Source organism: Cupressus sempervirens, chromosome 3 (genome assembly GCF_028749045.1).
Source record: "Cupressus sempervirens isolate cs-2001-9-10 chromosome 3, ASM2874904v1, whole genome shotgun sequence".
NCBI lineage: Eukaryota > Viridiplantae > Streptophyta > Pinopsida > Cupressales > Cupressaceae > Cupressus > Cupressus sempervirens.
The window spans coordinates 944,597,775-944,669,863 of NC_143120.1; the positions used below are offsets into that span (position 1 = coordinate 944,597,775).

The following is a 72,089-nucleotide window of genomic DNA, read 5'->3' on the forward strand; positions in this document are numbered from 1 at the left end:
TCATTGTCTCTTATTATCTTGCCTATATAAGTAGATACATCTACATTGCAAATCATTCTAGTTGAATGGATGAAGCCATCAATTATATTGGTATCATAATCTAGTTGGCTTATTATTGTATTATTGATGAGAGTACAATTTTTCTTGTCTATATCATCTTTCTCGTCTTTGTGCTATCCATTGGCCTCTAGAACTTTAGATCATTACTATATGAAAATGTTGTGATGTGAACCCTAACTAGACTCAAAGGTTGATTTTTCCCCACTTTATTCGGCACATTTTCCCCCCAGACTTTACTATGGGAGTTTGGGGGCAGCACCCCTTGCGGGGTCTTGGAGTAGAGGACCGTGCAAGAAGCATGAGTTTGCATGTTGGGCTGCCCTTAAACATGTGGGCAAAGGATGTCAATAGTATGATATATTTGGTCACTAAAGGTCCCTCTACTCCTTTGGGTTGTGGTATTCCAGAGGAAGCATGGACTAGTAAGAAGGTGAGTTATTCTTTTCTCAAAACCTTCCATTGTGAAGTATTTGCAAATATAGATTCTGAAAATAGAACCAAGCTCGAAGCTAAATCAAAGAAATGTGTATTTCTTAGATATGGCATCGATGAATTTAGTTATAGGCCTTGAGATTTTGAAAATCATAAAATTGTAAGAAGCAGGGATTTCATATTCAATGAGAAAGTGTTGTACAAAGATTAGATGTAGTAGCATGATAAGAAATAAATTTATTATGTCATGTTGGATGATACCCAAAATGTTGATGTTCCAACAATCCCTTATGCTTCGCAACAACTGCAACAACAAATACCAAACACCCCATTGAAACAAGACTAAGTAGACCTCCATAAAGATTTTTTCCCTCTTTATATTCTATTTTATTAACAAATGTTGGTGAACCTAAATGTTATGATGAAGTTGTGTAGGTGGATACAAAGATTCAATGGGAGTCTACAATGACAGAAGAAATGGGCTCCTTCCTGAAAAATCAGACTTGGGATTCATGTAAGTTGCTTGCAGGTGAAAGGGCTTTATATAATAAATGAATTTATAGGTTGAAAGAAGAGGATGGAGGTGAGAAAAAAATTAAAACTAGGTTAGTTGTGAGAGGATTTGCACAGAAAAAAGGGCATTGATTTTGATGACATATTTTCTCCTATTGTTAAAATGACTTCTATTTCCATTGTTTTAAGTATTGTGGCTACTGAAGATTTGCATTTGAAGCAACTTGATGTTAAAACAACTTTTCTTAATGATGATTTGGATGAAGAAATATATATGATGCAACCATAGGGATTTGAGGTCAAAGGTAAGGAGAATTTAGTGTGCATATTGAAGAAAATTTTATATGGCTTGAAGCAAGAACCTCGACAAGGTATCCAAGGTATCTTAAATTTGGCAGTTTATAGTTTTATGAATGAGCATGGATACACTAGGTGTCATTCCTATCATTTTGTTTATTTTAAGAGGTTGGAAAATAACAACTACATTATTTTATGTTTATATGTTGATGATATGCTTGTAGCTGGGTCTAACATGGATCACATTAAGGAGTTAAAACAACAATTAGCACATTCATTTTCTATGAAGGATTTGGGGGCAGAAAAACAAATCCTTGGTATGAAAATTTGCAGAGATAGGAAGAACAGAAAATTGACATTATCTCAAGTTGATTATATTGAGAAGGTGTTGTAATGTTTCTCTACAAAGAATGCCAAAGTTGTTAGTACACCTTTGCCTAGTTATTTGAAATTGACTAGGATATGTGTCTAAAGACACAAGAAGAGGAGGCTAAAATGTCCAAGGTACCTTATGCTTCAACTTTAGGAAGTTTAGTTTATGCTATGGTATGCACTAGGCCAGATATTGCATATGTAGGGGGAGTTAGTCAATATATAAGTCATCCTAGGATTGAGCATTGGAATATAGTCATTTATAAATTCTCATTTATTTGAGAGGAACATCCACAAAATGTTTACATTCTAGGGGCTCTACTATTGATTTACAAGGCTTTGTTGACTTGAATTTGGTAGGGGATCTTGATATTAGGTGGAGTACTACAAGATATGTTTTTACAGTTGGTGGGATAATAGTGGGTTAGATTTCTCGATTGTGAAAGGTAAATACATTATAAACTATAGAGGCAAAGTATGTTGCTGCAACAAAGATAGCCAAGGAGATGATATGGCTTCAATTCTTCATGGAAGAGTTGGGGCCCCCTTGGACAATTATTTTTTTACAAATAGTTATGAGTGTCATTCATCTTGCGAAGAATTTTGTTCTACATTCAAAGACAAATCGCATACAGTTGTGGTAACATTTCATTGAGTCAATTGGGTTGGGGATATGGATGGTGCAACGTATTTGTCATAGCTTCCTACTCCCTCCATGCAGCGTTCGCCACGAACCTGCTATGACCTTCCACTCTCATGGCCGGCCGCCAATAGAGTTGATTCGTGACCTACTATGGGTCTTCTGATTCGTGGCAGACTAGCATTTGGTATGTGCATCGACCGACTGCCTTATTCTGCATATTTGTATGGCTTTTGATTGCTTCCTACCACATTATGCATTTGATGATTTCTCGGTAACAAGGTATTTTGTGCTCATTTTTATTTTGCATTCTTTCTTGTTTGTCAATTCGCTTTTGTTGTATATGCTTCTGAACAAGATTTTTTCTAGGTTGGCCCATTCTGAGTAGGAAAATATTGTTCTTGTTTATTTTTGTTCGCTTGATATGCATTGAGGGTTTTTTGATTACTCACCATTTAGGTTGGGATGTTGTAGTCTATTTGAAATGAGAAGGACCAATAAATCTAAAATTAGTTTGACCAGATACAACCTTGCTTCTAGCTAGAACAAATCGAGGTGTCTATTTACCTTCAGGCCTTCCTTGTATTCGAAATATGAGAGTTTGGTTAGGGAGAGAGCATAACACACATTTAAATTTCTGCTAGGTGTTCTTCTATCTTTAAAGATGTTTTGTTTTGTTAAATATTTCCACTACTAAAAGAAAAACTTTTCTCAAATTTTATTTCCAAAATAAGACATGAGCTAGTTATGAGTTATATATTCCCAAAGGAGCAGAGTAAAATGACTTTAGAACATTACAGGTAAGTTAGAAAAGCTTTACTCCAATCAGGTCTCAACTCATAAGCTATCAGTTCCCATCAACTAAATTAAAGGTGCCAGAAAAATACAAATTCTTTCTAAATTTCAAGCCTAATATGTATTTGCAACCATGTCTAGTGAGCTAGTTGGATTAGCTAGTCGTATATCCTCTTTGCTACCTTGTAGCCTACGTAGTTTTATTGCAATCATGAGATCAGATGTGATATCCTCTTCGCTATCTTGTAGCCTTTAACTGTATTGCAATCATGGGATTAGATGTGATAGAGAATACAAAATATTTGTAAATTTCAAGCTTATCTGTATTTGCTATTATGTCTGGTGGGCTGGTTGGATCAGCTACTAGTTAATTTTATGATTTAACTTTGTTGTACTTTTTTTATTCTTTTCCTTTTGGTATAGTCCTATCTAGGATTGCTTCTTACATTGTAATCATTTAGCTTTGTTCAATATAAAAAATAAATAAATGTTAAACTAAAGGCGATTTATGGAAACTACTAAACTAATTTTCCATGATGTTGAATAACTACTCAACTTTTACCTTAATGTATATTTTAAAGTAAATTGGAGTCTGTGAAGGCTTGTTTGAAATAGATCAGATAATGGTCGAATTGTTTTCCTTGGAATGGGACTGGAGCAAAAGATTCAAAACTTAGTAAAATTTTGTATTACTAGTATTCCTAAAATTTTGTATTGCTGGTATGCCTTGGGGTCCTCTATTTGTCTATCTTTTGCACTTGGAATGTGTGGAAGAAGACATTCTTAGGGGCACTGCATGAGCGGAAAGCTTTATGTTGAAATGCCACTTGGATAAGAACAACGAACATCTCTTTGAAGATTGAGGCCTATATTAACATGCTACACATTCACACTAAGACGAATTTGTTTGACTTAGAATGCAGATTAACAAAAGCTTGACGATGGTTCCATTTTACTACACAAGGAGGCAACATATTTAGAGAAATTTCAACAACAAAGGAACTGGTGAAAAGGTGATGGTAGAACAATAACGTGGTGAATTGGCATTAGACATTAAAGAATTGAGAAGCTCTAAGAATCTTGGTATACAACATATGTAATAATCAACAAGGTACTTTCCATTTGATTATATCAGATATCTTATTTGTATTCAGGATAACATTGTAAATGCACTGAGAGAAGGGTTGTTGAGACATTAGGTTTTAAGAGCATCTGATCTTCCAAGGACTAATACTAAAATATTATTAATACTAATAGTAAGTTGCAAACCTTTTAGATGAAATTAAGGACTTTATTACCCTGGACTTCCTTCATAGGAGTTAATTGCATCCTTTTCATTGAGTAACCAACTTATTTTACTGAACGATGGCTTGCTATTAAAGTAACGAGATGAAAATGTATTGCACAAAGAGCCAGTACTAATATTTTGTGGAGATGTGAAAAATATTATTGATGAAATAAATGGATATATCTGGAGCTCACTAAAGTGTGCTTTTGAGGGGCAAGTTGGGGGCTCCCGCTGGTTGTTCAACCAAATGTGAAAGCTTGTCTTTTTATGTCATGAAGGGACAATGCAATAAACTGGGCATAAGATGTCAAGTTGATGAAGTCTACAACATCATTCTCATGAGATGAGTAGTTGACCTCTATAATGGTCTTATGATTGAATCATAAGCTACCTTTAAAATCTTCAGCATTAGTTTTGTAATGGCTGACTAGTTTGGGATGCGAAAGCAATAGTTGTAATGACTTTTCTATCAATGAGGGTGCTTTTTGAGGTTCATATGGCCTTTTGTCTCTGTGTAGAAAATATTTATTATTTGAGTTTTTTAATAATTAAATGGTCATAAATTAAGGGAGGATTGTGTGTCACTGTGTAGTAACTTAGTTTTGAAAGATCCCCCGTTTTTGAATTGTTCTCTCTTCATTTCATATTTTTTTCTCTTCTGACTAGATTAACAATGTGGATTCTACAAACTAGTTAAGAGGCTTCTTCAGTCCATATAGCATTGCTTTTCTATTGTCAAGCTGTTATTCTTACACTCCATATAACATTTGTGTCTTTATCCTCCTACAATTAGAATCAAACCATCCTTGGTCAACTTTTAAAATGCTTATGGACCACTAGCTTAAGATGAAGACAAATTCTTTTAAATATTGAAATTTGCCTCTTCAAGCAAAAAGTTCTAGTCTTTATGATATATAAGAAATATTGTGTTGTAACAGTTAGCTTTAAAGTTTAATGAAAATTGTCACTTTCACCAACCAGGCATTGGATCATCAGATTAGACAAATTTTGATTGATTGGCTTTGCTTGGTGATTTTCCATATTTATTACAAGGATAGAAAATCATCTTGTCTTTTTATGTCATGAAGGGACAATGCAATAAATTGGGCATAAGATGTCAAGTTGATGAGGTCTACAACATCATCCTCACGAGATGAGTAGTTGACCTCTATAATGGTCTTATGATTAAATCATAAGCTACCTTTAAAATCTTCAGCATCAATTTTGTAATGGTTGATTAGTTTAGGATGCCAAAGCAATAGTTGCAATGACTTTTCTGTCAGTGAGGGTGCTTTTTGAGGTTCATATGGCCTTTTTTCTCTATGTAGAAAATATTTATCATTTGAGTTTTTTAATAATTAAATGGTTAGAAATTAAGGGAGGATTGTATGTCACTGTGTAGTAACTTATTTTTTGAAAGATCCCCCTTTTTGAATTGTTCTCTCTTCATTTCATATTTTTTCTCTTCTGACTAGATTAACTACGTGGATTCTACAAACCAATTAAGAGGCTTCTTTAATCCATATAGCATAGCAACAAAACACACTAACAATTGGATATGTTTTTTGTTAGATGAACAACCATTCTCCGTGTTTGAAAGAGGTGGCTCCATTGTGTAATAAAACTCAGAATGTACATGGATATGCTATTGACTCGAATGAAGAAATTATAATTTTAAAAAATAAATGTGACTAGGGCGAGCGTAGAATATCATACTAATTACTTATTGTAGATAAGTTCATAGTAAGTGATTGCTCTGTCCCTTTGACTAATACTATGCATTTATGTTTTGTAGGTTCCCAGAAGATACAAATACAATATAGGGACATATCTTCACAAGGAAGATCCAAATACAACTCAACCAATTATTCCTCTAGGCAATGATGACTCCTTGCTCTTTCCTTGTATTCTAAGTTCTTTCATCTCTATCGTTGCATTGATGACCATTACAAGATCTGTCTCTACCTCCAAATAAGGAAATTTAAAATGGGATTATTTTTTATAGCTCTAGCAATGTAAAAGATTTTAAATTTATTGTTGCTTCCTTCTTGATTATTTTTTAGATGTGTAAATTACTCTCAATTTGGTGACTACCGATAAGATAAATAGAATGTTCTAGATAGTGATAGAAAATCCTAGAGAGCTAGAGGTACTTCTCGGTTTGACTTTGCCAGGCAGCACTACCCATGTCTTCATGTTGTTTCACCTTAATGCAGGGCAAAATTTTAGTATATCTTGGGATCGAGAATCTCAATGTGGAAGGTGGATTCTACCCTCTCCATGAGATTAAATATTTTTACATTTCCAAGTCTCCATTGTTCTTATTTGGTTTGGATCTAATCCCTTGTGAATGAAGTACCATTTCTTTCAACTTGAAATTCTCCCCTTACCTCATGCTTTGAATTCATTATTTGGTTGTTTTTAAAAAGGGGAGGGGGAATATGGCCTTGGTTAGGATTAGGAATCCCAAGAGACACTTCCAACATTGTCTATTTGGGTCAAACTTATCATCTCATCCTTTATTCATCCACCCTTTTCTTGAATTCATACCATGCTTATGGATTTTGATTCCTACATAAAATTCTACCTTGAATTGTTCTTGTCTTAGGGGGTGGGAATCCTGTGTTTGTTTGGATTGAAAATCCCAAGTAGGGAGCGGATTCCACCCCTACCTTAGGACTTTTCCCTTTTCCCCTAGCTTCTTTTCAAACCATTTTACACCCTCTCAATCGCCACTAACACTTCAATCAAGTTTAAAGGTGGGTTTCATGCTCATTTCAATATGAATTGTGCATTTTGAATTCTAATTTCTCATGCCTTTGTTGCACTTTATCAATTTGATTTTTTAGTTTTCTCCCAAGGGTTTGGTTGTTATGCATTATGTAGAGCTAAAATGTTGAATTGACAAGTCTCTATCTTGGGCAGAGATTATGTAATGCCCCGTCAAGGGATCCAAAGAATTAACCTAGTATTTCACTAAGTTTGGTAGCATTTTTTTTTTTTTAAAAGTAACTACCACATGTAACTTATGCACAATAACGGAAGCAATAGCAATGCCATCTAAAGAGTAAACTTAACATATACAATAGATTACATTCTTTAAGATCCCCTTAACGTGAATTACTTACATGAATCCATCTAGTACAACATCCACATGAAATAATATGATAAGTCCAATGTTCAATTATTACATATCCAACTGCTCATTCATCCACTATACATGTCACAGGGTATGAAGGCTTAAAAGAATATACACATGTAGAATAAGGTACATCATCCTATTTCAATCCATGATACATCAAAGTAAAGATAATCACATGATACTCATGATACATCATCATAAAAGCCATTTACATCTATCAGAAAGATCAAATAAATAAACTAAGTGCACGGTTCCTCCCAACCGTTAATAGCATCATTAGACCATCGTGGATCCTAGCCATCCCTCCGTGCGTAACATTCCAAGCACCGAAGAGATCATCGGTATTATCATAGTAGGAATGTCACTCCTAAACATCCTACTAACATAAAAAGTAAAGCATAAGATATCATCATCTAACATATGCTAATCATCAATGAAAGGATACATATCCACCATCACGAAGGATGCATTAGCCACAAAGTCTCAATGAATCTCAAATGATAAGAGTGGAAAATACACTACCACCCGACCACGTGGTACCTAAGTGGTCCACTCCCACCGTGTTGAGGAGATAATCTCAAGTCCCAAACAAGTTATCAAAACCACATAGTCACACGACTCTAAAGTCCAGGAATCCTAAAAGTATACTAACTCAAAGGTTCCAATCACAAAATAGACATCTACTTCCCAGAGGCACACAATGACATGTAGGAACCTACTCTGCAAGCGGGAAAGTGTCATCGCATTTATCTCGTACAAGTTACCCTGGCAGTTAGCTAAACTCCACGGGTCCATACAGATCTCATGCGGCCACTAGTATCCTTTCATACTAACAAGGCATACTATGGAATGCAAGGTCGCAACCATGCGTTCTCTCTACTCCCATCCTAGCCTATACAAGCACTCAAGACATGGGCGAGAACCAAAACTCTTATCTTTTTAGGTTCATTCAGTTAGTATTAAGTGTGTGAATGTTATCACTTATTAACCAACTTACAATGAGTTAACCTGGCAGCCTCTTAGGGCCCCGGCCCCCATTGCAAGCCACTTCCCGACACTACATGCAGATATCCTATCCTAATGCTCATGGTATCATAAACATAAAGAAAGTCCACAAAATCACCATAATAAGGATCAACAAATATCCATGATTAAAAATCATTAAATATGCATAAAAGCATCAAATCACCATGAGCAACATCCATAGAAAATCATGAACACAACAGCTCTCTATTGGCAACTGAAGTATCACTGATAATCAAAATATCCATTGGTTCTCAATAACCAAAATATATCTCAAAATCATACTGATCGAAGACTCCAAAATGGTTGAGTCAAAACATGTCACATCATGACATCATCAATAATAAATCCACATATTAGTCCCATCATGGCAACTAGAATATATCCAAGGACAACTGATCGATGACCAAAATAATGGTTAAGTCAAGGGTTCCAGACATAAGAAATCTCAACTATAACAATCAGTATTCATAACCAATTCATAGAGCATTCCATCACATAATCATGGTTGGGTTTATAAAGATCGAATTAAAACATCATCAAGACATCACATTCACATAACCCCCAAGCCTCTGGTAGACATCCTATACCGGTCAACACTAGTCAACCCAAAATCCAAAACATTAGCATAATGAATACACAAAGTAAACACATGTTCTGGTTTTGCTAGTTTTCAAATTTGAATTCATATGCAAAATCTCAGTTTTTTTTTGTATCCCAAGTTTAGAGAAAGAACATTTTCCTACGTTTTTCCATGTATTAATTTCTGGATGGATTAAAAATTCCCTCTAAACCTCAGTTTCCAATCATAACATTTAAAAGACGTTTCCACTAACTTAACTTTCATATGCTTCATATATCTTATAATCTTAAACTATTAATTCATAATAGTTAAAACTATAAAATTACAAAACTATTCATCATTAAAAAGAGATGGACTTATAAATCTTTTATTAACAACTTTAAATCTTTATATATATATATATATATATTACATATATACATATATATATATATATTACATATATACATATATATATATATATATATATTTATATTTATATTTAAACATATACATACGTACATATATAATATAATTTTTTTAAATTTTTTTTTGCATTTTATAAAAAATGGAACCGAATTTTATTAATTTCGATTCATAAAGGAAATCGATTAACAAAGTTTCCATAGGACAAAGCCGAATCGATTATGCCGTCGGCTGTCACTGTGGTGACTATTGCTGCGGGTACCCTGCGACCATTGCATTCGTGAGTACACTGCGCAGCAGGTACCGCGTGCCCCTTAAATACACGGGTACGGGGTGCAAATTCCGCCCCCACCCAACATGCATTAGTTTTTATTAAATCAAACAATCGCAGCGCGATTTAATAAGTTGTGATTTCGCCATAATAAGGGTGCAATTATATAAATACATATTATATATTTATATATATAACAAGGTTTATGTATATATATATGTATATATATATAATATACAGAATCTCAGATTGTTTATAAAATTACAAGCTTTCATTTTCAGAACCTCTCTATGAACTTGTTCTTTTAAGAATTTCTCTGATGACTAATTCTAATGGGTTTGTCCATGAAATTGCAACCCTAGTCCATATTATCTTCAGATCTAAACATATAGAATCCTTAAATAAAACTTAATTGCCCCAAATTGAAAATGCACAATGAAGACATATGGAAAATACGAAGAAGACAGGGGAAAGCAAGATGCAGAAGTATCATAATGAAATCACAAGGATCTACCTGGATTCTGATGCTAATCTCGCTTATCCTCAGACAACCCGCAGAGCAAGCTTCCCTTCTTCAGAATTTTCCCGAATCCTCCAATGCCTCAACTATTCTCCACGCTAACCATACTATCCACGCTATGTCCCCGCTATCCCCAAGCTATTAAGGAATGCCCGAATATAAAGAGCTTTCGGATAACCCTAGAATGCTTCTAGAATCAGCTGGAAGACATCGCCAACTAAGCATGGACTTATTTCCAGCCTTTTAGATAAGCCCTAAGGTTGTAGACACCATGTGCTTAATTGATGCACTAACCCCCGTGTTGTTGACACATGAAAAATAGGGAACTGCATTATTTTCCATGCAAACTTATAACTCCAATAATTTTTAAATTAATTTCCATTTAAATATTTATAACTCCCACTTTAATCTTCATAACTTTTATTTTAATTTTTTTATAACTTTTATTATTAATATTTGTTTATTAATTAATTAATATTTTATAATTTATAATTTATTTTAATTTCTAATTTTCTTTTAATTTAATTCTTTTCTCTCAATTAATTCTCCTTTAATTAATAATCAAAATATCAAAATCATGATATTTAATCTCTCAAATAATTAATTTGTTAATTAAATCTATTTATTAAAACTTAGTTAATAGAAAATTCACCATGGACCTTCATGAAAAAATATGAAAACCCATCATAGAACAATTCATACCAAATCAGTCTAAAAGATTAAAAATTACAAAATATGTCATCTGACACATTCAGTGGGTACTCAACTCAGATACTTGTCCTAACTCACTAGGACAAATGGTTTTAGGGTTTGGGATTTGGACTTGAGAATTTATCTGCCCTCTCTTATCATTGAGATAGTATAATAGGGTACGCTCATCCTGGCAATTTAGGGAAGTCGATACCCGGTACCTACAACCTGCAGAAAAGCCATGCATGTACATACAAAATATATAGTGCTAAGCTAAACAGGCAATGGCAGGAAGTGGTGCATCGTGTAGATCCCGACTAAGCAGGTAACTACGACTCCCTTCCTTAACCACATCAGAAACGCCATACAATAAGAAAACACGCACACCATACACATGCAAGTATGGGGTAAGTATCCATAATAAAGCACATAAGATAATCAACCATCTAACTAATCATCAGCAGTAACTGAAAACAATATAGTGATCATCATACATACATGAAATGTGAAGTCTAAATGATCTCATCACATGATAACTGAATCCATAATATAATGTCTGATAGTGTCAAAACAATACCACTAATCCATCTACATAAACTAGTCCATCAAAGTCTGATAACAATAGCAATAATATGTCCAGAGAAGATGTGAACGAGGGTAGGCACTACAGATTAAAGGTGTTTGTCCCAAACTTTGTCATTTTATGCCCTTTCCATGCCCTCTCCATGGTTGGTGATCCATAATTGAAATTGAGTTGTGAAAGGCTATTGTTTTGTCTCCAACTTTACCTTGCCTAATCCCTAATCTGAATGTTGGTACTACACACTTGTACATCATTTTCCATTCTCATGCCTTATACTTACTCCTTTGTGGAAGATTTCACACAATCTCTCTCTCTCTCTCTCTCTCTCTCTCTCTCTCTCTCTCTCTCTCTCTCTCTCTCTCTCAGTTGAACATGTACAACTAAAACAATCTAAGACCACTAACCTACTGCTAAAGAAAAATGCAAGTCCCCATTTGCAATGGGATGATGGTGTGAAAACCTCACAATAGTTTCCAACTCCTAATATTATTAGGCTGTCCAAATTTGACTTACTAGTTAATATCCCTATTACACGGTCACCATATAATTATCATTGCCATATGTTTTGTCATTTTTTAAGATGGAGATGGTCATTTTCTTTGTTATCTTTACACTAATGGCCATCAACTCCTTGTTATTATTTAGTAAACAAATCGCTAATGTGCACACACTACTACGTTAGATAGCCTCAACTATACTTAAAATTAATGCATCACTTTATCGGTGCTTATAGCTGTTTGTATACAAATCATTGTCATCATTTCTTTAATAAAATGACTGTTTGAATAAATTAATAGTTTGTTCACATTGTTGTTTCTCTCAGTTGGTTCTGATGGCATACAAAAGTTTGACCTCCATTTTAATCCCTTGCTATAATATGGACTCGTACTTGCAGTTCTAAACAAAGAATATGATGAGAAATTTGCTTGTTTAGGTGATGTGGCAAATTCTTGACATGGCTTAGATAAGATCAAATAGTCTTTGTCTAACTAAACATTTATTTTAATTGTTGCATTGTTGTTTATAAACTTGATGCAACTGGCCTTCATTGATCCCACTACTTTCATTTGCTTTAGAGGTATTATAACTTACAAGCATTTTTCCACGAGTCAACAATATGTGCCATAAAGAGAAGAAAACGTCCTCAATCTCCTTTCTGGGTCGGATCTAACTAAAATGGTCATTTAACACCCTTGAAAGTGCTCCAAAAAGTGTCATAAGTGCCTCAGACTACCCTTTGACTATACTATTACCCTTGATATTTTTTAGAGAGTCCCTATATGCTTGGCTATGTTGTGAACTTAACAAAATTCTCTCTATCTGCTGTCCCTCTCAACAATTTGCTCCTAGATGTTTTGGCAGTTGCTCAATCTAGCCTATATCTCTTCTCCAACTTGCCAACTAACCACCCAACTGTCCCAATTAATAGGACATGTGACTCTTCCTTTCTTTGAAGTTGAAAAAAATAACTTTGTGGTCAAATAAAGGAGAAATAGGACATTTAAGACCTCTATTAATTGTTTCAAAAATATCTCTTTATAGCTTAAAACTATTATCCACATGCATTTACCTTTGAGATATCATTATGCATGAAAAATATATATTTTATGAGCCCCATCAGTCCTCTTTTTGCAGTACTTATTATACCTAGGCATTCTTTTTAAAATGTTTAAAATATTTTTATGAGTTTTCCATTAGAGATCTTCCTTGAACACGCCTTAAGAATAATTTTCTATCTCTATTACTGGCATCTTAATCTTCACAATATTGTTTTTCTGAGATTTATATGATTTTGACCTCATGAATATCACCAAGCTTTATTCTATCTATATGAAATCTCAAGTGGGTATCTTCTATTTCATATTATAGCTCTTGATAATACACTGCCTTGCCACATTGTCATTCATGCATTCTCTTTGTCTCCTTTGGATAATCAACACATCATTACAGATGACTATCACCTCATGAATGTGACCAAATTTTATTCTCTCTGTATCAAATCCCAAGTCAGTCCTATAGCTCTTTACTATACACTGTCTTGCCACATTGTAATTCATGCATTATTTCATTTGAGATTTAGATAAGAGACTAATTTCACCTTTGCAATTAGAGATACTGATAAACTATGTAACTATATAAATACCTTTAGATAACTAATCACACAAATTAATAGAGCTATCAGAGCAATCAAACAACACATCTAGAGAATTCATAAGAAAATTGAGCAACAAAATAGAAAACCTCTAAACGGGTATATAAAGTCTCGTAGGTTCTAACATAAATTACTTTGATAAATTCATATATTCTTCTAGCTTTTTATGATCAATGAAAACACACAAAAAAAGACTGGTGAGTAGCCTACGGCTGCTATGGCAAGATAGAGAACTTAAAACAAGGCCTGTTAGAGTATGAGGGTCATAGAAACATAAGATCGTAATAATTACAGTTACAAGGGCTTTTAGAGCATGAGCAATTTTGTACCCATTCAAAAAAACAATGTATATAGTATATAACAATGGTTGGAAAATACATCAGCCAACTCCGTTGATGCATCCAAACTTCCATCTTCCCATCTTTTAGAACAAAATAGAGCCACAACTACCTAGAAGATCATCTGCCTGTACTCTCCCAGACTAATATTGTTGCAGATTTTGCTTGCCATGTGTTGTGGTTTGTAGAGAAGAATATCAAGATTTCTGGTGGAGTTCACTCCATAAAGTTAACATTTGAGAAGAGAAATAGTAGTATCTTTCTTTCTACCATCACCACTTGTTATTTTTTTGTGAAAATTGCTAAATTGAAATAATTTCTCTCATAGAGGGCTCTGTAGGCCAAGGATGGCCTGAATAGACATCTATAAAAGAGTAAGATGGGGGCAAAGATTCACACATATGATCATCACTTCCAAGTGGACTATTCAAAAATACTATTAGTTACAAGGTACTAATATATGCAAACATGATTCTAGATATATATAGTGTAGGCTCGATATGTGATTCACATGATGATGCAACTACAACTTTTAATGTTAAGGTTGTATAGTGAGACCTTTAGTTCTTGAACCAGGATGTTCATCCTTCTAATGTAGGGTTTGTCGAGTAAGGCCTTTTATCACTAATTGAAGCTATTCATGCCTTAAAACCCCATTTGGAAAATGGTTGTGCAAGAATTGTCACATTTTTGGGTGCATGGATTCATTACTAACAAAGGATACGATCACACTTATTCATAATGGAGAAGTGCCCCTGAACCCAGACGTGTAGGTGGTTGCAATCTTTGATTTTAGGCTTGGCCAATAAGAGAAAAAGCAATTCCAATTGGATATATCAGATGCCAACAAAGTACAATGAGTATGTCTTAGAGCATAAGATGTCAGTTGGGACAATACTATGCCTGAAGAGGTACAACAGCTCGCGCACAACTAGGACAAAGTAAGTGTAAATGAACCTACTCATAAAAATGTTGTGCTCTATACACTTTGTAGTATGACACCCTATAATATAGATATTTTGATATGTGCTGACTATATAGGTGGGTGGTGATAGGGGACATTGAGATTCTAGAAACAAATCATGAACTCATTGGCCATCTGAGGTCTCTAATAGAGGATGCAAAAGGCCTAATGGTCAGAACAACAATTCTGCCCACAAGGTCTCAAAGGGTACGTTTTGGTATACCACCTCCGGCAGTAGTAGCTCAAAGTAGAAATATACCTACACCCATAAGGATCTTAAATCCATACCAGACCAGGTGGATGGTAAAATGTCATGTCACAAGTAAAGGGGAGAAGAGGCAATACACAAACTAGAGAGGCCCTAGACAAGTGTTTAGCTTTGATATAATAGACAGTGAGGGATCAAAAACCTATGTCACAAGCTTCAATGAGGTTGTTGACCTATACTTCTCAAATATAGAAAAGGGTAAAATGTATACAATCTCAGGTGGAGATGTGGAGACAACCAATAAAATGTATAACAAGTTGAACAGTGGACTTGAGATCATCTTATCAAAGGACTCAAAGGTATGCCTTTGTCAGGATGACCAGACAATCCCAACTCACTAGTTTCATTTTACTCCTATCACTCACATTGCATATATGAGTGATAATGGAAATGTTGACATAATTGGAGTTGATATGTTTATGGGTTCATCATCAACATTAAGAAGAAGAGACAACACAGAGGTGCAACATTGTGCTATACGACTCCTAGATAAGTTTGGTACCACTATAGATCTCACTTTCTAGGGGCAACCAACAGGCAAAGAGGGTAATCAAATCTATCGACAATATGAGCAACATCAAGAAACTATGATTGCACTGAAGAATGGATGTGTTGGTCAGTATGATGGGAAGATTATGTCAACATCAGCTACTAGAAATTTAATGATAGACCCAGACATTGAAGAGGCTTAAGAGATCCGAAGTTGGTACAATGAAATTGGAGTGGGTTTGAAAGCAACAAGTGCAACTTTGGGGATGTGCATAGCAAGGATGTCAATCTTGGAGATTCGAGAAAAGATAGAAAACATCATTGAACCTCTTCATTGCACCGTAAAGGCTACTATACTAACTATCAAGCAAGATGACCTATATTATCTAGCTTGCCCAATTGAAACTAGGGAACGTCTATGTAACAAGAAGCTTATTGAAGAGGAAGATGGTAGGTGGCTATGTTCAAAGTGCAATGTGAGTCACTCTGACTACAACTATAGATATCTACTGCAGATGAATGTACAAGACCATATTGATGCACTATGGGCCATTGCATTTGATGAGGTTTCCACTCAATTGCTTGGCATCCCAGTGAAGGAACTATGCTCTATTGAGTCTTTGCAAGAGGATGAATACTTCTCTCAACACATCATAAGGCAAGCCTTGAACAAAGACTATCTGTTCAATCTAATTTGCAAGAAGGAAACTTATAATAACATAGACCAAATTAAAGTAATAGCTAATCATATTGAACTTGTAGATTTTGTGGCTGAGAGCAACACACTTCTGAAATCTATTACAAACATGTGTACAAATATCCATAGCGAGGTGTGAGCTATCCAACAACATATATCGCCAACTATATGGAACTCAAGATGCTACTTCACATCTTGTATATCCATGACTGTACATTAGTGAAATGTAGGCTATTCCATCTTATATGTCCACCATTGTACAGTATAGAAATACAGGCTATTCCATGTTTGATGTCTGTGATTATACATAATAAATGATGTCTTGTTAACATGTTCAATTTGCTTCAAAGCTTTACAAAATCATACCTTACGAACTACAATTATAAATTGAATTCTTGTTTCTATGTTTTGTTTTATATGGCTACAATATTGCTATGATGAAAAAACACTAAAGGATAATCTTTCGAGGTTATTATATCTCAATGCTTAAAACAAAGTCTTAGTTAAAGATTATACTCATAAGTTCAATTCCTCCTTAGTCATCATGGTTTGTTAGTTGTAATTGTGCTACCATGCTTTATTATATGTCATTGTGATTTCACTGATGGATTTAGTCTAAATGGTAGTCTTTGGAGATTACTATATGTTGTTGCCTTTCTGAAATTAAAAAAAATAGTAGAACAAGTATTTTGTATTGTGGTGCTTGGAGAAAGACATGGGACATAAAATATAAACGATATGTACAACCTTTTAGATACATAGTACTTGTAATTTCCTACCAAGCCTATATAAATGATTGACCATGGAAACTATCTTACACTTTAGTACTCAATGAAACTAATGGTAAACGTAACATATTTTCTATGTACGAAGTCTCACAGAGTATTAAACTTCTAATCTATTGCCCAGATATGCTGAGGTGCAGGAGAATTGTGATAGATGACTTCTTCAAGCATGTGGATCTGTACAGAATTCACAATGAAGAAATATGTGCACACATGACCACATAATGCCTACTGACTCAAATAGGTTTAATCACATACTAATTACCATCACAATGGAATCTTGACCATATGTTTATGGATTCCAAAATATTAGAGATGATTAGGTGCAATACCTGTGATCTAATGAGCACAAATTGTGCTCTGAGTGAGATATGGTTCCAACCAACATCCATAACATCTGAACTAAAAAAATGCCTCTTTGCTAGCTGGGAATGGATTAATGTGGTTGGAACAAATGTTGTGACTATCCAACCTATGTGGTACCGGTGTACAATGCTTACACTACCATGGTAAAATATTTAGATTATAGTTTTTGGTTAGTTCAGACATGATATGGAACCAACAGATCATACAGAGATGGGGCCCCTAGGGTGTCTATCTATCCCTACCAGTTGATAAGTGAATCAAAATAATTGCTATAGAGAAAATACCAATATGGACACAAACTGATCGTACATATTATCCAATAGTCGATCCTACAAGCAACTCTAGCCTGTAGCGACACATATTTGAGCATCTTTATTGGTTTGATGTTCTATACCCAAAGTCAGAAGAATTTATACAATAATTGGATTCATAATATTGTTATTCCCATGACAATATGTGTCTGTAATTATTTTGTTTCCTCCTTGTAATTTGGTGAGCAAACATTATAGGAATTAGAGACTATAATTGCAAACATAGGTAAAAGTTGTCGGTTACTATCGATTTTGATGTCTTCTGTTGTCTTTCTATGTCTTATGTACTAAATGCAATATAAGTCTTTGCTTCCTTTTCATTTTAGTGTATAATTTCTATTCCAATGTTCACTATTTTTTTTAACGGTTATAGTTTACCTTTCAAGTTGATATGGACAACTTATAAGATATTAGTGTTGTGCTCTTTGAAAAGTTGTAGTTTACCTTTCAATTTCATATGCCCCATCTGTTTCCTCAATCCACATTAATAAAAATCTCTTTATCTCTTCTTTCGATGTTGACTTGGTATCAGTTTCTATCTGATTCATAAATCATATTCATGTTGACAGTGTGTCCCACATAAGACACAAGTCTGCATATGGGTAGAAAAAAGATACTTTACTTATGTTTTTTTATTTTTGATCATTTTATGTTCATCACATTCATTACCAGATTAAATTATATCAAACATATTGGGTTTATCAGACTGTAGTATAGTTCAGGTACCTACACTTTGTAAATAATCCATGCGCTCAGGTATAATATAGGAAATTATTTATTTATTATTCTTAAATACTTGAATTAACCTACAATTCTAGTTTGGTCAAGCCCTAATCTTTGGAATACTACTCAATCCTGGATGTATAAGAAAAATTAGAAATCGTGTCTTTTATTTTACGATCGTAAGATATGTCAAAGTGATAATATTGCACTGAACATTAGGTTTAGCTTGAAGGATTTTAGTATTTATTGTTGCAACACTCTTTGTGATGTTTAGTATCGTATTTAGAGTTGCGGCTATAATTTAGGCTTGCTATTCATAATAGGAAACATATGGAGATGTCTAACACTGAACAAAAAGCATATAATCATAAAATCGAGCTCACTAAAGAAGATCAATGAAGTAGAGATCGACAATATTATGCTCTTCATAAAGATGCAATACTAGCTCGTAGGCATGCAAAGAGAGCATACCACATTCAAAACCACCCAGAAAAGATCCAAATGCAACGCCTCAAAGAGTCCACAAGAAAGCAATGCTATCATGTATGTTGCAAAGAACACAAAGGTGTTGCATAGACTATTGGTAACATGAACAATTGTACAAGTTTACCATCGACCCCTCCTTAATGGCATGCTTCTTTACAAGACCTACTAGTGGTCCAACCGCTACAAAGTGACTATATAGACTGCGCATCTATAGCATGGAGGTTCAGAGAAAGAATAGATGAACTATCAATCTTACGGAGATACATGGTGTGTAATGAATCTTACTTAGGTATGGTGCTACAAAGATCTGCCTTGCAACCTACCTGTAGAAGGTGTTCTAAACAATGGGGCATACCATGGTTTTTTGTATTGAACAACATGGACCCAGGAGAGCAACTTGGTGTTTTGGGTAGATTAACACAGGGTGAAGAAATGTTCATTGCTAGAATCAGCCCGATCATACAGGTGACACAAGTGTTTGTTGGACAATATAAATATCATGGACATACCATTAGCTTTGCATATGACATCACAAGTACAGTAAATGCCTTGCCATGTAGAATTGGAGAGTTGGATGTGCTCATAGTTAGAAAACGACAAAGTCAAACACAGTGTTATGACTACTATGTGAGTAGAAGCCATGTCAGAGATGCACTTCTATACAAGATCAAACATGATTCATACTACTTTGATGTAACTATAGATGCAACATTTTTACTTGCCTTATTGGACTAGAGAATAGATGTATTAGCAATGTTAACTACCACTGCATTTGAAGATGACCTTCTCATTCCTAGGAATGAGATAGATACAGATGAAGACCAAACTATAGCTAATAAAGCCCACACCTCATCATTTATCAACAGAATGCCAAATCAACGTCATGAGCTTGAGATGATACATCACACCTTGCATCTTGATGATCCTACAAATAATACAATATGTTGGCTTAGTGTGGATGTGTGCCCGATAAATGAATACAACACTGAAGCCTTGCTTGATATGGCATTTCCAACGCTATTTCCAATCGGAGCTACCCAATTCATATAGACACGACTGGACCAAGTAGAATTGCATTAGTATGTTGTACGCCTATTGTGGTTTTATGACAATAGATTTGGGAGGCATCCTCGATTTTGATACTTCATTTATAATCTTATGTTATGATGCCATACACAAGGCATTGCAACTATTTTTTTAAAGAGGAATGTAGAGGAAAATATACCAACTACTATTGAAGACCTTCGAGCACATCTATGGGATGTACTAGATACACAACTTGCTAATGAGCTTATGCACTTTGGCTCCTCGATTAGAGGATCCATGCCGTATTGGAATATAAAACGTTCAAAGTTGAAAGACATGATCCATCAGTTGGGACCACCTTCCCTATTCTTCACATTAAGTGTAGATGATACAAAATGGCCAGATCTCCAACAACTCTTTAGTAGTGGAAGACCAATAGCTTCATTATCCAATAGGCAATGGTTAGGAAATGTTTTCAACAACCCTCACATCACATCACTTTACTTACATCAGTAGTTTTAGATCTTTCAAGAAGATGTCATCCAAAAATTACTAGGTGCAAAGGACTACTGGTACAGAACTGAATGGCAAAGTAGAGGTACAAGACATGTGCACAGATTTATTTGGCTTCCTAATGCACCAGATGTGGATAAGCTTAATTGGGATAACAACACAGAGCTAGACAGGGCAAGAGAATTCTTTGATCAATTTGTGATGGCATGGAATCCTTGTGAGGCAAATCAATGAAATAATACAATATTATGATCGCCACATGATGATCCATGTTTGTTGGACATGGTAGAAATATTTTTTGTGGACCTTTCTGAGGACTATGAAGAGTTTGTTAATCGTGTCCAACGGCATACAAAGTGCACTAAGGGAACATGCCTTTGTAAGAAAAGAAAAATGATGGAATGTCGTTACAAGGCTCCTTGGAATGAGCAGCCTACATCAACACTAACATGTGATTGTACAGGAAATAAGAAGTATGAACCCGCAAGAAATGATGATAGATTAAACATCCATAACAAAAAAATGCTTCAAATCTAGAGGGCTAACATAGATTGCCAACCAGTTATTTCAAGAGAATTAGTCCTTAAATACATATCCAAGTACACTGCAAAAGTGGAGAAGATGTTAGAGTCATGCACAAATATGCTATCAAGGATGTGCACAAGCCAAGATTCAGATACTCCGGCACTAACAACATATAGAAAATTCATGGTGGAGATAATTGCAGAGTGCAATGTGGGGGCACATGAAACATGCCACATGCTACAAAAGTTGTCGCTTGTAGAATGCAGTCACCCTTTTGCCTCGCTAAATGTGGGTAGAAAGGTAATCCAACGAATAACAAGGACGGTGACTACCACAATAATGGAGAATAAGTACAAATAGAGCTACATGAAACAACTGCCCAAGTTAGAGACATTGACACTGTTTGATTCTGCAAGGTTATTTACCTACTCTGCAATTAGAAAACAAAGCCAATGAAGAAAAAGACCAGTTGAAGCCATCATCTTTGTACACCCCAAATTTTACAATAATCCAAAGGAAGAGTCAGACCAATTTGAAATATTCTGTGGACAGAATTGCTCATGTACAAACATTTTCATCACATTGAGCATGAAGTGGGGCTCACAAAGGATGAGATTGAAAGAAACTAGCGAGAAATGAATGCAATGAACTACACTATTTGCCATATCCAATGTCTTGCTTCAGAGGCAATGGCAAATGTGGATGGAGAAGGTGAGGAAGACAACAATACTACCAACAATAGCACTCTTGAGATTAATGAATGGCAAATGCTATTGCGGTTGGGGCCAACATCAAATAATCACTACAATGCCATTAACATGCTTGGCAGGCGTGATTTTGATAACAATAAACGATGGGACTGGAACCTAGTAGCTACCCACCTTCACCAAATAGCAACAAAGTTTATAGAGATTGCAAAAAGGGGCTCATCGACCATGAACAAGCTATTCTTTGGTGACAACCATGCACATGCATTATCTATTCAACAGAAACAAGCTCTAGACATAATTGTTAACCACAGTAAATGTACCCCTATCATACCATTATACATGATCATAAGAGGCACAAAAAGTATAGGGAAATCATACTAAATTAATTGTATAAGATCAACACTGAATGGGAGCACACAACAATAAACAACCCAGCCACTAACACTTGCTCCAACAAGAGTTTCCGCATTCAACATACACGCATCAACAATACACTTTGCACTGTGTATTCCTATCAAGGAGATGCAACCATTGCAAGGCCAAGCATTGACAACCTTTCAAGAAGAGTGGAAGACCATAAGATACATTCTCATTGATGAGATGAGTTTTATAGGGCCAAAATTGTTACTAAAAATTAATAGCAGGTTGTGTTAGGCATTTCCGTACAAGAGTAACCTATGTTTTGATGGTGTCTCCATAGTCTTAGTTGGAGACCTTGCACAATTACCACCTATAATGGACAGGCCTATTTATAGTGCACATGTAGGAGCATGATTATTATGGGAAACGTTCACTACAATGTCACATTAGAAATGTTGTACTGCCAACAAGGCGATTCAGATCAGCAAATGCAATTTCGTAAGACACTAGAAAACATACGGAATGCAAGTCCAACACAAATAGATTGGTAGCTCCTAATGACATGTAGCCACATGAAAATTCCACTAATTGAAAGGAAGGAATTTGAAAGTGTGATGCACCTATTTGCTACTAATGACCTAGTGAAATACCACAACAACAAAATGCTACAACAGTTAAACCTCCCAGTAACATTGAGCTTGGCAACAAAAACAAGGTGTGCAACTAATAGTATTGTAGAGGATGAACAACTAGAGAGAGACGTGTTACTTTGTAAAGGGCAGCAGATCATGTTAACAACGAATATATGGACCCAAACAGGCCTTGTAAATGGAGCATTGGGTGAGGTAATAGACATTGTTTATAGTACTTAAGAGAGACCACCTGATCTCCCATTGTATGTAGTTGCAAGAATGGAGAAATATGTTGGGCCATCATGGAATGCTGCAGACCCCACATTGCTACTAATAACACCTGTCTCTCTGGGTAGCCGAAGGCAACTACCAATTAGAATGGCATGGGCAATGACAACACACAAATCTCAAGGGCTAACCCTATAGAAAGTTATGATCGACATTGGTAGGACAGAAAGGCAGGGGTTAACATTCACAACACTATCTAGAGTTATGAATTTAGATAGCCTTTGTCTCCACCAGTATTTAGCTTTCAAAGGCTTGTCAGAATGCAAAACGATCTGCACACAATGCTGCAAATAAATGAGGAAGCTCGACTTAAAAGCATGTCTCTTTCCTAAAATTTAGTTGCACAATGGTACGAAACGTCCATTAATGCACAACAGTCTCAACAACCCTTGATCTTTAATAAATATGCTAGATCCATTAAGTAGAGTTCATTACTATGTATCAATACACTTCTTAGAAATTTGTTTTCAGGTCAATTTAATGATTCCATTACTTTTAAACTACTCTAATTATCACTAATATGTTACAAATTCTTTGCTTTCTAGCAGGCATCATTTGACAATCAAGCAATTACATGGATGCCCACAATGTCTGACATAGCAAAAGAACTACAAATGACTGTATATATTGTCTTAGTAACCCTGTTGTGTTACATGTATAGTTGTATGCCCCTGAATGAGAAAAATAAAAAGACACATTTTGTAGACTTTATTGTAGTTCCCTTTAATTACATGTACTCTTTTATTTAAAATTTATCTATGCATTATAGTATTATTATTCGTCTAAATTTGCACAAATTCTAAGAACTAGCCTTTTTTTTCAACTTACATTTATGCATATGGATTGTATAAGTGGGGTGTGAGGTCTCTATTTGCATTCTACATTTTCATGCAGCATAAAATATTCTTGCAATTTATGCTTCTCATGTCGTTGTTGAGTATGCATTATTCACAACATCGCCTCTTCTACCAACATTACCTCTAATACCATCTTGACTGTTATTGGATTTCTAAGAGATTTGACTATGAATGTGTTGTCCATTTTTAGAAAATCATTATTAGCATTATGCAATCTTATCTGTTACGATGACAATCACTACCGATGTTCCTTATTTTTTGGGCTTCGAGAATGAATATATGGTTGAATTATCGTTATTCAAGAACTTTTTTTAACTATAGATAATAGTTAGCAAGTTTGTTTAAGGTTATAGTTTTATTATGCATCTAATTTTACACAGATTGTACAAACTAGAGTTTTGTTTTCAAGCTAGGTTTATGCATATAGATTGTAAAAATTTCATATACAAGGAGATGAGATACAATGGGGGCAATCAATATTCATGGGACCTTCTTGCTTGAAGCTCTTTTTTACATGCCATATAACCAGTAAAGAAGATTGTCGAATTCAATAAATAACAGGGACATGATCATAACATGCAATAAAATGACTTGAATTTAAATCTTGGAAGATTGCTTACTATTTATCTCAAAGATATATGAATAATGTCAAGGTACATCTCAAGATGTTCAAGATGCCACAATGAAAACCAATTAGTTTACAATTCCTTTGAATCATAAATTGGAAAATGACATTATGTCTGTTGGTTCAAAAATTGATAGGTAGCTGTAATAGTCACTTGGTTGAAATCTGGAACATATATTATTTTTTTGGACTTTAGCTATCAATACATGGTTCAGTTCTCATTTTCAGAATTAAATAAAACCTCAACTATGGTTCATTGTAGCAGCAAAATGTTGTTTTGCATACCCTTCATCTTCTGTTTAGTAGTTCCCAGATCTGTTGTTTATCAGTCAAACATCTTGGATGCTTACAATCATCTCCTAGACACAACCCACTCTTTACTATTTACATTTCTATAAAATTGTATTATTTATATCATTATTTTAAAATGCTTATGTAACTTCTTTTCTCAGATTGTTGCTAAAGTAGTCAGATTAAATTTTAATGAATATTGTATTGACCATGTACTATAAGTATAACAATTGGTGCCTATAGCCTACCCACCATGGCAAACGGAAATGTACCCAGCAATACCGCTACCATTTCAAGCAGCATTTCAGAGCTAGCTCCCCCCCTCTCAATTGCACTTCAGCAAGAGGCCTCTACAACAAGCTCTGCTTCCACAAGCTGGATGCAATCAAATGAAAAATGTATCAAACAACTCACTGCAAATATCACTACTGACAGCTAGGAAATATTAAAGGGACTCAACCATGCAAATAGTTGTACACAGAGCCTATAGGACGATGAAATAGAGCAAATTGAAACAGCTATGCGATGACTTGACATAGCATATTGAGCGTTAGAAAAATACTGCACTCTCAAATGAGAAATAAGATATGACGAACACTTCACCATGGGAGATTATGGAGCACTCTGGCGTGCATTCCAAAATTTTCTGGAATTTGCATGGCACGAAATCTTTGCATAGATTAAAAAACAACTATATAAATCTAAAAACTAGAAAATATTTTCTGGCCTCTGCTCTTGTAAAAAAACATTGTTCAGACGTTTCTTTAAACAATCAGCTTCAAATGTATCTCTTACTAAAATAAGTGCTTCCATGTTTGTGTATATATTTTTGGATTAAATAGAGCCTACCGTGTTTCTACTATTTGGTCTTTGTTACAAATAAATAAAAATATTCTTGGAATGTTCTTATATCTTTGTTAAGGTTATTGCTTATAAAGAATGTACATTTATGAAAATAAATTATTTACTTAAGCTTACAAGTTGTAAATTAATAACCCATCTACTTATAATTATAAGATTAGAATAGAGATTGTGATGTCATGAATCCGCGTAACTCTTGAACCTCCAGTGTACAAGTGCTAGTTATTATTATTACATTGAGCAAGGGTGAGGGGCCCAACTAGAAGACCTCGTATCCAAAGTTGAAAAAAACAAAATTCAACTCTCAATTTTCTAGAAGTGAAACAAAAGTTCGACACAAAATTTGAACATTTGCCTTGGAATAATAGTTACTGGAAACTCTCAACGCCGCCCTCCTCGGTTTCCCCACAAGGCAGAAGCTGCTAAAACGCTGCGACCAACTTTTTGCCAAAACCACCGTTCATTTCTCTCTTTTTCCATTTCAGTGGGCGGCCGTCGTGGAGAAGACGTTGGAAAGCTGATAATAATAAATAAATAATAACAATAATTCAGCTTGCGGATAAACTTCCCCCCTCTGACATTCCGTCACAGACCATAATTTGAGCAACTGAAAAGATCAGCAAAATGCCACGCTGTCATCATCGATGCCACCTGTCACAGTCGTTGAAAACAACGTAAGCGATCTCGTCGTCCCGCTTCCCGCCACGTCAGCAACACATGGACATACTAGAAACTCCGTTCAAATGTTTGAATATTCCGGTCCTTCGGAAATGTGGGAAACCAGGGTGCCATCTGGAAAAAACCTTGTTCCCCACGTCTTCCGATGTATTTACTTTACTATATAGCCTTCCCGCGGCTTAGCTTTCTGCAACGCGAGATTAAAGCCTATTGTATTTTCAGCCCTAGCGAAGTTTTTACTTTTGTTCGGAAGCTCGACTTTTGTGTTTGATTATGGGTGAGGTTTTCATCCTTGGTCTTGGCTGGTTTTGTGTTGTTTTTGGAAGAATGGAGAGGATTTTTTGTTGAATTTCTCTGTGCGTTTTGTTGTTTGTGTGCAGGTTCCACTGGAAAGATCAAGATCGGCATCAATGGTAATTACTTGCTTGAAATCTTGTTGATGTTGTAATTGATTTATCGAATATAACTTTTCAACTGGACATGCAAGCTTTTTTGTGAAAATCGTGTCTGTGCTTTTAACTTAGGCGTTTTGGATTATTAGACTTGGTGATATTTTTCAACGATTTCGATGTAATTTTAGTTTTTGGAAGTAGACAGCGTCAAACACGCTTAGATCATGGAAGGAGAGGATCTGATACTGTTTCTTTGACTTCAGGGAAACTTTCGCTGATTATTTATTTATTTGTTCATTTTTCCAGGGTTTGGGCGAATTGGGAGATTGGTGGCCCGTGTGGCTCTGCAGCGCGATGATATTGAGCTCGTTGCAGTGAACGATCCTTTCATTACGACTGAGTATATGGTATGTGACTCGGGGGATTGATATTTTGTGGATTTAATTCAGGGTTTCTGCAATCCAAATTATTTGTTTTTTGAGCTTCGGCTCCGTACTGAAGTGAATAAATTTTATGTTTCACTTTCTTCAATCGGTTGATCGGAAACAACTGAAAACGGATTAAAACAGTTGTGTAGGGGTAAAGTGGATTGTGTGGCTCCAGAAGCCCTTCTAATTTAGCCCTTTTTTTGGTGCTATTATTATAGATTGTTTGGTCCCAGAAGCCTTTATGATCAAGCTCTCTTTTCTGATGATTTTGTTCTTAATAATCTGATCATAGGAATTTGAGGGATTTTTAAAATTATCAAAGCGCTGATAGTGGGTACATTCTGTAACAGATGGAGAATATGTCTTTATTTTCCAGAATTTATGTTACTTAGTTATCCAATCAAGCCCGAATCGCAATTGAAACTAAAAATCACTTTATGAAGTCGTTGCCTTTTTTTTCTTCACATCAGGATTTCTGTAAGGTCCTCTTTTATCGATTGCAATCCCGTCCTGACTATTTACCCCCTGCCTCTCTCTGTTAATTAGCGTTATCATCTCTACCTCATATTAAAGAGGGATCTCGAGCGATTCCTCAGCTTCATTAAAAATTCAACCTTTTTGCTGTTCACTGTCGCTACTATTTCGAGATTAGAGGCATTCGGTACATTTTGAATGGTGAAGAATTCGGTGTTGTTAATTTATTCTACATGTAGGATTGTAATAACAAATGAACAGTGAAGATTTCGATTTCTATGCAAAGTTCAAAATCTGTCATTCGTTTCCAAATTTGTGGGGGCATCATCATAACTTTTTTCTGAAGGATAGGTATATAGGAAATTTTTATCCTTTTTCCTTTCGGTGATTCCTCTCTACAAGGATTTGCACTTTCCTTAGTGATGTTATTACAAGGATTTGCACGTCCCATAGTGAAGTATGTTATTACGAGTCTTTGTGCATTTCTTCAACTTAGTACTGGCATAATCAGATTTTGAGTGCTCATTATTGTTTTCTTTGTTTTTGTTACAATCAGACCTATATGTTCAAATACGACAGTGTCCATGGTCAGTGGAAGAAGCACGAAGTTAAGGTCAAGGATGAAAAAACTTTACTTTTTGGTGATTCACACGTAGCTGTATTTGGCTGCAGGTAAGTCATTTTAAAATGTCTACTGATAAGCAGCATAAGCTTCTATGAGAGTTTACTAGGGGCAGTTTTTGCGTTTACTTGATTTGTTGTTATACGTGTTAATTTACATATCTAATCTAATTCATTTCTCCAGAAATCCGGAAGAAATTCCTTGGGGCTCGGTTGGTGCAGAGTATGTGGTTGAATCAACAGGAGTCTTTACTGATAAAGAGAAAGCAGCCGCACACTTGAAGGTATGCCATTTTTTACCTCTAATTTTGAATCAGCCAAGTTTTTGGCAGAAGATTGCGTGCAAGTTTTATTATCAGCGTTTAGGATCATTGTACAATCCTTTTGGCAGATTGCTTTATTCAACTATAATGAAGGATCAGGAAATTTGATTTGAAAGATCGTTACAAAAAAATTCCTTCCGTCATCTTGAAGAAGTAATAACAGAATGTAATTTGACACATTGTTAACAAAAATTGCAGAGAGTTTTCTTAAATTAGGAATTTGATATTCTTTTTAAGCAGCTATTAGTTACATTGAAGTTAGGTTTTAGAACTAGGAATGTGATTGTGGATAATCTTAGAGTTGGATGCAGTCAATATGTAGGATATTTTGGTTCAATTCATATATGTCCTTTTCCTGTTTCATAGATCGTACACGATATACCTTGGATAGTAATATAACTATTTTTCCTTTTTTGAGAAGTTTTTAAATAATTCTCTATATTGATGCTAGAGTGTTGAACCTAAGTAATTATTTTAGAATGCCGATTTATGGTAGCAGGAAATAGTAATTTTTTCCTTGTTGGTCATTCTCAGGGAGGTGCTAAAAAAGTAGTCATTTCAGCTCCTAGCAAGGATGCTCCTATGTTTGTTGTCGGGGTTAATGAGCACGAGTACAAATCTGATTTGAACATTGTTTCAAACGCAAGTTGTACCACTAACTGCTTGGCTCCTTTGGCTAAGGTTTGTAATAATATGTTAAATACTCGAATCGTGCAATTTTCAGATGTATTGTCTTTACAAATGAACAACAGTGTAATTTTACTGGAGATTAAAATCTAGGGTTTGACAATTTTTAATTATTTCCTTTCCAGGTGATCAATGATAGATTTGGCATTGTTGAAGGTCTTATGACAACAGTACACTCCATCACAGGTCTCCTACACTAGCTCTCATTGATGCGATAATTACTTGACTTCTTCTCAGAGTGCTAACCTTGCTCTGATGCAGTGGAAGCATTGAGTCCATTAGTTATTGTCCCAGTTTTTAGTCCCGAGTCAACCTTCGTCATTTATTTATCATCTGCGAGTTACACTGACAATTTCTGTTTTTTGCTTGTGAACAGCAACACAAAAAACAGTTGATGGACCATCAAATAAGGATTGGCGAGGTGGCCGAGGTGCTGGATTTAACATTATCCCTAGTAGCACTGGAGCAGCTAAGGTAGGAATATGAAATTCACATTGTTATAATCATGAAATAAAAATTACGTTCTTATTTTTATTGCCTCATATTTGACATTTTTGAAGTTTAATTTTAGAAATTTACATTGAAATCTGTGGGATTGTTCTTCTGAAAATGGTTTGAGAACGAAGTTAAGATAATGCTCTCCGCAAGGTTAACAGTATTTATTGATTTTGTACACCTAATGCCCATCATTGGTATGATGACATATCCAAATGAACTATGTTCATGTATTTCTTGCTTTTAGAGCACTCCCGACTAATGTAATTTTCAACCAGACACTGAAGAAAAAATATGACACGGGTATTTTGCGGACTTAGTATGTGCTTGAATAATATCTGATTTATTTGTGATAAATTCTGTCATTTCTTCTCGCTAGGATACATTCTGCAGTCAATGTATTCTAGCTATGTTTCTAAAATTCGAACTTCAACGAGTTGGCCTTTCAATCTTGCTATGATAAATTCTTCTTATACAAGTCACGGGAAGCCATTCTCTCTATAATCTATGGAGAGATTTTTGTTGTCCTGTAAAGCCTATTACAATATTTTTAGGCGATTTTGTATATGGCTCTTTGGTTTTAAATAAACTTGCAGGCTTTGATTATCTGGTTTCAGATTCATCGTTTAGGTTATTTTTACAAATTTGAAAAGCCCACGTTGTTGTGCTGATCTTGATTGCAACCGGATTTTTGAAGGCTGTTGGAAAGGTTTTACCAGCACTAAATGGAAAGCTAACTGGAATGTCCTTCCGAGTGCCCACACCAGATGTATCAGTTGTGGATTTGACTGTGAGACTTGAGAAACCCACCACTTACGGCGAGATAAAGGCTGCCATCAAGTAAGTAATGAGCTCTGAATTTGTTTTCTTCAAGGGGGAGAGAAGACATTTGAAAACTGATCTGTCTTTGGTTGCAGGGAGGAATCTGAAGGAAAATTGAAAGGAATCCTCGGTTACACAGAGGATGATGTTGTATCTACAGATTTTATTGGAGACAGTCGGTATGTTAAACTCATTTAATCCAATCCATACCTTTTCTGTAGTGGACTATGAAATTGTTTTTACGACCAATACTATGTTTTATGATTGTAGATCAAGCATATTTGACGCAAAGGCAGGAATAGCATTGAGTGACAATTTTGTGAAACTGGTATCATGGTATGACAACGAATGGGGCTACAGGTGACTATCAATTTTACCCTACTTCAACATTAAGGCTTTTAATTGTCTACGTATGGACATTAGTGTTAGTAGTAGAGATCTGAAGACTGGAAAATTTAATAATCAGCATTGTTACACTCACTTGATTCATCTTGTTTTTTGGCTTTGAGCAACGGAATGCAAACGGCGTTAATTTTATGTTTATGTTTTGTATGCAGTTCACGGGTCATAGATTTGATAGTGCACATGGCTTCAACTGCTTGATTGGTAACAGACGGTTCCCTGACTGTGCAACGCAGAGAGAAATATAATTTTAGTTACTCCACTATCGTCTTTTGGTCCGAGATATGATATTCCGAATAAATTCATAGGTCGTTTAAGCTGAAGCTCTTGACAGATTTTTGTCTAGCTGTCTCTTTACCATTGGAATAAAACTAATTCTGTTTATAGAGAGTATTCCAATTTATAATGTTGTACGACCTATTTGCCCGCAGAATAGTTGAAAAGGGAGTAAAAGATTTCTGGTTCTTCCCCATAGGAAATAAATGAGTGTTCTTTTCATAACAAGTCCGACATTCTGAGAATATGATGCATTTATGGTTTATTTAATCATTGGGATTTATTTATTTTTGCTTGTCAAGCAGTTCTTGGAGTCTGCAATTGGTAGTTTTTAAATATTCCTTCTTTATTCTGCTGCATTTAGCGTACATGTGCATACAAATTTTACCAAATTGTCAAGCATACACAGAAGTCAAAGCTTTCTAAGTTGTTTAACAGTATGCTTCATTTAACATGCGTATGCCTCAAAACTCGAAAAATTGTGACGAGTTCTTTTTTTCATTTCATTGTACATAGCATGAGTGTGCATCAAAGCTCCGTAAACGATATTGGTTGCAAATACGATTTGTATTAGTTTTTCACGTATAGCTATACCCTGTTCCAAACATACCATTCTAGCACAGCCTTAATGATCCTGACAATGTTGCTAAGCTGATAGAACATCTTGTATCTGCACCGGAGCAAAACTAGTAGATGGACCTCCGAGAGACAATGGAGTAGGAAGTTATATTTTCAACCAATTGTTAAATTTTAATCAAGATGAATACAGTTGCTCAAATATTCATATGTTCTGGAAACTAAGCCAATTAGTTTAGTGCGGATTTTCTGTGACAAGTAGAAAAAGTTGATTAGACAAACAAAGGAAGTCGGTCAATTTTTAAACCATTGTGTAGAAATTAATTCTGTGCTAACTTGTGATGATATAATAATTTTGTGATATCGTTTAATAGTCTGCACCCATTATATTAATATTAATATATATAAAGGTTTAGTTCTGTTTAGTTGCCAAAAAAATTACTATAATTCGTTTCAAAATTCCCCTTCCAATCTTCAAACATATAACCGTTACAACTATAGGTCTGTGTATATCATAATAAAAATGCATACGCTTGGAAACGTGTTCTACTTTGCTCCACTGTTTGGTCATGGTGCGGCCAGTTTTGCAGATCGGACGGTCCCACTTCTTCCTTTACCTGTTTCAGAAAGTTGTTGATTAAATCGATAGCAACGCCATAATAAACTTGAGTCAGGCATCTCTCTTTTGCAGGAAAGCTCGCTCTTAAACGTACTGCCGTTGCCCATCTGGCCTCGTCCGAGCCATTCAGCATCAAAGTGAAAAGTATGATTGTCGAGAGGGGTTCTGTATTTCTAAGTTGAATTCAGATATTCAGCTTCGGCACCATCTACTCTGACTCTGACCCAAATTGAGCCATTTAAGCAATACGCTGATAGAAGATATACCCTTTCTTCTTAAGTTCTATTTCTTTTGGTTTTTATCCTTTTATGTTTTCCTTCTCTTCTCTTTAATCTCAACCTCATTTTTTCGTTTTTTCCTTCTCTTTTTCTCGGTTCTCTCCTCTTTTATCTCAACCTCCTCATCCTCGTCATTTTTTCTTTTCTTTCTCCCTTCTCTCAGTTTTACTGCAATTTATTTTCTCTCATCCTCTTTGTTTGCCTCTTCCTTCATACTTTCCTCTTCTTCTTTGTAATCTATTTCCCCTTTGTCCCTTTCCTCATTCTCCTCCTTATCATTCTGCTCTCCTATTCTATTTCTTCTTTGTCCCTTTCCTTATTCTCCTCATTCTGCTCCTCTCGTTCTTCCCTTTTTTCCTCTTTTGTCTATCTCATCTTTCTCTTCTCCTTCTCCATGGTCTTCTTTGTATTGTGGTGCTTCATCTTCACTTCCATTATCGTCTCCTCCTAATTCTTCTTGTCTTCTTGTGTTCCTTCCACTCCTCTCGTTCTTCCCTTTTTTCCTCTTTTGTCTATCTCATCTTTCTCTTCTCCTTCTCCATGGTCTTCTTTGTATTGTGGTGCTTCATCTTCACTTCCATTATCGTCTCCTCCTAATTCTTCTTGTCTTCTTGTGTTCCTTCCACTTATTGAGAGTATAGTAAAGCAACCAAATATACAATTGGTTGATCTAATTTGAAATTAGAACAAAGTAGTTTAATGTTTTAAGGGAAAAAATTCAAACCCACTTTATGTACACTATTGAATGGATTCTTAAGAGACCAAGTATATCTAAACTTTGTTTGACTTGGATTGCTTTGCTTGCGGTTGCGTCAATTTCTTTGAAATAAGGTTGAAAGGTCAAACTTAAAAGGCATCTCCAATTGCATAGGTATTGTGGACATAAAGGCTCTTTACGGTGGTCGTCAAAAGTCTAGACCTACAAATAACATACTTTACTGTAGATTTTTGCACTTGAACATCTTTAATTAAAAACCTGGGAGTACTATAACCCTTCCAAAACCTCCTTATAGGCAACTCCAACCACATAGGTATTGTGAACATGAAGGTCCTTTACAATGGCTGTCAAGAATCCAAACGTACAAATAACATACTTTGCTACATATTTTTATATTTCTTGAGCATCTTCAATAGACTTAAACATGGGAGTATTGTGACCCTTCACAAACCTCCTTATAGGCAACTCCAACTGCCTACGTATTGTAAACGATGTCAAAAGTCCAAACCTTCAAATAACATACTTTACTAAATATTTTTACACTTCTTGACCATCTTCGACAGACTTAAATATGGGAGTATCATAACCCTTCCCAAACCTCCTTATGGTTTGTATCTCCCAATATTTATTTTCCTAGTTAATTTTATCCCAATTATAGAAGTCTAGTTCAGTGGGTATTCATTTAGATATAGAAAATAGTTTGGGCTTAACATATGGTAAGGTTGAAAGGACAGATTGAGAAAGGCAACTCCAACCGCATAGATACTATGAACATGAAGGCACTTTAGGATGGACGTCAAAATTTCAAACCTACAAATAACAGACTTTATTGCATATAATAATTTATTGTATTTTTACACGTCTTGAGCATGTTTGATAGACTTAAAACATGGCAATAATGCAACCCTTACCAAACCTTCTTATGGCTTGTATCGCCTAATATTTTAGAAGTCTAGTTTAGTGGGTATTCATCTAGATGCAAAAATTAGTTCAGATTCTATTGGAGCATTGAAACCAACATTTTCATCAAGTAATTGAAATATATGGTTTTAAGAGTTATAGTAGCCTTTTGGATTTGATTGTGTGTATAATTTTTACATCAAATGTTTTGAACCATTATCAAGATGAGAAGAATTGGAGTAAACAAAAATGAGGAGTTGTAGATCAATTGAAGAATTTTACCATCTAGCATCCTTATATTTGTTCTTTAGTTGGCTTGCAACATCTTATTTTTGTTTCCCCGCAACTCTTCTCATCCTAATGATGGATCACAGAATGTTGATGCCAAAAATTATTCCAAAAGGCTACATAACTGACTTTGATGGATTGTGGAAATTTCTTTACAATAATATATTATTTTACCTTGTCCTTCACTCAATGTGACTCCCATTGATTCCTCCTTTTCAACCTTATACATAGGGAATTTGGCATCTATAATTGTTCTCTCATTCATTTTTCCTTCCATGACAATCCCATCATCCATAGCTTTCATTTCAATGTTGGTTCTAATAGTAATTCCTTTTTGCTAACATAGTTTCATATTTAACTGTGTTTGACACTTAGGTTCTTTTATATACATTTTGAAAGCAAACAACCTAGCACTGCTACAAAGGAATGAGCAATTGAAGTCTCTCTTTAGATAGTTCACATTTTCATTCTTTTTGTGCCTATTGTTCTTTTATATACATTTTGAAAGCAAACAACCTAGCACTGCTACAAGGGAACGAGCAACTGAAGTCTTTCATTAGATAGTTCACATGTTCATTCTTCTTGTGCCTTGTTTCTCTTATATATTGGCCCAAAAATCACTCCAAACAATACTTCCTACTTGAAATATTTCTTTAGTGCCACAATACTTCTAGGGTCATGCGATTGAGACCACCACTTCATATGTGTACCTTGGGGTCAAGAGAACTTGACCTCACTTTAGTTTGAGACCCGCTATCTAGCCTAGGGTTAGTAAGGGTATGGGTTCTCTTGCTATGCTCAAGAGATAGTGCTTTAGACATCACTTCCAGGACACTTCGTCCAAGTTGTCCCTCTTGGATACCTTGGTTCAGTCGACGATTCTTTATGGCTCTATGGTTTGGGGACTCTCTCTCCTTGATTCGGATTGGGCTTCCATCAAGCATGTCCAGACCCTTTTTCTTTGGCATATTGTTAGATGTCATCGGTTTACCCTTCATAGCATTATTTTGGTTGAGTTTGGGGCCCATCCCTTTAGGTTGGCCATCATTTTTGACCTAATTTGGGTTCTTCATCATCTTCATGGTTTTGTTGACTCTGTTGGTCTGTCTTTGTGGCGGAGTCTGATCCAACCTCCCAGGCCCATTGCTAGTTCACACAGGCTTCATCTTTGTTGGGTTTGATAGGGATAGGTATTGACCACCTCCCTCCATTCCAGTTCACTCTGGATGCTCCCACACACCTCCTCCCCTCTCAATAGGAGTTGAACCAGCATGTCAGACTTGATATTAATAAACAATATGTCTCTATGACTTGGTGTAACTCGATTGGTGGGTTACGCCTAAAGATGGTCTTTTACACAGAACACTTTCTGATTATCAGGGACGATGTCATTATGCCCCCTAGTTACTTATCTCGGCATTGGTGTCATGCCTTACACATCTTTCAGGGCTCCTTTAGGATTGGATCCCACTGGCTTTAGATTTAGACTGATCACCACATGGGCAGAGAGGACTGGACCTATCACTTGTGTACTTGGGCACAACCAAGACAAAGATCCATTTCATCTTTCACTGTCCTACCTACTATGAGATTCGTGGGAGATTCTATTGCTTATTTAGGGAGTGTAGCTCCCTTGCAACCTTCTTTAGCTGCACAGACCAAAGATGCTCACACTATACCTCAAAGAGACTATGCAGCTTTGCGACCACACCTTATAGCTTTTATTCCCCCAAAGAGTAACCCCAGTTCAACTCATCATCAATTTCTTCTCTCCCTCATCTCTTGCATGTGGGACAAAGCGACCTTCCAATGTCACCATCACTAGTCACTCTAGATCTGTAAGACCTTGTAGTGGTTATACTAGTTAGCGACACCCTTCTATCTCTTCTCAACGATCGTTTAGGGCTCTTGCTCGCCCTAGTCTATACACTTTGGTGCTTCGCTTCTTTCTTCCAAGGAAGGGCCCTTAGTCCTTGCCTCGTCCTTGTGCTCCTTGTTGCTTCTTGTTTTTCTTGTTTGCTTTCTTTTCTTGGTACTGTTTGGTGCCCTAGTTGCTAGCAATCTTTTATCTTGTTCGCTTTTCATTCCCTTAGACCTTTGTAGTCTCTCGTTGGACATTAATAAATTTATCTTATCTTTACAAATTTTTTGGCAAAATGGTCAACGCTCGCTTCAAGATTCATGACAAAGAATTAATTGCCTCCTGTGGATTCTATAAGTCTCATATTTGTATCGAGTATTGAAAGGATCTTTTGGTGCTATGACAACAACACTTGTCACAAGTGGTATCAGATTTTGGTCATAGGTTCAATTCTACTCAGATTGCGTTGAGGGGGAATTTGTTGGAAAAATAGTTAATGCTCCCTCAGGATTCGTTACAAGGGATTAACCACCTCCTATGGATTCTATAAGTCTAGTAGTTGCACATGCATTGACAGGTCAATCTCACAACAATCACAATTGTTGAAATAATTAGGCCCCAAGCTTACTGAGAGTGGGGGTGAGGGGAGGGTTAGAAGTGAATTAGTAATCTACCACTAATCAAAATCATATCTAATAAATATTACCATATCCTTTAAATCTTTACACATGTATGCAATAGATGTAACAAAACATGAACCAAGAGAAAAACATCCACACATATTCAACACATGCCACACGTATTTTTCTCCTAGAAACCCAATTTGGGAAAACCCGCATTGAGAGTGATGCTTGTGAATATGAATGCACTCTTATGAAGTATGCCCAATTAAGAGCATGACCCTATTAGGAACTTACAATTAAGTCATGTTAAGAACAGACCCTGCTAGGACCCACATGATTAATGGATTTGACTCTAGCCCTATTAAGAGTTTCACAGTAGTTAAAAGTGTCACCTTATTAAATAATTTACAATAATTATCTGCTAGGATCTACTTCATTAAGGAATTTAGCTTGATTTAATTGTTACGGAACAACAAGAATGTTGATCTAAAATTAGCAACAATGTCTTGCTTGTACCGATCTAATTAGACTCACACTTCTTCCTCACATGCAGATTAAATTCTCCTCTAAATTACACCTCTTGATTCATAATTTGTCTTCCACCATATATTAGATATGGAGATATGGGCCTTCGACCCTTATATATCTAGAGGGGTCTACATAGCATCCTTAATAGAATAGTAGGACAAATAGGTGGTATCCATCTATTATATACGTGATATTGCAAAGTGAGTCTACAGTATCAATCATTCATCCCTTGTGTGTCATGTGTTACTGAATTGACACTAGCTTGTTACATTGAGATCATAGATGCCTCAGCTCGGCCATAGAATCGTGTAGCATTCCAGGAAAGTGGTTGTCCCTACCTCTACCTATTTATAATGGGGGCCCTCCTACTACTCGAACCCCCAAGACATATAGTTTAGGGGATTCTAGCTATAGTTTAGCCCAACTAGAGAAAGGCAGGGGGGGAGGGTGGGTTTCAATAATTAGAGCATATAGTTGCATCAATATTGCATTTGAAATTCAAATTTTCTTCCTTAGAAGTCTACCAAAAAATTTGGAATCATTTCCCACCTTGCATTGACATCAAGATCCAATTGCACTTCCATTTTACAAGAGAAAGTCAAAACATATTACACTTCCATAGGCTCATGCACCTCTTCATGAATTAACAATCAAATCGATCAATACAAATCATACCTAACATTCTAGGTCAACTTGGACACATAATCACATATTCTACAATCTTTAACCAATTTCCCTTGTCCAATATCATCAATCTTGTTGTGATTGCAACACAAAGCCAATACCATCATCAAGATTGGATACCTCTAACCACAATACCTGATTCCATTCTTGTAGAACATATCGATCAAATCTTCGTATTTCTGCATTGCTCAACTAATTTCCCATCTTCACCAAATTGACTGTAACTTGCATCAAACTCATCATACACATGTGCAATCGTAGATATAACATGATAAACACCTCTAGAGACTATATTCCTGACCATGCACTATAATTCACAACTCACTTCATCTATTTCATCATGACAGTACATCAAGATCATAGTCACCAGGAACACCTAAGTTGACATCAATGACATCATAACAACTAACAAAATACATCATCAAGCCAATATACTTCCTCATCTAGTCATCATTAATTATACCATCAATCTCCTCCTTTGGCATTGCTAGCAACACACCAAACAATACCAAATATGTTCTTGAAATGCTAACATCAACAACCATTATTCAAGGTAGTATTTGTAATCTCATCAATTTATGTTCCAATGTTCATTTTCTCTTCATAGTTCATCTCCCCCTCTTCTATTCAACTCTTCTGCTTGTTTATCTACTCCCTCTTTGACAAAAATGTCAAATGTGCCATAGTGCTTAAGATCTTCTCTCCTACTACTCCCCCTTAAGAATAGTCCCCTTAACATTAATCCACTGAAAGATATGCCCATTGGATTGATATAACATGTGCATCTTTAATTCAACTTTAGGGGCATGACCCCCAAGTTACTTCTAAGGTACTCAAAAGTATCCTTAAGAAGTGGTTACAAGAAAGCACTTCGTCTATCTTTTTCACAAATAACAAATCATCAAACAATAGACATGGAAATATTATAAAAGACTTGTCTTAATAGTTGATTATACTATTCATAAAATTTCACATATTATCCCATAATCATTACTGAATGTTTATTCAACAACATAAAAATGTATAAAAGAGTCTCAAAATTTGGGAAGAATACTCAAAATATAAGCCCAAATTATGACAAAAAATGGGCTCATCAATGAGCATATCACAAACCATAATCTATAGTGTCTTTCAGATATCTAGAGATTCTCTTTACAACAACCATGTGTGACTTCTTCAAGTTTGACTAGAACCTTCCAACTATGTCAACTATGTGTGCAATATTTGGTTTGCTAAGTACACCATAATGTAACTTTTTTATCATAGACATGTATAAAGTGGCAACAACTTACTCGTATTCACCATGCTTGGATAGTTTACAACCTGTAACCATGTGGGTGCCAATTGGCTTAGAATATTCCATGCCAAAGGTTTTTGATAGCTCCTTCACATACTTAGATTGACTTACATATATTCCACTTTCCAATTGAGATACCTATAGTCATATGAAGAATTTGATTTCCCCTATCATTGACATTTCAAATTTTTTCTTCATCTCATAAAAAAAGGACATACACAACTCATTGCCTCCACCAAAAATTATGTCATTAAGAAAGACTTCAACAATTAATACCTTTTGACCTTTATCCTTTAAGTAAAAATTTTCATAAGAAGTTTTATTGAAACCAATCTTAATGAGATTAGTGTAATATTTCATACCATTCTCTAGGGGTATCTTTCAAACCATACAATGCATTATGAAGTTTGCATACCATATCTTTGTCTTTAGTCAATGCAATACTATTCAGTTTCTCATTGTAGACCTCTTCTTCAAGAATGTTTATTTTGCATTCATTTGGAAGACTTTGAATTTCTTGAATGCAACATAAGAAAGTAGCATCTCATCACCTTCCAATCTTGCTACAAGAGCAACTGTCTCACCATAATCCAAGCCTTCTTCTTGTCCATAACCTTTATTTAATTGATTCGTGAAAAACTATTTTCTACCTATTACATTTTTGTCTTTAGGCCTTGGCACAAGATTTCAAGTCTCATTCTTCTCAATATGATCTAATTCTTCATGCATAGATTTCACCCAATCATCATTTTTTATTGCTCCCTTTGTTATTTTGGGCTCAAATTGTGGTATTAGATATGTGTTTTTTTTATAAATTTTCTTCTAATCTACACATTGACATTCTTATCAACAATTATTTGATCAGTAGAATGATTATTTTTCACATACCTTGGGATTTCTGGTTCAGACCTAGGATCTTCTTCTTCTGCTAGTTGCACTACTTCATTGTTCTTCTCTATTGGCCCATGCTCTTTTGATTCAATAAGCTCCATTTCTTGATCATCTTTTGTCTTCTTTTTATTTATCTCCTCATATTTTTCAAGAAATTCATCAATGTTTACATTAGCACTCTCCATCACTTTACCTTTCTATTAGTTCTTTTATTGAAATATTTATAGGCTTTGCTCTTAGTTGAATAACCCAAAGATATATCTTCATCACATTTGGGATCAAGTTTTTTCTATAAAATTATAAATTTTTATGTAGCATTTAAATCCAAAAAATTTAAGATATTTTACACTTGGAGAATGACCATACCATAATTCATAAGGTCTCTTGTTGGTTCCCTTTTTTAGTTGCACTTGGTTTAGAGTATAGACAACAATACTGATAGCTTCTCTCTAGTATATTTTATGTACATCTCCTTGTATCAACATAGTCCTCTTAGAATCAACAATTGTTATGTGCTTCCTCTTTGCAACACCATTTTGCTGAGGAGTTCTTAGAGTTGACATATATCTTTGTATACCACTGTCTTCACAATACTTCATGAACTTATCCGATGTGAACTCATCTCCTCCATCTGATATTAAGCACTTCAGACTTCATGCTAGTTCCTTCTCCAATAGTTCTTTGAAAGCTTTGAACTTATTGAGTGCATATGGTTTCTCTTTAATAAATGTACCCAACCATTCTTGAATAGTCATCAACAAACATGATAAAATATCTATCACCATTGTAACTTCTTTATCTCATAGGACCACATAAGTCAATATGCATTAGATCACGTATATTTTCTATTGAATAAGAACTAATTTTGAAAGACATGCTAGTTAACTTACCAAGATGACATTATTTACACATCAAACTATCTATTTTCACAGGTACTGGAAATCCTCTTACTACATTAGTATTGCTTGTCTTCACCAAATAATTGTTAATTGTATTATTCAACTGAAATAAGCTACCTTTAGTTTTCTTTCCAGTAGCAATCTCATCACTAAAACTTCCAATGGTCCTGCATATGTTGACATAAAGGTCAATTTTTCTATTAGTGACATAACACTTAGTCAGTTGGCTTCATTGCTATTGAGCTCTACAGTTGCTGCTGAGCTTATCATTCTTCCAGCAGTGTTAACCAAGTGTTTCAATTGCTACCAAGCTAAATAGTTAGATTGTAGTTCATACCGAGCTTCATAGTATCTACCAAGCATCTGAGATAGTTTATAATATTGCTTGAGCATAGCAGAGTCTACCGAGATTTCCAGTACAAGTAATGAAGATCTTAGTGTTGACTAAGCTTTGTAGTGTTAACCAAGTATATTAGTATCTACTGAGCTCACAGTGTTAACAAAGTGAATTTAGTGTTGACCGAACCATGCAATGTCAACCAAGTAATTCAATATCTACCAAGTTTCTTAGTGTTCACCGAGTCATATAGTGTTGACTAAGTTCCTACTACTCGAAGAAATTAGTAAGAACCAATCTTCAACGTCAACCGAGTGCTAGAGTTTATTGAATGTTGACAGTGCTTGTCGAGTGTTAGAACATCTTTAAGTTGTCTTCAGATTTCAAGTTACAACAATGGGCTGACTTTGTGAATTATGATGAATTCGATATTGTAGCCAAATCCATAAAGTAATTAAGTGGATTGATATATATGTAATACATTATATTATATCCAAATGTCATAAGTAGAATGTGTGTGAACAAGTAAGAAGCAGATGAGTGCAAATTGAAGAAGGCTACAAACAATATAAGGAATAGCAGAGACTTATCTATCATAATCAGGTGATCATTGTAATTCAAGGAATCTCATTCAGCGAATCAAAGTTGAAGATCAAACATTAGCTACTGGTTCATCCTAACAAGTGCATCAGTCAAATCCTCTAACAAGATGGACTTAATAGTCTTATTACAAATCTCCTAATAGATTGCATACTTCACTGTATGTTTGTAAATCCTTTAGTAAGGTGGACCTAACAATCATTATTTCTCCTAACAGGGCAAATCACTAGAAGTGGTCAATTATAACCTTTAACTAGCCAACTTTATATTGCAATCATAAATCTTGTGGGTATCATCCCCACCCTAGTTTTACTTTCTATTTTGGAAGGTTTCTAGGTTACCAATCTTGTGTCAAAGTGTTATGAATGTTTTATTGCTTTCATTTTTTCATGCATGCAACTAGATCAGATTATGTGGTGATGGTTTAATTGGTGAGTTAAGTTCAAATTTTTATTGGTTCATGATTCACCCCTCCCCTCTCAATCACCTAATCTATATTACGTTTCCAAAAATTGGTATGAGTGCTTTTGGTTCTCACATCAGAAGTTTAGCAACTTGAGAAAAGATCAGAGGCAATGGAAGTTTATAGATTGGAGAAAGCTATTGAAAATGAAAAGTTGGATCTATAATTAGCCATGGATCAACTCAAGAAAGCAAAGGAGCAACTCTCTCAGTACTTGAAAAGAAGAAAATATCTTGCAAAACAATTGATTGATAATCTCTAAACTGAAGAGAGGATTGAAGACATTTTTCAAGAAAGAAGTTCAAATGAAGCTAATGCAGCAATCACATATCTACTTGACAAGAACCTTACTCTTCATAAAGAAGTCAAAAAGTTGAAAAGAGAAAAAGAAATTCAATCAGTTAGATTATGCGAAGTCATGGAACAAATGGACATAACCAATGAAGAACTATAAGAAAAGGTCAATGAAAATAATCAACTATCTCTTCAACAATCAGATTTGATTGATCAACTCAATGATGCAAATCAAGAGCTTACCAACTTGAGGATAGAAAATGAAAGATTGAAGAATGATCTTAGCATAGAGAAGTAGACCAATGAGAGGATAATGAGTTCACAAGAAGGCATGAATCAACTGGAAAAGAAAACTCAATTTAGACACAAGGGTAAAGCTGGATTAGGATATACAAAAGAAGGAGAATCTTCTCGACAAGGAGCTCAAAAGAACAAAAGGCCTATATGTAGTCATTGTGCAAAAATAGGTCATACATCAAACAAGTCTTGGAGAAATGGTAAAGAAAAATTCAATGGAAAGTGCTACAATTGTAATAAGCATGGACATAGAGCAAGTGAATGCATAGAGAAACCTAAGTTTGAAGGAAAGTGTCATAATTGCAACAAACAAGGACATAAATCTTTAGAGTGAGAGACCAAGAAGTGGAACCTAGCAGAGAAAATTGTGAAAGAAATATTTGGTTGGGATTAAAATACATGGTGCAAATGTCACTATTGTGGTGAGATTGGGCACATTGGAGAAAACTTCATAAAACATCATAGAAGGAAGAGAGATACCACAAAGAGATGTGTATGTACAAAACTTGGACATCTTGCCAAAAATTGTATGAATAGAGGAAGAGAAGAAGATGAAAAGAAAGCCAAGGCTGCTAATATTAGGAAAAAATGAAGCAACAATGTGTGCAGAAATCTCCAGAGAATGCAAGCCAAAGTCATGAAAGTGTTGACACCCAAGTCAATGAGTTGGGTGACTCAACCATTTCAACGTAGACATCCATGGAGATTATTGGAATTGAGATTCAAAATAAGACTTCCCATACCAATTCTAGTTAGCAAGAAGAAGATCCATATAAGCATTTAATATACACAAGGATCACCGAGTGATGATGACAATTGAAGACTTTACCAAGCAAGGTTGGGTTGCAAGACCTTATTGAGCAAGGTCAAGTTGCATATCCTTACCAAAGTCTGGATGCAGATGTTGAGTTGGTGACTCTACCGAGTACCAAGTTTAGAATGGTTGGTGGTAGTTCCTACCAAGTCAAGAGACTTTATTGAGTTGAAGGTGTCTTCTGAGCAATAAAGATCAAATCGAATGGATAGCCTGTCATCGAGTGAACATTTGTATGAAGCATTAATGGCGATCGTAAAGACTAAATTTCTTTCAAAATGTAATAATGCAAAATTGGTCACATCTCTAAATGTAGAATTACATTCTAAAGAATAGGTTCAAACAAATCAATTAAATTGAACCCATTCACAAATGACACATGTATAGTAATTTCTGAATAAAAGAAAATTAATCATTATCCTTGAAATCAAGTTTATATTGATAAGGGGCCCTCTATTCATAAATAAATATTTTATCCATAGTGGGATCCAAGCTATCATTGTTTAGTCATAGTGGGATCACCACTTTGAATTATAAAATCCCTAATGGGATCTCCACTATGATTATTTTATTCAAAGTGGAATCCCCATTTTGAGTTATAAAATCCCTAATGGGATCTCCACTATGACTATTTTATTCAAAGTGAGATTCCCACTTTAAATTATAAAACTCTAATGGGCTCTCCACTATGAATTTGATATTCTGGATAATCATAATGGGATCTCCACTATGACTTTTCTTTATTCAAAGTGGGATCTCCACTTTGAATTATAAAATCTAATATGAATTTGATATTATAAATAGTCATAATGGAATCTCCACTATGTCAAAGAGGGATCCCCACTTTGACTTATAAAATCTAATGGATTCCCCACTATGAATATTCTATTTAAAGTGTGTCTCATACAAATGATTTTTAATTCATCTAAATCTCACCATGGTAAATCCTAAACTCTACCCCAAAATCTTTGGAAAAAATCTATAAATAGGAGGCATTCCAAGAGGGAAACAAGCTCTCATTTTGGCTAATATTATCCTATAGGATTTGAAGACCTGCTTGCTTGTGGAGAGCTTCTTGCTTCTTGTCTCATTCTTAAACGATCTCATTTTGGCTAATATTATGCTCCAGGATTTGAAGACCTTCTTGCTTGTGGAGAACTTCTTGCTTCTTGTCTCATTCTTACATACACACTCTTGAGTATTGTTGTGCTGTAGGTTTTCTATTGGGATTCTTGAAGAGCTTTTTGTGGAGAACTTCTATTTTTTGTCTACATTTCTTTCATCTATGGCATTTTTTCATATGGCATTCTAGTCTAGTTGCATGTTAATATAGTTCTTTTGCAATAGCTTAGCTCACATAGTCTAATTAGTATGGATGTAACACTTTCATTTGCTTAGCTTGGTTGCATTGTGCATTTCATCTTAGTTTATCTCTCATTCTTGCATTGCATATGCAAGAGTTCTTTGACACTAGCATTCTTGCTCTTGCTCAAAGAATCTCCCATCTCATGGTTTACTAGCAAGGGTTCTGTTTATAAGGCTCAGCTAAGAGCTTCTTTTGTGCTCATTTGTATGCCTTTTGCACTCCATGACTAGGGAGCTCTAAACCAGCATCTCAAGCTTTTCAATATATTGAAAACCTTAGATAGAAGGGTTTAGAGAAGTGCACTTTTCTTAGTGTACATTTTTAAAATATATTGTTAAAGGTAGCAATAATTAAGTGGATAGGATAGTGACAAGATAGCAATAGGATTCAAATATAAGAGAAGTGCACTTTTCTTAGTGTACATGCTAGAGCAATCGTAATCACTACAAGGTAGTAATTGTAATCCAATTTGACTATCTGAGCTAAACTATTGCAAAAGAACTATATTAGAGAAGTGCACTTTTCTAAGTGTACATTTTAGAGCATACAATTACTTTTCTTAAAAATTGATTACAATTCAAATTGGATTACAATTGCAATAGGAATAATTTTGGGTGATTACAAGGTAGCAATAGTTCAAGTGGATAGGATAGTGATAAGATAGCAGTAGGATTCAAATATAAGAGAAGTGCACTTTTCTTACTGTACATTTTTAAAATATAGTGTTAAAGGTAGCAATAGTTCAAGTGGATAGGATAACGATAAGATAGAAATAGGTTTCAAATATAAGAGAAGTGCACTTTTCTTGTAATCTCTACAAGACAGCAATTGTAATCCAATTTGACTATGTGAGCTAAACTATTGAAAAAGAACTATATTAACATGCAACTAGACTAGAATGCCATATGAAAAAATGCCATGGATGAAAGAAATGTAGACAAGAAATATAAGTTCTCCACAAAATGTTGCAAAGTACACTAAGAAAAGTGCACTTCTCTAAACTCTTCTATCCAAGGTTTTTCATAGATTGGAAAGCTTGAGATATCAGCTTAGAGCTCCCTAGTCATGGAGTGCAAGAGGCATACAAATGAGCACAAAAGAAGCTCTCAGGTGAGCATTAAAAACATAGCCCTTGCTAGTAAACCATGAGATGGGAGATTCTTCGAGCAAGAGCAAGAATGCTAGTGTCAAAGAACTCTTGAGTATGCAATGCAAGAATGAGAGTAAGCTAAGACAAAATGCACAATGCAACTAAGCTAAGAAAATGAAAGTGTTACATCCATACTAATTAGACTATATGAGCTAAATTATTGCAAAGAACTATATTAACATGCAACTAGACTAGAATGCCATATGACAAAATGCCATGGATGAAAGAAGTGTAGACAAGAAATAGTAGTTCTCCACAAAAAGCTCTCAAGAATCCCAATAGAAAACCTATAGCATGACAATACTCAAGAGTGTGGATGTAAGAATGAGACAAAAAGCAAGAAGTTCTCCACAAGCAAGAAGGTCTTCAAATCTTGCAGCATAATATTAGCCAAAATGAGATCTTTTAAGAATGAGACAAGAAGCAAGAAGCTCTCCACAAGCAAGAAGGTCTTCAAATTCTACAGCATAAAATTAGCCAAAATGAGAGCTTGAGGAGGAAAGCTCTCTCTCTTTTAAAGAAAAATGGATGGTAGAGATCAAAAGACAAGAATATCCCAATCAAGGGTTGAGATGAATCTAGAATAAGTGGATCATATTCTAATGGAAGAGACAATTCATAGTGGAGAAATAAAGAAATGAGGAGAGTGGAAGACAATTCATAGTGGATGAATTTAAAATTGAAGGTAATGGGGGACATGTCATAGTAGAGGAATAAATAAATGGGGAGAGTGGAAGACATGTCATAGTGGAGGAATAAAGAATGAGGTGAGTGGAAGAAAATTCATAGTGGAGGAATTTAAAATTGAAGGTAATGGGGGACATGTCATAGTGGAGGAATAAAGAAATGAGGAGAGTGGAAGACATGTCATAATGGAGGAATAAAGAATGAGGTGAGTGGGAGACATGGAGGAGTGGGGATTAAAGAATGAGATGAGTGGGAGACATGGAGGATAAATGAATTAAAAATTCAATTTGAGGGTTAGATGGATAAATGGGGAATAAATGATTTTCAAAAATCATTTATTAAACTTGGTGGAGGAAAGGTTAGGGTTAAGATTAATTTAGATTAATATTAATTAGGTTTAAGAAACTTAAACATGTGGAGGATTTACATAAATTGAATTTCTTTAAAAGGGAACATATGATGTCACTATGCATTAAATAAATTTAACACATTAGAGGGGAGTATTTGAATTAAATTCAAAACACATTAGGGAAGTAAATTTATTTAATTAAGTAAAATTAATTAAATAAGTAGAAGATTATGAAAAAATACAATTAATTAATTAATAATTAATCATAATGTCAAAGGAGATATTAAATTAATTAATATAGTGTTAAAGGAGTGAAATGAATTTTAAAATAAGATCCTTCATTCCACTAAAATGGAGTGAATTATTAAATTAGGCCACTTCATTCCACTATAGATAGAATATTATCAAATTAAGATCCCTTAGTCCACTTTGTATTTTTAATTTTATTGGAAATATGAGTCATTTTGATTTTAGTAAAAATAGATATTCATGTATTTTTCTCAAAAGGGTTCAAATTTGAATTAAATTAGAATGTCTAACATTTAAATAAATTCAAATGTATAGCCATCCTTGGTAGAAATGAGAGATTAATGAGTATGAGCTAGAATTTGATTTAGTGATTGTTCAAATTTGCTTGATTTGATCATAAGAATTGATGAATTTAGAAATTTGATTTTGCAGGGCCAATTTTGGGTGATTACATTTGCCCCTCTTTGACTAATGTGTGATCGATATGGGAACACACGTGGTCAAAGAATAGTTAAAAAGCTAATAATTTCTCATCTAATATGTGATTGATATGGGAGCACATCAAATGAAGAAGCCATGATAGCAAATAGATATATAGCTTTAACTTCAAAGAATGAAATCATTCCCTAATTAATGTGTGATCAATATGGGAACACATGTAGTCAAAAAATAAAGAGACTATAATAGCAATAGCAAGCATTGAGTGATCAGACTAATAGCGATAGTCTAGAACACTAGATAGATCAAGAGCAAATGGAAATGGTCAAGCACATGCCCCTGAAAGAGAAAATGTTTCCAAAAAATAGTAATGATAGATTATGTTTGCTCCCTCGAGATTGAAATTGAAATGATAGAGGAAGTGTAGAAACTAGCAAAATATGGTCAAATAAAGCAAGATCAAAGATAGATATGTCAATAAAGAACAAGAACAATCATCAATGAAATGAAAATATGCCCCAAGCAACGATGAAATAGAAGAAACATGATATGAAGTGAATATGGTAAGTGAAGAGAGAATGGAAGCAGTGTGAAAATGAAGAAGTGAAGAATTGCCCCAGTAAGAATCAAAGATAGGCTCAAGCAAGTTAGCTAACTGCATAAAAAGAAATAGATTTTAAAATGTAATTTTGACCTTAATCATGAACTTAGATTTCGATTTCTATCCTAAAATGAATTCAGGGTGTTGATTTTAGCTATAGGTGCAAGTAGGTCAAAATAAGAAATTTGAAGTGAGCTAGTGAAATGACAAGATTACGAAAGATATAAAATATGCTCAAGAAGAAGGAAGAAAAGACGAATGCAGCTAGCTGACACATCCACAAATGATTAAGAGAGGGACCTTTCTCATATGCAAGCCTAAAATGAACCCTATAATGTAAGCTAACATGCAAAGTGGTTTACCAGCAAGGGACACATAACGTTTAGACTCTTAATTCTCATTTGTTATCTCATCTTGCCTTGCAATTGGTGTCACACTTTTAGATAACATCTACAGTGGGGTAGGATCCTCCTCATTTTCTTTTGTTGGATCCTAGGGCAGTTCACCTTGACTTGCCTCTATGACTTCCTGTTCACACTGACACACATTTTGATGAGAGGATGCTCCACTCACTTGTTCGTGACTACATTTTTATCTTCTCCTCTACCTCCTCAACCACTTTCCATCCACTAGGCTTTCACTATTATCCTCGATCCATCCTCTAGTTCCCTCCATTGTCAACTCAAGTTTTTGTTGTGCATGCTCTTGTGAGTTTGCCATTGCTATTTTCAAATAGAAAATTATTTGCTCAAGCTTCTCTTGCATCTGTTAATCACACTATGAGATCAATGGGTATCGCTCACCTATTTATGGCAACAAACTCTCAATACCTTTTGCTACACACTATTAAATTATGTGAGCAGGTGAGTTGTCCACCATCTTTTTTCACAAACGACATGCAATAATGCCACTATAATTGATTTTAGCACATCTCATGACATATCAAAATCACACAACAACCAACCTTATCTTGAAACTTAAGTATACAGTGCCTTTTGATTGCTACACAAAAATATTGATTCTTCCAAAAGACGTTTCCCATTTGTGCTGCTACTTGTCATCCACACTCTTGAGTATTGTTGTGCTGCAAGTTTTCTATTGGGATTCTTGAAGAGCTTTTTGTGGAGAAATTCTATGTCTTGTCTACATTTCTTTCATCAATGGCATTTTGTCATTGGGCATTCTAGTTTAGTTGCATGTTACTATAGTTCTTTTGCAATAGCTTAGCTCACATAGTTTAATTAGTATGGATGTCACACTTTCATTTGCTTAGCTTGGTTGCATTGTGCATTTTATCTTAGTTTATCTCTCATTCTTGCATTGCATACACAAGAGTTCTTTGATGCTAGCATTCTTGCTCTTGTTCAAAGAATCTCCCATCTCATGGTTTACCAGCGAGGGTTGTGTTTCTAAGGCTTAGTTGAGAGCTTCTTTTGTGCTCATTTGTATGCCTCTTGCACTCCATGACTAGGGAGCTCTAAGCTGGCATTTCAAACTTTCCAATCTATGAAAAAACTTGGATAGAAGGGTTTAGAGAAGTGCAATTTTCTTAGTGCACTTCAAGAATCCCAATAGAAAACTTGTAGCACAACAATACTCAAGAGTGTGGATCCGTTGAGGGGGAAAGCTCTCTCCCTTTTAAATAAAAATGGACAGTAGACATCAAATTTGATTAGCTCACAATGTAATCACCCAAAATTGGCCCTGCAAAATCAAATTGCTAAATTCATCAATTCTTATGATCAAATCAAGTGAAAGTGAACAATCACTGAATCAAATTCTAGCTCTTCACAAAAATAAAGCTCTCTCCCTTTAAAATAAAAATGCATGGTACAGATAAAAAGACAAGAAATTGCTTTTGAACATCAAACTTGCTAAATTCATCAATTCCTATGATCAAATCAAGAGAAATTGAACAATCACTGAATCAAATTCTAGCTCTTCAAAAAAAGAAAGCTCTCTCCCTTTTAAAGAAAAATGTACACTAAGAAAAGTGCACTTCTCTAAACCCTTCTATCTAAGGTTTTCCATAGATTGGAAAGCTGGAGATGTTGGCTTAGAGCTCCTTAGTCATGGAATGCAAGAGGCATACAAATGAGCACAAAAGAAGCTCTCAGCTGAGCCTTAGAAACACATCCCTTGGTAGTAAACCATGAGATGGGAGATTCTTTGAGCAAGAGAAAGAGTGCTAGTGTCAAAGAACTCTTGAATATGCAATGCAAGAATGAGAGTAAAACTAAGATGAAATGCACAATGCAACTAAGCTAAGAAAATGAAAGTGTTATATCCATACTAATTAGACTATGTGGGCTAAACTATTGCAAAGAAACTACATTAACATGAAACTATGCTAAAATTCTATATGCTAAAATGCCATGGATGAGAGAATGTAGACAAGAAATAGAAGTTCTCTACAAGCATAAGTCTTCAATCCTGCAACATAATGGTAGCAAAAGAGTGGATGCAAGAATGAGACAAGAAGCAAGAAGTTCTCCATAAGCAAGAAGGTCTTCAAATCCTACAATATAATATTAGCCAAAATGAGATCTTTTGAGGGGGAAACCTCTCTCTCTTTCAAAGAAAAATGGATAGTAGAGATCAAAAGACAAGAATATCCCAATCAAGGGTTGAGATGAATCTAGAATAAGTGGATCATATTCTAATGGAAGAGACAATTCATGAGATCAAAAATCTTGAGGTGAACCAAGAAGGTCTTCTTGCCAAAAATGTACACTAAGAAGAGTGCACTTCTTTAAACCCTTCTATCCAAGGCTTTCCATAGATTGGATAGCTTGAGATGTCAGCTTAGAGCTCCCTAGACATGGAGTGCAAGAGGTATATGAATGAGCACAAAAGAAACTCTCAGTTGAGCCTTAGAAACACAACCCTTGCTAGTAAACCATGAGATGAAAGATTCTTTGAGCAAGAGCAAGAATGCTAGCATCAAAGAACTCTTGTGTATGCAATGCAAGAATGAGAGATAAACTAAGATGAAATGCACAATGTAACCAAGCTAAGAAAATGAAAGTGTTGCATCCATGCTAATTAGGCTATGTGAGCTAAGCTATTGCAAAAGAATTATATTAACATGGAACTAGACTAGAATGCCATATGACAAAATTCAATGCATGAAAGAAATGTAGACAAGAAATAGAAGTTCTCCACAACAAGCTCTTCAAGAATCCCAATAGAACACCTGCAGCACAACAATACTCAAGAGTGTGAATGTAAGAATGAGACAAGAAGCAAGAAGTTCTCCACAAGCAAGAATGTCTTCAAATCCTACAACATAATATTAGCAAAAATGAGATCTTTTGAGGGGGAAAGCTCTCTCCCTTTTAAAGAAAAATAGATGGTAGAGATCAAAAGACAAGAATATCCCAATCAAGGGTTGCGATGAATCAAGAATAAGTGGATCATATTCTAATGGAAGAGACAATTCATAGTGGAGGAATAAAGAAATGAGGAGAGTAGAAGATAATTAATAGTGGAAGAATTTAAAATTTAAGGTAATGGGGGAAATATCATAGTGGAGGAATAAATAAATGAGGAGAGTGGAAGATGAGTCATAGTGGAGGAATAAAGAATGAGGTGAGTGGAAGACAATTCATAATGGAGGAATTTAAAATTGAAGGTAATGGGGGACATGTCATAGTGGAGGAATAATGAAATGAGGAGAGTGGAAGACATGTCATAGTGGAGGAATAAAGAATGAGGTGATTGGAAGAAAATTCACAGTGGAGGAATTTAAAATTGAAGGTAATGGGGGACATATCATAGTGGAGGAATAAAGAAATGAGGTGAGTGGAAGACAATTCATAGTGGAGGAATTTAAAATTGAAGGTAATGGGGGACATGTCATAGTGGAGGAATAAAGAAATGAGGTGAGTGGAAGACAATTCATAGTGGAGGAATTTAAAATTGAAGGTAATGGGGGACATGTCATAGTGGAGGAATAAAGAAATAGGTGAGTGGAAGACATGTCATAGTGGAGAAATAAATAATGAGGTGAGCGAGAGACATGGAGGAGTGGGCGATTAAAGAATGAGATGAGTGGGAGACATGGAGAATAAATGAATTAAAAATTCATTTTGAGGGCTAGATGGATAAAGGGGGAATAAATGATTTTCATAAATCATTTATTAAACTTGGTGGAGGAAATGTTAGGGTTAATATTAATTTAGATTAATCTTAATTAGGTTTAAGAAACTTAAGCATGTGGAGGATTTAAATAAATTGAATTTATTTAAAAGGGAATGTATGATGTCACTATACATTAAATGAATTTAACACATTAGAGGGGAATATTTGAATTAAATTCAAAATACATTAGGGAAGTAAACTGATTTAATTAAGTAAAATTAATTAAATAAGTAGAAGAATATGACAAAATACAATTAATTAATTAATAATTAATGATAATGTCAAAGGAGACATTAAATTAATTAATATAGTGTTAAGGGAGTGAAATAAATTTAAAAATAGGATACTTCATTCCACTACAGATAAAATTAAGATCCCTTATTCCACTTTGTATTTTTAATTTGACTAGAAATATGACTCATTTTGATTTTATTAAAAATGGATATTCATGTATTTTTCTCAAAGGGGTTCAAATTTGAATTAAATTAGAATGTCTAACATTTAAATAAATTCAAATGTATAGCCATCCTAGGTAGAAATGAGAGATTAATGAGTATGAGCTAGAATTTGATTCAGTGATTGTTTAATTTTGCTTGATTTGATCATAAGAATTGATGAATTTAGCAATTTGATTTTGCAAGGCCAATTTTGGGCAATTACATTTGCCCCTCTTCGACTAATGTGTAATCGATATGGGAACACATGTGGTCAAAGAATATTAAGAAGCTAAGAATTCCTCATCTAATACGTGATCGATATGTGAACACATCAAATGATAGCAAATAGATATGTATGAAGAAGCCATGATAGCAAATAGATATATAGCTCTAACTTCAAATTATGAAATCATTCTCTAACTAATGTGTGATCGATATGCAAACACATGTAGTCAAAAAATAAAGAGACTACAATAGCACTAGCAAGCATTGAGTGATCAAATTGATAGCAATAGTCTAGAACACTAGATAGATCAAGAGAAAATGAAAATGGTCAAGCATATGCCCCTAAAAGAGAAAATGTTGCCAAAAAATAGCAATGATAGATTATGTTTGCCCCCTCGGGATCAAAATTGAAACAATCGAGGAAGTGCAGAAACTAGCAAGATATGATCAATAAAGAACAAGAACAATCAACAATGAAATGAAAGTATGCCCCAAGGAAGGATGAAATAGAAGAAAAATGATATGAAGTGAATATGGTAAGTGAAAAGAGAATGGAAGCAATGTGAAAATGAAGAAGTGAAGTAATGCCCTAGTTAGAATCAAAGATGGGCTCAAGCAAGTCAGCTAACTACATAGAAAGAAATAGATTTTAAAATGAAAATTTGACCTTTATCATGAACTTAGATTTTGATTTTGATCCCAAAATGAATTCAGGGTGTCAATTTTAGCTATAGGTGCAAGTAGGTCAAAATAAGAAATTTGAAGTGAGATAGCAAAATGACAAGATTACAAAAGATATGAAAATATGCTCAAGAAGAAGGAAGAAAAGATGAATGCAACTAGCTAACACATCCATGGACGATTAAGAGAGAGAGCTTTCTCCATATGCAAGATTAAGCTAAAAATGAACCTATAATGCAAGCTAACATGCAAAGTGGTTTACCAGAAAGGGACACATAATGTTGACTCTTATTTCATCATTGAGCATTTATTAGGGACATCAGGAGATCATACAATCATCACTAGTATGACTATGAGGATATGAATATGATCTACATCAGATAGAAATGTGGGAATCTAACCTATGCATCAAAGACAAATAGGTCAAGATGACTATGCAGTTAGATTCCCTAAGTTTAATATAGTAAGACTATACATGTATCAAGGAATAAGTTCCAAGATAACTCTCGAGTGCGATCTTGTGAAAATAGTCAAGGATGATATGTGTATAAGTCAAAGTGTCAAATAGGACAAGCATGAATTCTTTAAACACTATTGACAAATAAAGTATAACCATAAGCAAAAATCAAGAAAACATGCCCCATGCCCCTACTTTTCTAGTCCATGACATCCTTGAAAGACTATTAGGGAGGGAACATATAGCAAAGAAATTGTCATAGACATCACACAAAGTAAATAAAAATCAGCATAGCTCAGTCGTTTAATTGTTTAAGTGTGTGTGTGTCAGTCACTTGGCCATTTCTTCAATGCTTGATTTTGGTAGTGAGAAATATTGTAGCACCCTAGACTATAGGTAAACTATCTGAAAAGTGTTGAGAAACACTTGATGTCAAGGGTGGGGGTAGTTTTGAAAAACTTTATTTTGTGAGGTACCAAAGAAACCCTAATGCACAAGGATATCTTAATAGACTAAGCAGTTATGCCCTCGAGACGAGGACAAGAAACAATCCCAAGCTAGGAAATGTGTAGCAAAATGAGTGATTGAGACTAATAGACATAGGTGCAAGGGTCTCAAGCAGTGCCTATTTCTAGGTTTTCACCACTTGGTGGATTTTTTTAAGGACTTTTTTCAAAAAAAAATTGTATTTTTGATTTTTTGATTTTTTTGGTGATACATCAAAGCGCCTATTGCTAGGTTTTCACTAAGATGATCATTTTTCTAGGACATTTTTTGATTTTTAGGATTTTTATTTTTTTCATCATCATATATGATTTTTTTGGATTTTTTAGAATGACTTAAAGATTTCTAGCACTTAAGCAAGATCACATCAATTTGCCCCAATGTCTAGCAAGGTATATGACATGATGGAGCAACAAGTTGGTGGATAAGTAGAGATGGATAAGAAATGAGTATGAAGCAAGTGAAAGTGATCCTCAAGGATTGACTCCTCAAGAGTACCCAAGCTAGGGAAAGAGATGAAATATTCAGATGAAGTATTTTTTTGATAAGCAATGGAAGTAATGAGCAAGATAGCATGTAGGATAAGTAGTGAAGCCAACAAGTTAGATAACATGAAGCGTGTAGTCTAAAAGAGTAGCCATGTCAAGAGACCTATGAGAACCATGTTTTATTTATTGTGATCAAGACCAAGGTGTCAACTAGATAGGATAGCGATGGGATAGAGCAATAAAAATAAAGCTCAAGATGGAGACTATGAGTGAATGAGAAAGCACAATAGAGAATCTCGTGGATAAGATAGGTAATATGCAAAGATAGCTCAACATTGTCAAGATCAAAGAGCGAAGAGGGGATAGATGGATGATGGAAGAATTATGCATGATGCCTATTTACCAAGTTTTCATCATGGTACTTATCCAAGGTGCCATAAGAAGTGTTTTCACCATAGGAAAAATTTATTTCTCTTTACTTTTGCTACCAGGGTGCCACTAGAAGTGGTTTTCACCAAGGCACTTTTTTTTTTTCGAATTTTTATCTTTTTGCATTTTGAATTTTTAGATAGAAGGCAAGTTTTTTTAGATAATGCTCCTTGAAAGGATAAACCATGATATGAAAAGGATTCAAAATGATATGCTCAAAGATTTTGATAGGGAAAGGAAGATGAAAGAGAAAAATGGAAGATAAGGTTTTATGCAAAGCAAGGTTGGAAGATAGGAGGAGTAGGAAAATGAGGGAAAATAATAGAAGGTAGAAGGATAGTGAATGGAAGGATTGTGAAAGGGTAGACAGAAAAGAAGTCAAGATCAATGTTAGCACATGCCTTGAAGGGTGGTGAGAGGATGAAGGAATACATGAAGGAATATGGTGAATGGATAGAAGAGGTTGTGGTTTAGGCACATGGAATGGAAGAATGCTTTTGGAAGAAGATGAAGTGGAAGTCTTTTGGAAGCTTTAATGTCAACTTCACTTGTTTCTCAACATTAGGCTCTTTCAAGAGAGAATTTGGAATCCATATAACCATAGGCTTTTCATTTCTTTTTGATGATTTAGATAGAATATATTCAATGATGGATTTTGGAACCCATACTTGTTTTGTAGTTTTCTTCATAGATATATCTTTTGACTTTATGCCTCTATGTCGATTAGAGTAAACATGGTGATCTTTTTTAGATAGATTCTTGTATTTCTTCTTTTTCTTGTATTGAAAATTCAAGTTACTTCCAAAAGACTTGGGAGTTGTGGAAGAAGAAGGGGGATATGACTGGTTTAGATGGATAGATGGGTGAAAAGTCATCAAGGATGAGTGTCTTTGTTGATCTTTAGGTGTGATGGGAGAGATAGGATATGGAGGAACATAAGGCCCCAATATGGAAGGGAGTTTTGAAGGCTTTAGCTTAGATGGATAAGGGAAAAGGATAGATTTAGAAGATACAAATACATAGTGAGAAGGGGTATCAACATCTTTAGAGCGAGCAACATAGCCAAGGCCATCAATAGACTTACAAGTATCTTTAATAGGAGTAACATCTTTAATAGGAGCATTTAGAGATGGAGCATATGTTTGAAGTGGATTTTGAGAAGTGGAGCAAGATGGAATACTTTGATCTTGACATGTTCCTTAAGATAGTATAGGCATGGAAGGTTTCTCATAATTTTTAGTAAGCTCAAATATAGTGTCATTGTCATTCTTAGGAGGTGGAAGGATGACATTTTGAAGGATATGAGTGAGTGGTTGATCTTGATCTTTATCCTTTGGAGAGTCCTCTTGACATGGAGACTATTCTAAGGACAAGGGGGAATGCAAAGAGAGTAGATAATTAGCATAAGTAGGAGAAGAAAGCATAGAGTCACGTGACGGTTGAGCATATTTAGCTTTAGTAGCATGGAAAAGGTTTGTAGCCAAGTGTGGATTATCTTGGTTCTCTTTTAGAGGTAACCCTTGAGGATATGAATAGCTAGTGTGGAAAGCATTAGGTTCTTTATTTGATGGAAGCATGTTGGGAAGCTTTGAAGCTTTAGGAGATACATGAATATTGGAAGAAGTAGAGGTGTCAAAGAAACCACTACTAGATGTAGGATCAATATGATCTTTCTGAAGAGAAGTATCCTCATCACACGAGTCATTAGAAATATCAACAATCCCATCATCAATAAGATCTTGGACTCTATATTTCAACTCAATAAAATCTAAAGTACTATGCTTATTATTTTGATGATAAGCACAATAGATATCCAAGAATGGGTTTCCAATTGAGATAGACTTAGGCAGGATGAGGAGCTCATTAGCAAGGAGTATTTGCAAAATGTTATAATAACAATCTTCCAAGGGAGTAAAAGTTCTATCAAAACTATGTCTAGATCCTTTTTTTGTTTCTCAAGTGAATGGTATGCATCCATGTCTTCATCATTGTCATGGTCAAAGATAGGTCCATCATGATAGCTTGTAATAGGCTCAAAAAAGGTACCACTTTCTTTCTCTCTAAGGAGGTCTTTAGATCTAGAAGATGAAGACATTTGATGTCTTGGAGTAGAATATGTAGAGCTTGAAGAAGATGAACCATGTGTATGTAAAGGCCTTAAGGAAGATTTATTTAAGAATGAAATCTTCTCCTCTAATATTTTCTCAAGTTTAGACTTCATTTCTATCATACACTTAGAGAAATGAAGGTAATAAAGATCATTTATTTCTCCTAGTTCTTTGTGTTGAGTGTATAGATCTTGAAACTCTTTAATGGCATGGAGGATATCATGATCATCTAGATTTGGTTGAGGTTTGGTAGCAAAAGGTTTGAATTTCATAGTGGTATATAGATAATCAAGCCTGAAGGAGACTAGAAGAAGCTAAGAAGGTAACACAAGATAATTTGATGTACAAACTAAAGAGGTAGAGTGTTCACTTGCCAAGATAGTAAAGATAGAGTAAAGTGACATGTTGAGAAAGTGTCCAAGAAACTTACAAAACTAGTGACTCAAGTCAAGATCTAGGAAAGAAGACAAATAGCCAAGTAGATAGAGCAAGCGTGGTGACAAGTGAACAACTTTACCAACCTAAGAGTGTAGTCAAGAAATCAAGGTAACCATTTCAGCAAAAAGATAACTAGCAAGAGGACATAGACCATGAAGATTGAAAGACCAAGATCACTAAGACCAAAGAGCCACTTTAATCATGTTCAAGCACTAGAGACATAGAAAAGAAAAATCAAATGTTGAGACTCCCCTTAGCAAGCAACATAAGAAAAATGTTAAGACTTGATGCTTTGACTTGGTTGAAAAAGTTTGACAATAGTTGATAGCATAGCAAGTTTGATGTTTGAAAGAAATTTCTTTCCAAGCAAGATAGAGACACATAAAGTAGTCTTCAAACAATCAAGCAAGGGACAAAGCAACCTTGCATGATAAAAGCATATGTGATGTCTTAAAAGAAAGCCCTAGAACTATTTTCATGTATCTGTTCAAAAGATTTACACAGGTCTACCACATTTGAGAACACATCAAGCAATATCTACCTAAAAGTCATGACTCATTACTCAACAACTTGGCCCACGCTTGATGCTCCTTTGACACACACCAAATGGTTTCCTACAAGAGACATTGGCTTTGTCATAGAATTTCCATAAGCACAACCAAGAGAACATAGATGGTGAGTTTAAAATCTTGTGGTGATCCGAGTAGTCCACTAGGATCAATCCTTGCACCAAGAAGTTGAGTGGAAAAATAGGGTAGCTACTAACCTAGGGTGTTTAGAAAGGGCTTCCATCTATAATGTTCCTCTTTCACCCAATTAAGGGACACCCCACCTTGTGGTGGGTAACAGACCTCGCAGTCACAAGAGCACCTTAAGCATTGTTGCCTAGTGATCTACTTATGGTCAAAATTAGATAAGGGATCACACTAAGAAAAGACAAACAATGTGTCTACCAAGGTTTTGTGTCCTTGATAGCCTTGAGTTTATAATGGGTTGGAAGAGTTGAGTAATTTTCTTGTCCCTACTTGGGTCATTCCTCTCAGCTTGTTTGAGAGCAGGCCCTCTAAAGGATCCTAACTACCACCAAATGGATCTGCTCTCAAGGGTCAAGATTTTTGATTCACCTCAAGGGTGAAGAGCATACTCTCCTACCTTGATTGCTATCCCCAAACACACCAAGAGGATTCAATTATCACCTTTCTTTTGAAAATCCAAAGGTGGGTCAAGATTTCTGATTCACCACAAGGGTGAAGAGCATACTCTCCTATCACCAAAGAACCTCAATCACAAGTTTAATGTAGCAAGGAAATGAAAATGACTAGTAGAGTGTCACACATGAAAGTGAATTAACCCTCTTAACTTAGGCTAGATTTTGAAAATAAATGCCACAATTGAAGCAACAATAAAATTTTAGGCTTACCTTGTTCAAAGCTAGCAAAGGCTAGGCACATTTTTAAGGGTCTTCGACATGTTCTTTTTTTTTTTTTTTTTAAGTCTTTGATATGCATTTTGTAGACCATGTGTAGAAATCCTCTTGGCAGCATCCCAAACCTATAGTAAAATATTCAAATTAAACTTCCATGATTTCGGTTATAAGTTTTATTTTATGAAAAATCATTAAAAAAATTATTAAAAATTAATTTATGATCACAAAAATCTAAAAATTTTATTGTGATTTGAATTAATCATCCACACTATGCAAAAAAAAAAAAAATCAGATTTAAATTCAACTAATTATGGCCGAAATTTATTTTTTTAATGAAAATTATTTTTAAAAATCATTGCTCTAAAAAATTTGAAATAATTCTGGTGAGGCTGAGATGTTATCTGAAACCCGTAATAAAAAAATCAGCCCAATTCTATAATAAAAATGTTAGAATAAAATAAAATAAATTTGAAAATTTAAGGAGGCTTTTTCGAGCCCCACGACAAAAAATGTACACGAAGAAAAGTGCACTTCTCTAAATCCTTCTATCCAAGGTTTTCCATAGATTGGAGAGCTTGGGATGCCGATTTAGAGCTCCCTAGTGATGGAGTGCAAGAGGCATACAAATGAGCACAAAAGAAGCTCTCAACTAAGCCTTAGAAACATAACCCTTGCCATGAGATGGGAGATTCTTTGAGCAAGAGCAAGAATGCTAGTGTCAAAGAACTCTTGTGTATGCAATGCAAGAATGAGAGATAAACTAAGATGAAAGGCACAATGCAACCAAGCTAGGCAAATGAAAGTGTTGCATCCATACTAATTAGACTATGTGAGCTAAGCTATTGCAAAAGAACTATATTAACATGCAACTAGACTAGAATGCCATATGACAAAATGCCATGGATGAAAGAAATGTAGACAAGAAATAGAAGGTCTCCACAAGAGCTCTTCAAAAATCCCAATAGAAAACCTACAGCACAACAATACTCAAGAGTGTGGATCCTTTGAGGGGGAAAGCTCTCTCCCTTTTAAAAAAAATTGGATGGTAGAGATCAAAAGACAAGAATATCCCAATCAAGGATTTGAGATGAATTTAGAATAAGTGGATCGTATTCTAATAAAAGAGACAATTCATAGTGGAGGAATAAAATAATGAGGAGAGTGGAAGACAATTCATAGTGGAGAAATTTAAAATTGAAGGTAATGGGGGACATGTCATAGTGGAGGAATAAAGAAATGAGGAGAGTGGAAGACATGTCATAGTGGAGGAATAAAGAATAAGGTGAGGGGAAGACAATTCATAGTGGAGGAATTTAAAATTGAAGGTAATGGGGGACATGTCATAGTGGAGGAATAAAGAAATGAGATGAGTGGAAGACAATTCATAGTGGATGAATTTAGAATTGAAGGTAATGGGGGACATGTCACAGTGGAGGAATAAAGAAATGAGGTGAGTGGAAGACAATTCATAGTGGAAGAATAAAGAATGAGGTGAGTGGGAGACATGGAGCGGGGGATTAAAGAATGAGATGAGTGGGAGACATGGAGGATAAATGAATTAAAAATTCATTTTGAGGGCTAGATGGATAAAGGGGGAATAAATGATTGTCAAAAATCATTTATTAAACTTGGTGGAGGAAAGGTTAGGGTTAAGATAAATTTAGATTAATCTTAATTAGGTTTAAGAAACTTAAACATGTGGAGGATTTAAATAAATTGAATTTATTTAAAAGGGAACATATGATGCCACTATGCATTAAATGAATTTAACACATTAGAGGGGAGTATATGAATTAAATTCAAAATACATTAGGGAAGTAAACTTATTTAATTAAGTAAAATTAATTAAATAAGTAGAAGAATATGACAAAATAGAATTAATTAATCATAATGTCAAAGTAGATATTAAATTAATTAATATAGTGTTAAAGGAGTGAAATGAATTTAAAATAAGATCATTCATTCCACTAAAATGGAGTGAATTATTAAATTAGGCCACTTCATTTCACTACAGATAAAATTAAGATCACTTATTCCACTTTGTATTTTTAATTTGATTAGAAATATGACTCATTTTGATTTTATTAAAAATGGATATTCATGTATTTTTCTAAAAGGGATTCAAATTTGAATGCCTAACATTTAAATAAATTCAAATGTATAGCCATCCTAGGTAGAAATGAGAGATTAATGAGTATGAGCTAGAATTGGATTTAGTGATCCACACATATATATTTAGAGTATTTTTCTCAAAGTGATTGAGAGACAATTCAAAGATGTTTCCCATCTGTGCTCCTACTTGTCATCTACACATGCTAACACCAAATACACTTTAACAAACACTCTGAATGCAACACCTTTTGTGAGTTGTCGTACACTAAATCAAATCCAATGTGCATAAATACTTACACTTTTTTTAAATCATAGCTTTTATTCTTCTAAGTGGGGACCACATTCCCATTTATTGTACAAATTATTGTATATTATACTTGCTTCACACAAAACCACAACTACAAAGGATTGGAAAATTCTTATTTTTGCTTATGCCATGATTTCTTGCAACTTGATGATGTTCAAAACTAGAGGAGAAAGGACTGTGGGACTTGATATTTTCTTTCTTTTTTGCTTGATGGTTTAGTTCCAATTATTTGAAGAATCCATATAAAAGGGGTGTCTACTGTAAGAGCCTCTATCTCATGTTGGATGGCCATGTATACCTCAACTCCCTTTATATGGATGCTTTAGTGAGGTTGGTTCTTCTCCTTGTCTATTTGAATGAATTCTCTATGTTGTAGTACATATTAATACTCATCCTCTTAGTGAACATACGAGTCACTATGAGTATACTTAGGAAACTATTGTCTCAAGTTATGAATGCAAGGGTCATTGCAGGTAGAATACTTCTTCATTACTTAGCATGAGAAGGATCTCTCACATGTCTGGTGTGCTTGTCTGCAAGAAACATTATGGTCATCCTGGCCTTTATGCTTTGATGATTATGTTCCCTTGCTAAATTAAAAGGGATAGTGGTTTTGGTCATCCCAGCTTCTTGTGCCTTAATGCTTACACCTCATTCTAACATCTGGATAAGGTCATATTCATATCTTCATAGCTCATGCTAGTGATGATTGTATGATCATAAATGCTCAATGATGAAATAAGAGTCTAAACATTATGTGTCTTTTGCTAGTAAACCACTGTGCATGTTAGCTAGAATTATAGGGTTCATTTTAGGCTTTCATATGAGAAAGATCCCTCTCTTAATCATCCATGGATGTGTTAGCTAGCTCCATTCATCTTTTCTTCCTTCTTCTTGATCATATTTTCATATCTTTCGTAATCTTGTCATTTTGCTATCTCACTTCAAATTTCTTATTTTGACCTACTTGCACCTATAGCTATAATCAACACTCTGAATTCATTTTGAGATCAAAATAAAAATCTAAGTTCATGATTAAGGTCAAAATTGCATTTTAAAATCTATTTCTTTCTATGCAGTTAGCTGACTTTCTTGAGCCTATCTTTGACTCTGATTGGGGTATTTCTTCACTTCTTCATTTTCACATTGCTTCCATTCTCCTTTCACTTACCATATTCACTTCATATCATGTTTCTTCTATTTCATCCTTTCTTGGGGCATACTTTCATTTGATTTCTGATTGTTCTTATTCTTTATTGATCATACCTTGCTAGTTTTTGCACTTCCTCGATCATTTCAATTTTGATCTCGAGGGGGTAGACATAATCTATCATTGTTATTTTTTTGGCAACATTTTATCTTTTAGGGCCATATGCTTGACCATTTCCATTTGCTCTTGATCTATCTAGTGTTCTAGACTATTGCTATCAATCTGATCACTCAATGCTTGCTAGTGCTATTATAGTCTCTTTATTTATTGACTACATGTGTTCCCATATCAATCACACATTAGTTAGAGAATGACTTCATACTTTGAAGTTAGAGCTATATATCTATTTTCTATCATGGCTTCTTCATTTGATGTGTTCCCATATCAATCACATATTAGATGACGAATTTTTAGCTTCTTGACTATTCTTTGACCACATGTGTTCCCATATCGATCACACATTAGTCAAAGAGGGGCAAATGTAATCACCCAAAATTGGCCCTACAAAATCAAATTGTAAAATTCATCAATTCTTATGATCAAACCAAGAAAAATTAAACAATCACTGAATCAAATTCTAGCTCATACTCATCAATCTTTCATTTCTACCTAGGATGGCTATACATTTGAATTTATTTAAATGTTAGACATTCTAATTTAATTCAAATTTTAACCCCTTTGAGAAAAATACATGAATATCCATTTTTAATAAAATCAAAATGAGTCATATTTCTGGTCAAATTAAAAATACAAAGTGGAATGAGGGATCTTAATTTGATAATATTCTATCTATAGTGGAATGAAGTGGCCTAATTTAATAATTCACTCTATTTTAGTGGAATTAAGGATCTTATTTTAAAATTTATTTCACTCCTTTAACACTATATTAAGTAATTTAATATCTCCTTTGAGATTATGATTAATTATTAATTAATTATTTGTATTTTTTCATATTCTTCTACTTATTTAGTTAATTTTACTTAATTAAATAAGTTTACTTCTCTAATGTATTTTGAATTTAATTCAAATACTCCCCTCTAATGTGTTAAATTCATTTAATGCATAGTGACATAATATGTTCCCTTTTAAGTAAATTCAATTTATTAAACCCTCCACATGCTTAAGTTTTTTAAACCTAATTAAGATTAATCTAAATTAATCTTAACCCTAAAATTTCCTCCACCAAGTTTAACAAATGATTTCTGAAAATCATTTATTCCCTATTTATCCATCTAGCCCTCAAAATAAATTTTTAATTTGTTTATCCTCCATGTCTCCCACTCATCTCATTCTTTAATCCCCCACTCCTACATGTCTCCCACCACCTCATTCTTTATTCCTCCACTATGACATGTCTTCCACTCTCCTCATTTCTTTATTCCTCCACTATGACATGTCCCCCATTACCTTTAATTTTAAATTCCTCCACTATGAATTGTATTCCACTCACCTCATTATTTATTCTTCCACTATGACATGTCTTCCACTCTCCTCATTTCTTTATTCCTCCACTATGACATGTCCCCCATTACCTTCAATTTTAAATTCCTCTACTATGAATTATATTCCACTCACCTCATTCTTTATTCCTCCACTAAGACATGCCTTCTACTCTCCTTATTTCTTTATTCCTCCACTATGAATTGTCTCTTCCATTAGAATATGATCACTTATTCTAGATTCATCTCAACCCTTGATTGGAATATTCTTGTCTGTTGATCTCTATCGTCCATTTTTATTTAAAAGGGACAGAGCTTTCCCCCTCAAAGGATCTCATTTTTGCTAGTATTATGTTGTAGGATTTGAAGACCTTCTTGCTTGTGGAGAACTTCTTGCTTCTTGTCTCATTCTTACATCAACACTCTTGAGTATTTTTGTGTTGCAAGTTTTCTATTGGGATTCTTGAAGAGATTTATGTGGATAACTTCTATTTAATGTCTACATTTCTTTCATCCATGGCATTTTTTCATATAACATTCTAGTCTAGTTGCATGTTAATATAGTTCTTTTGTAATAGATTAGCTCACATAGTCTAATTAGTATGGATGTAACACTTTCATTTGCTTAGCTTGGTTTCATTGTGCATTCCATCTTAGTTTATCTCTCATTCTTACAGTGCATACACAAGAGTTCTTCGATGCTACCATTCTTTCTCTTGCTCAAAGAATCTTCCATCTCATGGTTTACTAGCAAGGGTTTTATTTCTAGGGCTTAACTAAGAGCTTCTTTTGTGCTCATTCGTATGCCTCTTGCACTCCATGACTAGGGAGCTCTAAGCCAGCATCTCAAGCTTTCCAATCTATGATAAACCTTGGATAGAAGGGTTTAGAGAAGTGCACTTTTCTTAGAGTACATTTTTGGTGCCCACTTGTCCTAGAGTCATGGAGTGCAAGAGACATACAAATGAGCACAAAAGAAGCTCTCAGTTGAGCTTTAGAAATGCAACCCTTGCTAATAAACCATGAGATGGCAGATCCTTTGAGCAAGAGCAATAACACTAGCATCAAGGAACTCTTGTATGCAATGCAAGAATGAGAGATAAACTAAGATTAAATGCACAATAAAACCAAGCTAGGCAAATGAAAGTGTTACATCCATACTAATTAGACTATGTGAGCTAAGCTATTGCAAACAAACTATATTAACATGCAACTAGACTAGAATTCCATATGACAAAATGCCATTAATGAAATAAATGTAGACAAGAAATAGAAGTTCTCTAAAAAAATATCTTCAAGAATCCCAATAGAAAACTTACAACACAAAAATACTCAAGAGTGTGGATCCTTTGAGGGGGAAAACTCTCTCCCTTTTAAAGAAAAATGGATGGTAGAGATCAAAAGATAGGAATATCCCAAACAAGGGTTGAGATGAATTTAGAATAAGTGGATCATATTCTAATGGAAGAGACAATTCATAGTGGATGAATAAATAAATGAGGAGAGTTGAAGACAATTCATAGTGGGAGAATTTAAAATTGATTGTAATGGGGGACATGTCATAGTGGAGGAATAAATAAATGAGGAGAGTGGAAGACATGTCATAGTGGAGGAATAAAGAATGAGGTGAGTGGAAGACAATTCATAGTGGAGGAATTTAAAATTGAAGGTAATGTGGGACATGTCATAGTGAAGGAATAAAGAAATGAGGAGAGTGGAAGACATGTCATAGTGGAGGAATAAAGAATGAGGTGAGTGGAAGACAATTCATAGTGGAGCAATTTAAAATTGAAGGTAATGGGGGACATGTCACAGTGGAGGAATAAAGAAATGAGGAGAGTGGAAGACATGTCATAGTGGAGGAATAAAGAATGAGGTGAGTGGGAGACATGGAAGAATTGGGGATTAAAGATTGAGATGAGTGGGAGACATGGAGGATAAATGAATTAAAAATTCATTTTGAGGGCTAGATTGATAAAGGGGGAATCAATGATTTTCAGAAATCATTTATTAAACTTGGTAGAGGAAAGGTTAGGGTTAAGATAAATTTAGATTAATCTTAATTAGGTTTAAGAAACTTAAGCATGTGGATGCTTTAAATTAATTGAATTTATTTAAAAGGTAACATATGATGTCACTATGCATTAAATAAATTTAACACATTAGAATGGAGTATTTGAATTAAATTCAAAATACATTAGGGAAGTGAACTTATTTAATTAAGTAAAATTAATTAAATAAGTAGAAGAATATGACAAAATACAATTAATTAATTAATAATTAATCATAATTTCAAAGGAGATATTAAATTAATTAATATAGTGTTAAAGGAGTGAAATGAATTTAAAAATAAGATCTTTCATTCCACTAAAATGGAGTGAATCATTAAATTAGGTCACTTCATTCCACTATAGATAGAATATCATCAAATTAAGATCCCTTATTCCACTTTGTATTTTTAATTTGATTGGAAATATGACTCATTTTGATTTTATTAAAAATAGATATTCATGTATTTTTCTCAAAGGGGTTCAAATTTTAATTAAATTAGAATGTCTAACATTTAAATAAATTCAAATGTATAGCCATTCTAGGTAGAAATGATAGATTAATGAGTATGAGCTAGAATTTGATTCAATGATTGTTTAATTTTGCTTGATTTGATCATAAGAATTGATGAATTTAGAAATTTGATTTTGCAGGGCCAATTTTGGGTGATTACATTTGCCCCTCTTTGACTAATGTGTGATCAATATGGGAACACATTTGATCAAAGAATAGTTAAAAAGCTAAGAATTTCTCATCTAATATGTGATCGATATGGGAACACATCAAATGAAGAAGCCATGATAGAAAATAGATATATAGCTCTAACTTCAAAGAATGAAATCATTCTCTAACTAATGTGTCATCGATATGGGAACACATGTAGTTAAAAAATGAAGAGACTATATTAGCAATAGCAAGCATTGAGTGATCAGACTAATAGCGATAGTCTAGAACACTATATAGATCAAGAGCAAATGGAAATGGTCAAGTATATGCCCCTAAAAGAGAAAATGTTTCCAAGAAAGTAGCAATGATAGATTACATCTGCCCCCTCAAGATCAAAATTGAAATGATCGAGGAAGTGCAGAAACTAGTAAGATATGATCAATAAAGAACAAGAACAATTAGTAATGTAATGAAAGTATGCCCCAAGCAAGGATGAAATAGAAGAATCATGATATGAAGTGAATATGGTAAGTGAAAAAGAATCAAAGCAATGTGAAAACGAAGAAGTGAAGAAATGCCCCAGTGAGAATCAAAGATAGGCTCAAGCAAGTCAGCTAACTGCATAAAAATAAATAGATTTTAAAATGCAATTTTGACCTTAATCATGAATTTAGATTTCAATTTTGATCTTGAAATGAATTCAAGGTGTCAATTTTAGCTATAGGTGCAAGTAGGTCAAAAGAAGAAATTTGAAGTGAGATAGTGAAATGACAAGATTATGAAAGATATGAAAATATGCTCAAGAAGAAGGAAGAAAAGATGAATGCAACTAGCTGACACATCTGTGGATGATTAAGAGAGAGAGCTTTCTCCATATGCAAGATTAAGCTAAAAATGAACCTATAATGCAAGCTAACATGCAAAGTGGTTTACTAGCAAGGGACGCATAACATTTAGACTCTTATTTCATCATTGAACATTTATAGGATCATACAATCATCACTAGCATGAGCTATGAAGATATGAGGATGACCTTATCCAGATGTCAGAATGAGGTATAAGCATTAAGGCATAAGAAGTCAGAATGACTAGAACACTTATTCCTTTTAAATTAGCAAGGGAACATAAGAATCAAAGCATAAAGTCTAGGATGTCTAGAATGTTTCTTGTAGACAAGTACACTAGACACGCTAGAGATCCTTCTCATGCTATGTAATCTAGAAGTATTATGTCTGCAACAACCCTTGCATTCGTAACTTGAGATAGAAGTTTGCTAAGTATACTCGCAGTGACCCATACGTTCACTAAGAAGATGAGTATCAATATGTGCTATAGCTTAGAGAACCCATTCAAATAGATAAGGAGAAGAACCAACCTCAGCAAAACATCCATATAAAATGAGTCAAGGTATACATGACCATCCAACACAAGATAGAGGCTCTTATAGTAGACACTCCTTTTATATGGATTCTTCAGATCATTGGAACTAAACTTTCAAAAAAAGAAAAAGAAAAGATCATGTACCACATTCCTTTCTCCTCTAGTTTTGAACATCAATGAGTTGCTAGAAATCATGGCATAAGAGAAAATAAGCATTTTCCAATGCTTTGTAGTTGTGGTTGTGTGTGAAGCAAGTTTAATATACAATAATTTTTACAATAAATAGGAATTTGGTCCTCACTTGGAAGAATAAAATCTATGATAACAAAAGTGTAAGTATTTATGTTTGTGGATGCACATTGGACTTGATTTAGTGTACAACATCTCACAAAAGGTGTTGCATTCAGAGTGTTTGTTAAATTGTATTTGGTGGTAGCATGTGTGGATTATAGGTAGGAGTGTAGATGGGAAATGTCTATTGGAAGAATCAATATTGTTGTGTAGCAATCAAAAGGCATTGTATTCTTAAGTGGCAAGATAAGGTTGGTTGTTGTGCGATTTTGATATGTCATGGGATGTGCTAAAATCAACTAGAGTTGTATTATTACATGTCATTTGTGAAAAAGATGGTGGACAACTCACTTACTCCCAATAAGTTAGTAGCATCTAGCATAAGGTATTGAGAGTTTGGTACATAAATAGGTGAGTGATACCCATTGATCTCATGCTATGATTAATAGATGTAAGAGAAGCTTGGGAAAATAGTTGTCTATTTGAAAATAACAATGGCGAACTCACAAGAGCATGCACAACAAAAACCTAAGTCAATAGAGGCGGGAATTGGAGGATGTATCGAGGATAATAGTGAAAGACTGGTGGATGGAAAGTGATTGAGGAGGCAGAGGAGAAGATAAAAATGTAGTCGCCAAGAAGTGAGTGGAGCATCCTCTCATCAAAATGTGCGTCAGTGTGAACAAGAAGCCATAGAGGCAATTCAAGGTGAACTGCCCCTGGATCCAACAAAAGAAAATGAGGAGGATCCTACCATACTATAGATCTTATTTGAAAGTGTGACACCAATTGCAAGGCAAGATGAGATAGCAGAGGAGACTAAATCTCCAAGTGGGCAAATACAACTAGAAGATATCAATGTGCATGTCTTCTTTACAAATAGCCAACCAGAAGATCAAACACCCATGGAATTGACTACCCCAGTTATAGAGCAAGGACTATGGTGAAGCTAATGACATCACCATAGTGGCATGGAAAGAATATACTTGGGGGAATGATCAACTTATCTACAAAGAAGGCAAGTAGTTCTGTTATGTCTTCACTTTGTCATTTCAAAGAAGTACAACCTAGTATTGTCTTACAACTAGTTCATGATGCAGGCATGGAAATGGAAGTGGAACTGAAGACATTGGAGGCTAAAATGAAGCAGGCTAATAATGCAAAGAAAGATGCAGAGTTCTTTCAAGGTTCAATTGAGAGAGCCTGAGAAGATAGAGCACACGAGGAAGCAAAATAGGTGCAAGCAATTTTGGCAGCAGAATGAGCATGAGCAAAGACTACAGAGGCATCTCTAGCTATAGAATGAGCATTGGTGGAGAAAATCCAAAATAAAGTAGGCTTGTTGTGAGCATAGGTGGAAGCTTTCAAAGAAACAATGGCAAAGATGAATGCCATAGTATATCGGTCACAAGAGAAACTAAATGCTACAAATGCAATGATTATGCACTTCATGAATCAAATGCATGAGGTGAAGCATGAGAGGGAGGCCTAGAGAATGACTACAAACACCTATAAGGAAGAGCAGGACATTGCTCAATAGTCGATGATGCTACCTGGGTCAACAAAGCTACAAGAAAATATGAATGAAGTTATGGAGAAGTCAGAGAAGCTAGTGTGAGAGGTAGCATACTACATGGGACTATATCATCATGCAGTCCCCTTTAGAGAATAGGAGAGGAATATCCTTTTTAGATAGGATGTTTATGGCATAGATGAATACTTTGTTGAGATGTGGGCATATCTCGATCCCTATGGATACAATCTAGGAAGGTGTAAGACTGATACTAGGAGCTTCATCATCTAGAAGTGCGCAAATAGGTGTGCCCCTAGCTGGAAATCAAAATGTCCAATCTCCATGAGGAGGAGCTCAATGAGCATCCACTTATTTTGGTTTCTTCATTTTGTGGAATTGTGGAAATAGATGTTCTTGTGTTGTCATTTGGATGGTTTTTTAAGCAATGCTCATTTATTAAAGAAATAAAATTGATAGTTTGTTTTGTTCTTGAAACATTG

The 72,089-nt window shown here is 34.8% G+C and overlaps 1 protein-coding gene across 1 annotated transcript; it reads left to right on the forward strand.

Moving 5' to 3' along the window:
* The first annotated feature begins 26,750 nt into the window (after positions 1-26,750).
* LOC149569859 (glyceraldehyde-3-phosphate dehydrogenase, cytosolic) lies at positions 26,751-31,766 on the forward strand. Its single transcript, XM_089822574.1, has 12 exons — positions 26,751-26,836; positions 26,940-26,972; positions 27,258-27,358; positions 28,410-28,525; positions 28,659-28,758; positions 29,332-29,478; positions 29,610-29,670; positions 29,861-29,958; positions 30,677-30,819; positions 30,897-30,980; positions 31,072-31,161; positions 31,359-31,766. Exons 1-12 carry the CDS (start codon positions 26,833-26,835, stop codon positions 31,402-31,404), a joined length of 1,023 nt encoding a protein of 340 aa, XP_089678700.1. The 5' UTR covers positions 26,751-26,832; the 3' UTR covers positions 31,405-31,766.
* Positions 31,767-72,089: the final 40,323 nt, after the last annotated feature.

What these genes read in the sequence shown, in the direction of transcription:
- LOC149569859 (XM_089822574.1), top strand. An exon ending in GCTTGGCTCCTTTGGCTAAG is followed by an intron (nt 29,479 to 29,609) that starts GTTTGTAATAAT and finishes TTTCCTTTCCAG; the next exon opens with GTGATCAATGATAGATTTGG. An exon ending in GAGATAAAGGCTGCCATCAA is followed by an intron (nt 30,820 to 30,896) that starts GTAAGTAATGAG and finishes CTTTGGTTGCAG; the next exon opens with GGAGGAATCTGAAGGAAAAT.